General features: G+C 49.3%; 2 protein-coding genes across 4 annotated transcripts; both read right to left on the bottom strand.

Annotated features, from left to right (window-relative positions):
• Positions 1-101: 101 nt before the first annotated feature.
• DHX40 (DEAH-box helicase 40) lies at positions 102-9256 on the bottom strand. Its single transcript, XM_017821731.1, has 11 exons — positions 8983-9256; positions 8111-8256; positions 7582-7701; positions 6241-6471; positions 5988-6054; positions 5343-5474; positions 3923-4022; positions 3572-3658; positions 2922-3104; positions 2300-2380; positions 102-1696 (listed from the first exon to the last, which is right to left on the bottom strand). The coding sequence occupies exons 1-11, from the start codon at positions 9119-9121 to the stop codon at positions 1360-1362; spliced, it is 1623 nt and encodes a 540-aa protein (XP_017677220.1). The 5' UTR covers positions 9122-9256; the 3' UTR covers positions 102-1359.
• A 14861-nt stretch (positions 9257-24117) lies between these two features.
• Positions 24118-58617, bottom strand: YPEL2 (yippee like 2). 3 transcript variants are annotated; one of them, XM_017821672.1, is made up of 6 exons: positions 58602-58617; positions 46198-46509; positions 31223-31266; positions 30369-30477; positions 28536-29000; positions 24118-24997 (listed from the first exon to the last, which is right to left on the bottom strand). In XM_017821672.1, exons 2-5 carry the CDS (start codon positions 46312-46314, stop codon positions 28911-28913), a joined length of 360 nt encoding a protein of 119 aa, XP_017677161.1. In that variant the 5' UTR covers positions 46315-46509; positions 58602-58617; the 3' UTR covers positions 24118-24997; positions 28536-28910. The 3 variants fall into 3 exon arrangements, with proteins under 3 accessions (XP_017677161.1, XP_017677159.1, XP_017677160.1); XM_017821670.1 differs by lacking the exon at positions 58602-58617 and adding an exon at positions 57821-57877; XM_017821671.1 differs by lacking the exon at positions 58602-58617 and adding an exon at positions 52536-52560.
• Positions 58618-60762: the final 2145 nt, after the last annotated feature.

Here is a 60762-nt window from a genome sequence, read left to right as displayed (position 1 = left end):
GTTATATCTCACTTAAAGTCATTTTTAGGTAGCACTCCCTAATGTCCTGTTAGCATCTCTCCAAAGTGTGTTTGGCAGCCTGGGCTCTTTATTCAAGCTGCATTTACAGCTCTTCCTCCTTCCATTCCTGCTGAACAAGAGCATGTAGATGCTATTAAATCTGTCATTAATCTCATCAGTCAGCAAATAGAGATGAAGAACTCTGCTCTCTTGGAAAGGTTCTACATATTTCTCTCTCACAATCAGCTCAGATGGTGACATGGAAAGATAAAGGAACAGGGACCTTAAACAAACAGCTCCCGAGGATCAAGTGGAAGTTTTACCCTGAGAGAGAAAAAACAAGGCTGTTGAAACCACCCCATCTAATCTATTTAACTCAGCTTTTGTCCCAGGGCCACAGCAGTGGAGGTCTTAAATAAGAGTCTAGAAAAACATGTGCATCTGTGAGTTTAGTGGGAATCCACCTTCACTAAGTGCTAGGAATGTGCTGGGCAAAAGCAACACTTCCAAAGTGTTATTTCAAGGCTTGAATACCCCGAGAATTTCTTCTCCAGCACAACCTTTTCCCCTCAGGAGGGGGAGACACAACTGCAAAGGCCTTTGCAGTGCTGCTGTTGTAGAGGATGGCAGAAGTTTGTGGGTATTAAAGGTACCATGGATGAAGGAGGCCTGATCCTACACACCCTGAGGTGCCTTCAGGGTGGGAGTTCCATGTTCTTCCCAGTGTTCAGGGTTGCTGAAGAGTTACAAATGCCTCAGAGAACAAGGGCACGTTGCCAGAGGGAGGATGGGAAAGCACAGGGACAGTTGTGGGAATGGGAAGGACCCCGGAGCAGATTCCAGGTTATCAGTGGTGTCAGCAGTGTCTGGGGCTGTTGTGCTAACAGGGACAGTTAATGGACTACAGGGATAACTGGACAAGAGCCAGGGAGTGACTGGGAAGGACAAAGGTCTCCCACAAAGACAGGACATATATAAATATATGTAGCACAAAGGGGGACAGACAGGAGGGGAAAGGAGAATGTGAGAGACTGGGTTTAGCACTACGAAAGGTGCTACCCTGGAACCACAGCAAAACTGTATTTTCCATTTAGAAAAACACTGGAAAGGAGGCAGTGACAAGCTGAGCTTCTCACAGTAACTTAAAAGGTCTGTTTGGTTAAACAGAGTTATTGACAGGAAAGATAATCCAGAGGTGACCCCGTTCATTAAAAACAAATTAATCAGTCCCTGTTGTCTGTACTCAGACCAACAGCAAAACATCTGCTGTGGTGCATTTTGCTTTTCTGGGGGTTTTTTTTTACTCTTTTCCCTCCTGTAACACAGTTTCCCCCTCATGACCTCTCAGCATCCTCCTGCTTACGCAAACGTTGCTTCCCAGCTCACAGCCTTGGGACAAAGGCAACCCAATTCCATGCTGGTCTGGAGCCTTTGGAACAGCTGTTGTCCAATTCCTGGCATGCAATGTGCCCTGACTCCAAGCTCATGGGAAGCTTTAAAAACATATGGGGCTGCTTTGGGGATAAGAGGCTTCCTACCTGGCCGGATGAAGACGTTTTCCACGGACAGCATGGCTGCAATGGGAAGCAGGAGATCCTCACAGTCAAGGGAAGCAGCTTTTATGACAGCACAGCTCAGGTTGGGAGGGAGGGGAAACTGCACCAGGAATTCTCCCAGTCTTGTCACATGGCCTCTCCTTATCCCAGGAAAAAAGACAGAAACACCAGATTCATGTTTCAGTGTTAAAGGGGGGCATGCACACCTAAGTCAGCCACCACATCCCGATTAAGGGCATGGAATAAGCATTTCCCTCTGGATGTGTGTGCCCAGACAGGTGCTGGAGACACGAAGAAGTGTCCCCAGCTTGCCTGTGCCTGCTCCATGCCAGGCACAGCCAGCTTTTATTTAATTCCTGCAAGAAGAATTCCTGGAAGCTCAGGATAAGATCTTGCTTCCTGCCTTGAGTTCTTGGATGGACCTCACAGCTAAAGCCCAAATTCCTCCATCACAACAGTCTGGGATCTGGCTTCAGGAGCTCCAGCACTGGGTTGAGGTAATTTGTCTGAGGTCACTCAGGAACTCCAGGACAATGTGGACAAATTGATCTGTATCTCTCAATCCCCAAGCCCAGCTCTAACCCTGATTTTACAGCCTATATTAAACCCCAGTAGTAACTTCCTGGAAGCTAAATGAGGAAACATATTCTACTGCTGGGGAAGTCCTTTAGTCCACACAAACAAACACTGACCCCAGGTAAACCATTAAATTCCTGTAGTGACTACACCCCTTTATTTTTTACCTGTCAATAGCACTGCACTGGTAAAGTTCCTTGAGAGCTTCTAAAATATGTCTTTCTTCAGGGGGGTCCAAATAGGGAAATCTGTAGAAAAAAAATGAAGTAAAAAAAAAAATATCTGTTCAGACCCAGAATAGCTTTGTTAATTTTCATATTTATTAAAATACTTCTTTCACCTCCCAATACAGGTTTTTGACCAAAGTGCACGTAATCATCTGCAGCATAAGGGTGTGTTACTGCATGTTCTGCCTCAAGCTGGGGAATTATGATTGATGACAAATCCCAGCATGGCACACACAAAGCTCAACTGTATTTTCTGCACTTGTATGATCTTAAAATTAAACCATCCCACAGAGATGAAGCTTTTGGGGCATAAACATCAATATTTTAAAGGAATGCTACAAACTATATATTGAATTTTGGAGCGAGCCAGTTTTGGCAGAACCCCAAACTTGAGCTCAAGATCCAACCTGGAATTACAGGCTGGGGAGAACAGCAGAAAAGCTGATTGAATTGAAGTGTCACAGTTGGCTGGGGAACCTAATCCTGCCTCCTGCCAACAGGCTCCGGGTGCCGCGCTGCCCAGACTCGGGGAGACGGGGATAATCCCCTGCCCAGAGGTCACCTGATGACATCATGCACGGAGAGGCACTTCAAGGTCAGGATGACAGATGTCAGGCTGGTCCTCCTGATCTCTGGGACGGTGTGGTCAGGCATGCACTGCTCCCAGAACTCCCTGCTGTACAGCCGGTAGCTCTTCCCGGACGAGGTCCTGCCGGCTCGGCCAGCTCGCTGCTTCGCCTCGCTCCTTCCAGAAAAACCAACATCCAAACTCTGAATCCCTTCTAGTATTACCCACGGGGTGATTATGACAAATAACAACAATTTCTGTGCTTGCAGGCAGAAGGTATTTTACTGTGCAGCAGCTGAGAATTCCAGCTGGACGAGGACGGGCAGGAGCAGCGTTTCTGTGCACGGAAGATTTTTTTAAGCTTCTCTGAATCAGGTTGTTGTATTCAAACACAAGAGGACATGTGAGCCCCTGTTCAGGCTGCAGACAATGCACTGTCAGTTCCTTCTTAACATCTGAAACTTATAGAAAATTATACATCCTGAACCACTTCCTACGTAGCAACAAATGAAACGGCTTTAAATCACAGAACCTCAAGGCTGCTCCTCATCTTTTTATTGACTTATTTTTTTTTTAAAGATCCACCAATACATGGTGTTGTCACAGCAACTCCCAGGAACACCAAGACATGTTTAAAAACTTACTTTGAAATGGGAACCACCTCCAGTATGTCCAAGCCAACTCGGGGGTTGTGATTCAGCTGCTTCACAAACCCGCTGTCTACGACGTACCTGAGCAAAAAGATTGAGAGAGGGAAAGGTCAGAGCTCTCAGCACACACACAGGTACCACAGGGTTACTCAGTGAAGCCAAGCTTTGATTTCAAATTAGGGCCCAAAACCATCAGTCATCTCTAAGACTATATAATGGTATTAAGGGTTTTTTCACCACACACACAAGAAAAAGGCAACAGGGCAGGTACAGAAATGGAAGGAAGTCAGAACTTCCTGAATTATCCCCTCTGCCACAGCTTTTCTGAAGGACACAAAACAATACCTGACTCCTTCGATGGTCAGAGATGTTGCAGCAATGTTTGTGGACACCACACATTTTCTAATGCCTGTAGGAGCTGGCAAAAATATCCTTTTCTGTTGATCTGAAATGACAGGGAGCCAGTCAAACAGTTTATGTTACAGGCACTGATTTCCACCAAATTCACTCAAATGCTGAGTGAAAGTCACTTGAATGACATTAGAAAGTGAACCACACAACATCCTAAAATATGGAATTGGTGTTATTTTAGCAAATGCCAGAAATCAGATAATATTTTCTTTACTGCTCAAATATCCCAGATTTGGAAAAAGGCCAACTCTCCTGGCTGTTTCCTAACCAGGAAAACAAACAAGATGTCTGGTCTGAACAGAATCTTCATGAAGGATTTGAAGGGTTTTAACCACCAGAGCAAATGAATGTGAACATTAAAAAAAAAACTAATTAACTCCCCCATGTTTCCAGCAAATCTTCATTTAACATGTACCAAAACAGCACATGCAGTTCCCATCCATTCATTTGGCTTCCCAAGGAACAAAAAAAAGAGGTGGAAATTCAACTTTCCCCTGAAATTTTCTCACTTACTATTTTTGAAAAATATAAAAATCTCTTCAAGGAAGATTTTCTAATGTGTCCTTAGACATATTCAAATACAACGTCCTCTGAGGAACTACCACAAAATAAAAATAAAATAAAATATCTCAGTCAGGAATCAATTTCATGGAATAAGGAAGAAGCTACGCTTTTCTTTTATGCAACTTTGCTCTTTCCAAAAGATCAGTTTTGCTCCCTCTGCAGATCTTTACAAGACCTCAGCAGCACTTTTAGGGGGAAATTGCTGCTCTGCTCTTCTGAGCACTCACTCAGCCCCTTGGCAGCCTCCAAACTGCACCCACATATTCAAACACTGCCCTCGAATTCATCTGAAAATACAGCAAAGGTCAAGAGGGTTCTGGTTTTAACTCTTTGGAACTAACTGTGGTACTGCTGCCAAACAAAACAGAGTGCCTGCCTCTGATAACCTGCACCTTCCTACACTGTGTGACACTGCACCACTGCTATCTTCCCTTCCAGCTCCGCTCTCATCACCAAAAACCTCCTGGCAACGTTTTTTCCACCTAAAACAAAAAGTGAGGCCACCTGAACTTCCAGTTACACACCATCCCCTCCCTAAGCTGAGGATCCTGATGCCATGTGAGGCCACATCCAGTGGATATGAATTTGAACTGGAGGCTGCAGTGCAAGCCCAGAGAAGTTTGATTAGTTTATGAACACCACCAAAAAACCCAGTAGTGCCACAGTATTGTAACAAATGGGTTAATTAACGGCATTTTTTCAGAAAGATTTGATGAGGATGCTGTTTGTAACAACTCCTGCAGTTCACATTGGTGTGAATTAAGCTCCCTGTGACATCATAAGCTCTTACCTGTTGACATTGAGCCATACAGAGGTAGGATAAGCAATCCCTCCACGGCCTGATCGTGCACCTCGTAGCGGTAATCAATAGACTCTGCTTTCTTGAAGAGCAAGTCACAGGCTTTTTCTATCTCAATTTGACCTAAAGACATAGAAGAGCACTGAAGTAGTCACGACTCTGCCTTCCTAGTTTGCAACATCTTTAAACAAGACTGGTTTGTCAATATTACAGAGCTGTCAACACCATTAAAAGAAGGGCGTAATGAGAGTTAAGTTTAGGAGGTGACATCCAGCCTTTCCACAGTGCCTCTCACCAAGGCTGTTCCTGAAAGGATGAGTACCTAAGGGCCTGGCCTATACATTGATGTAATTCCCCCTTCCTGAATTAACAACAAAATAAAACATGCAGACAACACAGAGTCAATCTGGCACAAGAAGGGAAGAGAATATGCAAATTTTCAAGTTAGTGATTTTCTTATCTGGCCTCAGGGGTACAGATATTCCTAAAATGCTCTGAAAATGATCACTGTGTGCATCAACCCCCACCTTTCCCTTCTCCACTCACTGCTCTGGGACAAAGCAGACAGTCTGTTTTGCTGGCAGTGTCATGGAATAGCCTGGAATCACCATGGGTGGTGGAAGGAAAAATTCGCACCTGTCAGGAAGACCAAGATGTCGCCTTCTGGTTCATTCAGGTGGACATCCAGTGTGACTTTCACAGCCTGGAACAAACAACAGACAAGCCAATAACAGCTGCAACCTTTCTCAAACTCATCATACTAATTATTTCTTCCCTATTTCCTGCAGGGATGCTCAGATACGCAATCCAGCACCTGATTCCTGTGGTCTGTCCCAGATTAAATCACACCAAAACCAGAGAACACGCCCAGAAAACAAAGCCACCAGACCTCTGTGACATAGGCAGAGCTGCCCACGTCCCTGGGGCTCAGCAGGTTGCAGAATATCTCCTTGACAGGGTAACTCCTCCCTGGAATGTGCAGCACTGAGCAGTGTCCAAAGAACTCGGAGAGCTTGTCCACCTCCAGGGTGGCCGACATCACCACCACCTTCATCTCCGTCTTCCTGTCCGGGGCTTTCTTCTGTAGAAAGAGTTTCTTCAGCAAACCAAATAAAATATCCTGAGAGAAAAACAGAAGCAACTGATGTTAATATCCCAGCTTTACTAGAAGTGCCTGAAGCACTTGGAAGGGACCGGTTTTTGCCAATGAAAATCCCGTATTCCAGGCCTAAGCACTCAGAAGAAAACATATTTTTTACCCTGGTCATTTTGTAAGCACACTAATTGGTTTATAGAATTTAATTCGTTTTTATCAGCTCTTCTCACAGCCCATAGACAGAACCAGTATACCTTAAATTCCTTTGTTTTTCATGTTTATACTCTCGTGGTCAAGTCATTTGCCAGCAGTCACCTCAGACCCATTTTTCACCCCATTTTTCAGCGTTTCACCTGACTGTGTGTGCACCCTCCTTTGTTTCACCACTTATTGTGATGATTTCAGCAAGTTCATTTTACTCTGGGGTGCTCTGGATTAAAAACCTGCTCCTTACAGGGACACAGGTGACGGAGCAGTAACTTCTTAAATCACCTTACTCAGTTTATGTGCCATACCCTCAGATGCTTGAGGGCAGAACTGGGATTCAGAGAACATTTTCCCCTTTCCACAGCTGGGCTGGCAGGTTGTTTGCTGGAGCAGCAGATTGTCTGACACACAACACAATCTCTTGAGGACTCAGTGACCTGAGTGTCCCTGTGCTGCCCACAGAAGGGTCAGGGTGACTTCTGAGAGCTTTTGGGACTTAGGTCAGTCTGGACACTTCCATGGTCCTAAAAGCCATAATCTCTTTGCACAGTTGTGAACACACCCTTAGAAACAGTAGAGCAAGAAAGATGTTTCAGGGTGTTGTTAGTGAGTGGAAAAATAAAGATTCTAGAAAGTTTGTGTTCACTGTGCTGGCTTCAAACTCCTGGAAATGTTGGGAGAGCATCCAACAGCCAGGAAAGTTGCTGGAATGCTTTCAAACACAACAACAGCTATGCCAATTCCAACAGGACTACAGGTCACATCTTATTTTCAGATTATTGAGCATGTAATAAAGTTCTACAGTCTTAGGACAGCAAAAGGCAGTCAAAATCCCTGGGGATTGTGCAGAAGTGAAAGGAAGGTATAAGCAGACCACAGGAAAGGAGAAACAGTGACCCCAAAGGACAGAAATAAGGTGACACTCACAGTGCTGAGGCTGCGCTCATGGGCTTCATCCAAAATGATGATGCTGTACTTGCTGAGGAGGGGGTCTGTCAGGATTTGCCTCAACAGGCAGCCATCAGTCATATACCTGATGGCAGTGTCCTGAAAGGTTTAATCAGACAATCAGCTGTTATCCTGGATTATCATTTCAAAGTCAAGCAAACACTTAGATCATCACATCTTTTCCAGGACACACTCTCAGACTGCACCAGGGGTGATCATCATGCACCACACCACAGGTGCTCGGCAACGTTTCACTTGCAAGGGGTTCAAAAAACTTCATGAAATAACTTATATGATGCGAAAAACTTCACCAAATGAGTTATACAACACAAACAGCTGCAGCTCCACCACAGCTGGTGCTGTTGCAGCCTCTGAGACCTTCCACACACCAAGACCCTGGAGAGGCACCGAGGCTGTGCCACCCCACGGAGAGGCCCAGGGGCAAAACCCTGAGCCAGAGCCCACTGAGCCCCCTGCTCCCACAGGATGCCAGCCCCCAGGGCCCTACCTCGGAGGTGCAGTCGTCGAAGCGGACCTGGTACCCCACGAGAGTGCCCAGGGCACAGCCCATCTCCTCGGCCACCCGCTGCGCCACCGACATGGTGGCAACGCGCCGGGGCTGGGTGACACCGATGGCCCCGTGCTTGGCCAGGCCTGCGGAGAGCACAGAGTCACACAATGGTTTGGGCTGCAATGGACCTTAAAGATCATCTCGTGTCAACCCTCCTGCCATGGGCAGGGACACCTCCCACTACCCCAGGTTGCTCCAAGCCCCGTCCAACCTGCCCCTGGGCACTTCCAGGGATGGGGCAGCCACAGCTTCTCTGGGCAACCTGTGCCAGGGCCTCACCACCCCCACAGGGAAGAATTTCTTCCCAATATCCCATCTAACCCTGCCCTCTGGCAGTGGGAAGCCATTCCCCCTGTCCTGTCACTCCAGACCCTCGTCCAAAGTCTCCCTCCAGCTCTCTAGGAGCCTCTCAGGTACTGGAAGGCCGCATTAGGGTCACCCCAGAGCCTTCTCCAGCTTGAAAGAACCCAAGTGATCTGAGATGAACTGGGACACTGAGGTTATACAGAATATTCTGAGTTGGAAAGGACCCACGAGGACCATCGAGTCCAACCCTTAAGTGAATGTCCCGGACAGGGATCGAACCACGACCCTGGAGTTATCGGCACCGTGAGCTGTGCAGCTCCGAGTCAGCTCGCACACCCTTACCTACACAACATACACATGGCAACAGGGGTTTTATTTAAAAGGTCCAATCACCCTCCTCTCAGCACAGCCCAGCCCGAAGCTGAGGGGACACGGAGGACTATCCGCGTTTATCCCTGCTCATACCCCACCCTAGGGGGCCCGCGGGGAAGGGGGTCCGTTACCTGCCTCGAAGAGGTACCTGGGCAGCTGCGTGCTCTTGCCGCTGCCCGTCTCGCCGGTGACGATGAGGAAGGGCCGCTCTCTCACGGCCTCCACCAGCTCGCGGCGGGAGCGGCGGATGGGCAGGGCCGGGCTGTCCATGGTGGGGGTCCCCGGGGGGGTCGGGGGACCCCCTGGAGACCCCCTAACCTGGGGACCCCCTTCACCTGCCGGACCCCCCTCACCTGGAGGGACCCCCGGGGCCCTCACGGAACCCGCCGCTGTTTACGCGCCCATCGCGCGTGCGCGGCCCGGGCCACGCCCACTCAGGCCCCGCCCCCTTCTCCCCTCAGCGCTTCGCCTCGGCTCAGAGTCTTAAATCGTAAATAAACTCACAAATATAATCATAAAATCACAGAATATTGAGGGCTGGAAGGACCTTAAAGCTCACCCAGTCCTAACCCACCTCCGAAAATACATTTCTGGCAAAGTTTGAGCCTTGAGTCCGCCAATTAAGGTCCTGTTTAAGCGATCCTGATTAAAAGACACACGTCCTGCCGCTCTCAGGTGAGGATTTCATCCTCACACCAAAGTTTTTCCTCTTCTGTGTGAAAAGCGAGAAATCTGTGCCGACTGCTGCTTACGGTCAAGGATTTTTCCTGTTGCTGTTTAATCACTTCCACTAACAGTGCTAATTGTTCTTCACAGTTCTTACACTTCCAAAGCTAAGATTTAAATGTTTCAGTGGAATCGACGCAATATTTCTCTTTAAAAAAGTCCTCTGGAGCTTATACAGCCCGTCACGATAACCCGGATGACACTGTAAAAGTTTTGGAGTTGCATTGCAAAATATGGTATTTGGTGTCTTGTATTGCAAATTTGTTGATAGAATTAGAATTGCCTTGTTAAAGTTTAGGGCTGGACGTGCTTCAACGACCTCAGACCTAGGGCAGGGTTAACAAAGCTTGGAAAAAAAGGATGTCCACTGATAGTGGACACGAAGAATGCGGAATTTATGGGACATCTGGCAAAACTCCCAAGGAGAGGAAGAGACTAATCAAGGCAACTCTGAAACCGTGCTGAAATCAGCTCCAGCTGGGTAAAAACCAGTTCTGGAACCACTGACCCAAGAAACCCACCGACCCAAAAGAAGAGAGAGACCGAGCATAAGAATAATTAGTGTGAGAAGCGAGAATCATTAACCAACAGAAGATAGAGTACTAATTAACAGGAGAACTATGTAACTTGCAGCCAGTGAACACTAATTCCTTTGTTTGCCAAAATGTACAAAGAGTGAAGAGTATTAATAGCTGTGGTGCTGGATTTGTGGAATTCCACCGAGCGCCTGGCTCTGAAATAAATAACCAGTGTCTCTCTCGAGCTTGTTGCACAGCGGGTAACAAACCCGATTTTTGCTGACAGCAGTAGCACCAAAACTCCGTGTGATTAAGGAACTAAGGTGCCACCTCTGCAGCACCGTCTGTGGATTCACATCAAGCCTGAAGGTGGCAAGCGCTGAACGCTGAACACAAACCGGCCCCAGTCCAGCTCCCAGTGTCTGTGGTGGCTGCAACTGAACCCCGTCTGTGCCAAAGCACGGCTTTTGGGGTGTGTTTTGTCAGGGTCTGCTTCCCTCACACGCCCTGGATATGTTGTTTCACCCTCCATTAGGCTCTATCAGTGACAAGAATCACACAATAAATTTATTGTCACACCAGGAGTGAATTCAGGCCACCCACTGGCTCCAGTTACAACAAATCAATTTTTACCTCTGGCACAATGAGATGAATACTTCCCCACTGGGAACATGCACTCTGATAGAAGATGGTCCAAAAGTTGCCACCTTCAGCTGTGTCTAACCTATAAATATTTGTTTCATCTGTCAACAAACTGGCATTGTAAAATCCCCCAGATAAGCTGGTTTTCTTGCCCTTCCTTACAGAGAAGAGACAACATTGCAGTAACTGTTTCATTACAGCACCACAACTAAGAGAGATTCCTTTAACCAACCCATAGCTCTGTTCCCTCAGGTACACAGTGGAATGTGCCAATTCCCTGGATGTTGTTACATCCCTTTATGGGAAATACCATATTTATTGCCTCATGATGCCATGTTGCCACTGGTAACTCACAGCTCATGGTGATCATATACACATTGGAAACTTCAAACACATCCTCATTACACTTTCTTTGTGTACATTTACTAAGAAATATTTAATGGTTTCAGTAGATTCATATTTAAGCATGTATGTGCTCACATTTGCACAGTCTGCTTGACTTTATTTAAATCACATACTGCTTTTGGCAGACATAGGCCTAGGTAAGGTTTTTCCATTCTCTTTTTTTGTCCTCCTAGTCTGGAAATAGCAGATTTGGATTTAATCAGCCTCTTTGCAGTCTTGAACTTTGTCCTCCCGGAATACAGTGCCATTCATCGAAGGATTTCCCTCTGCCTAATAAACATTAATGAATCCCACTTTACAATTCCCCTGTGATCTTATCTCAGTTTCACAGATGGGGAGAACAGAAACAAATTAAGGGGTCTGCACACACCACAAATCAAAGGCAGAGCTGGGGGAAGGACCCAGGAATCCCAGCACAATTCCCTGCTCCAATAACTGAAAAAAGGTGTTTCTACCCGTGCAGCTGCTCTGGCAGTAACTCCATCACACAGGGCAGCACCATCACCCTCAGGCAGCCAGGAAGTCTGAAACTGCTCTTTTCCTAAGGTTCTGCTTCCAACAGAACTGCAAATTCCATGGGGTGATAGAGGGCTGTGGCTCCGCCAGCTGCTTCTCCCGGATTATCCCTGAGGATGTCTTTATTCCCTTCTGAGCAGAGGATATCTTTTCTTTTCTGATTAGCAGAGATCTAGCAGGATATGGGGAATATTCCAGTCCCTACTGGTACGCCCATGGGTTTATCCATCTTCCCAGAGGAGAGCTCTGACTTCCTAGGGAATTTTCATCTCCTTGCTCTGGACAATATGGTCCATTCCATGATGAACATGGCATCCCTTGGTGCCCAGGAAGAAAACCACATTTATTAATTACACTGAGCAAGGGAAGACAGATAATTGCCTTGTGCCTGGAATCTCTAAGTAGGGCCACTTTCTAGAAGAACCATCCCCGAGCTGTGATTTCAGCAGAGACAGAACAAACCAACATTCCCTGCACTCCTGTCAGACAAGCAGCAGTTTCTCTGACAGCCAGGATTTTTGTGGCACTGGCTGTGAGTCATTATTGAGGGAGTGTTATTCTTAAAACAGAGGAAGAGTGCTGGAGAAAGGAGGTGGTAGACAGAAAAGAACCAAACCCCCTTTCACAGCTCCATCTGCTGTCTTACAGTGCCTTTGCTACCAAACATTTACAAATTGACAAGTTTCATTTCAAATTTTGCTCCGCTTCTTGAAAATTGCTTCTTTTTGAAGACAGAATCAGATGACATAGCCTTTCTCTTATATAATGAATAGATTTTCCCGGTGTGTAGCTCCATGGAAAACAGCAATTTCTACAGTGCAGCCTTCTGCCAGGACAGCCAGGTTCCTCCTGAGCGCACTCACAGGTTCCTGCTAAAAGAGGCTGCAGGAAATGCGGCCCTGACATCAATCTGCTCTTCTGGTTTAGCCTGGTTTGTTCTGCAGGGGGCCAGGGAGAGTGTACGGCCAGATCCAGGTTGGGAATTGCTCTGCTGGGATAAAACACAGCTATTCCTGAGCCAGGAAAGGATTTGCAGCTCAGTCTGTGCTGAGGGCACGTCTCAGCCGCAGCACCGGGCACGACACAGCCCCTGCAGAGGCTCCTCAGCCACATCCCCCAGCACAGAGGATGAGAGAACTGCCACAGCAACTGTCTGTCCTCCTGCTGTTTGCCAGGCAGCCCTGCACAGCTCCTGCTGAAGCCTGAACCCATTCCCATTCCAGCTGGTCCCAGGGTGCTGGAGCTGCGTGTGCTCATGGCCACAGCCCTGACCCGCCCTCAGTCAGTCACACTCTCAGGTCTCTGTGCCCCAGTTCTGCAAATGTTTCTGCACAACCATCATTGCATTCAGCACAAGAGACCTGCCATGCTCACTGCCAGCCTAAACTGATGTTCTTAAAAACCTCTTTTCTCTTTAAAATTGGTCTGTGATGGGCTAGCGAATGACTTTGTTCATTTACCTCCCCCTCCATGTCTGCAGCACCCTTTTTAAATTTAGCTCCAGTGTTTATCTACAGCTGTTTCCGAGGCCACAGCCATGAATGATTGCTGCTCCTGCCAGGTGCAGGCATGAATAAAAAGGTCAGGGCTGGGGGGAGGATTAAGCCTTGGCTCAGCTGTTTGCATTCTCACACAGAGCACGGGCTGTCCGTCCATCTGTCTGTCAGCCGCACGCACGACCCAGACAGGTGAGGAGCTCGGGGCTGGAAACAATTCAGTCACGCTCCCACAAAGCCACCGCCGAAGATTTGAACCCCCTCTCTGCGGTTTAAAAAAAGCTTTTCCAGCAAATCCTCCGAGCGGCCCCTTGGATGAGTGAAATTATCCCTGCGGGGATATATAAATGCAGGATGGCATGGGAACGGTCTCCCCGGAGACTGGGGAAGGGAGGATCGGAGAATACCTCAACCTTTAAATGGTGTCTGAGATTTTCGTGTTAAATTGGAACATTTTCTTCCCACGTTTGCCCAAGGAGATGAAGGAAGGCGGCTTATGGGCACTTAGCACATACACTGAGAGAAAACAGGGAAAAAATCCGTGAGGCATGGACCAGACCCACCCCCCTGGATCCCCACCTGAAGTATTTCACTGATTCATGGCCTTTTGTACCTCCAGAAGTGAAAGCTGTGGCTATTTTGAGACCTTCACATGCTTGCTCTTCTGTTACAACCCATGGGAGGCTTCTACCCTATTTCTGTATATTAGACATCATTTCTCTCCTGACTTCCTTATCAAATGTGAAAAACAATCAATAATTCACTCAGGCTCTACATTCCCATCTGAGTGCACTGCAGCTGTGATTTAAATGCATTTCCATGACTGTAAAACAGGCAGATATCCTGAACTGTCCTTTTGTACGTGACAGCACCTCCTGCCATCCAAAGGAGTTTTATTTCCCCAGCTGTTAAATCTGGGACAAAATACTACTCTTTTGTTCTATATTAAGACCACGGAATAACAGCAGCTGACTTCCCAACCTCTGTCCTCGTGGACAGAAGAATTAACCCCTGGCATGGGCTTTTCTCATGATAAGACATTAAGAAAAGCCAGATCTCCTTAATGCCTTCCTTTCCCAGGGCCCTCACCACAGACTGTAGCTCAAGGCTCACCTGTGATTTCCTTCCACAGCCCCATTTTGAAGGCCCTGAGGTTCATGCAGCTTAAATAAGACTCAAAAAGCAGGTATGAAATCCTCCTATCCCTTACCCCAGATGCTGTCACACATCCCAGGAATAAACTCACCCCATAGACCCCTCTGGGGCCAGTTTAGTGCAGGGGGGAGCTGGGTGATTCAGGATCCAGTGACCTGCCCAAGGTTACAGGAATCACGGAGGGTGTTCAGAGTGAGAGACATCCAAGTGCCACATCCCCCACTTGAGAGATCTGCCTAGACCCAACAAATACTAAAACTCCTCCTTACCAGTCTGAGCCTTGAGATCCAGGGACAAGGACAGCAGTCTATCAGATAGATCACAAAAAAAACCCTCATATTTTGTCTGGGAATCAAGAGACCAGGGGCTGCACTTCCCCATGTCCTCTGTCCCTGTGTTTAACCTTTGGGTGTCATCAGCTGTGTGTGTCCAGAGTGACGAGGGCAGAGCATGTGGCAGCCACACACGTCCTGCTAATGACTTCATCTCTTCCAGCAGCTCTGAAAAAAACCCCAAAACAAACCAAAAACAATTCCAAATCCCCAATCCTGCATAACTGTGGCCCTGTTATTCATGGATCTTAAATTGTACTCCTTCATGAATTTTAATGTGTAGTCCATTTTCTTCCCGCTAATCCTACATTAGGCTGGAAGCCTTTATAGACTGAACATTTGCCCTCCTTTCGCTGTTTATTCCCTGCAGCACCCGTGTCCCCAGGCACTGCCCTTGTCCCAGCTGGGCTGACAGCTACGTCCAGCCAACATTGGAGTGTTTTCCTATTGGATACTGTAGCTCTGTGCATCCCTGGCAAAGGCAGCAGGGAACACACACCCTGGGAACAGCAGCTATTTATTCTGCCCAAGGCTTGGCAATCTACTGAGTTGTGCAGCACTGGAGACAACGCCTGTCTGTGAATCCTTAGCGCTGTGCTTTTGTAAATCCCTTTTTTTTCCAACTAAAACCACCTCCAAAAGTCATCAGGAACAAGTGGAATCCCTTCAGGAAATTCTCCTTTCCGAGGAATTACCAGCAAGCGACACACAAGAGCAAACCACAGACAGTTCTGCACCACCACAGGGGCTCAACAGCCTTATTTCAGATGATATTTAGGTCTGAAAGCCACACAGGACCATCAGACACTCTAATCCAGCCTTCTGAAAAATGCAGTTTGAGCCTGTTCTTTCACCACTAAATTTAGTAATTTGTTCAGCTGAAGTGATGCTTCCAGAGGGAAGATACCCAGGCTCGATTTGGGTGCATGAGGAAACCACTGCTTCCCTCAGAACTGGTCTGCCAGGTCTGCCCTGGGGAGTGGAGTCCCCAACAAATTGAGGCAAGATGCTCTTTTCGTGTAAACTGCTCAGAATCCCTCCAGCCCTGCCCTTCCATGTGTCTCACAGAACCCTCACCAGATGAAAAACAAACACTGTACAGTTCTCAGCTATAAAGTTCTAAAAATATGGGAACTTTGATGTCTGAATGCGTGTTGAGGACCTCTCTGGCCCTGACTACAAACGTTCCCAATTGCCACTAATTCCACATGGCCTGCAGAACCAGCATCAATATTATTTCTTTTCCAAGATATACACAACATCCTTAGTGTTTTAAGGATTTTTTTTCAAGGATTCCAGCCCCAGGGATAGTTTTGCTGGCATTAGTGCCTCAGTCAGGCAGGGAGAGGCAGGAATGAATCCGACTGGAAATCTGGTTGGACTTAAACAACACTGACCTGATGAGAAGTGCGGAGCCCGAACCAGGCCTGCAAATCCCATCTGTTTCTTATTTCTACAACAGGCAAGCTAAAACCCTAAATCCACCCAGCTCTGAATCCAAATTTTGCAGCCTGAGTCCATTCCCAGCAGTGCTGACTGCTGGCCCAGCACAGACTCGCTCCCTAAATTGAACACTGGGATTTATGGCTCAGCAGTGAAGGAGGGAGACATTGCAGGGTGGCTGATGGCTAATTGGGGAAGGTGCTTGGACACAGATTCATGGCTTGATGAGCAAGTTGATCCACTTCTCTGCTCCCCATAAAGTTGTTATCCCAGCACTCATGGTTGATGATGTTTGAAGGGTTAACTGATGTTTAAGAGCCACTCAGATGCTCCTCTTAATAAAAATCTGCACTGGCTCTCCCTCCTAGTTGTTAAGTTACAGTTTTTGCCGTTTTTTCGCTGCAGTTTGATGTTTAAAAAACCCCCTAATCTATAAAGCAAGCAGCTTTTTAGCTTTGTGAAAAATAAAAGTGAGCATATTCAAGGGGAAAAAAAAGCCTTGTCTCTATCCTTTAATTCCAGAGAACAAAGCTGGAGAAGGCTGGTCCCCAAGCACGACTGGAATTTGGCAAAGCCATTCCCATCAGTGCAGAACAAACCTGTTAAACACACAATGGCTCGAGGACAATGTGGATTAGAAAAATAAGCTTGGAACTGCGAGGGTCCTAATTATGTTCCATCCATCCACCTCTGCATTAAACACCAGGGGTTGATGCTGCCCTGGATGCCGGTGAGTTACTGAATTTTGGAAGTGATGCTCTGTTTATAGAATTGCAATTACTCAGGATCAGCCTTTGTTTGGAGAAGGATCCCTGTCCATCCTCACTAATGGCTTCTTCTGATCTCGTCCAACGTGGAGGATTTCCTGAGCATATTCAAACCATTATTCACTCTGCCTTTTTAGCTTAGCCAAAGATTTAATGACTTCAGCCTAAGAACTGTGTGTTTTGCTGTGTTTGAACTAGATTTGCTCCCTGACAGCTGAGGTGCACTCTGTTCCCTACACATACTCACAGGCACTAAGGGAGTGCTTGAACTGGTGAGATTAGAGACTTTTTGGGGGTGTGAATCTTGGTATTTAGCACAGCTGAGTGTATGAACTTTGGTACCTGAAAATATATCCTTGTCTCACCATCTGGGTTGGGCATGATGGACCATTGTGCCCTACCTGGACTCCTCATTACAGCCCAGGAGAACCTGGGAGGGTGGGGAGGGCCTGGCACAGGTTGCCCAGAGAAGCTGTGGCTGCCCCATCCCTGCAAGTGTCCAAGGGTAGGTTGGACGGGGCTTGGAACAATCTGGGATGGTGGGAGATGTCCCTGCCCATGGCAGGGGGTGGAACTGGATGGTCTTTAAGGTCCTTCCCAACCCAAACCACTCTGTGATTCTACAATAACCTGAAGCTCCCGAGGCCTTGGCAGATCCCATTCTGGATCCCTCCAGAGGAGGAGGGATGGAAACCTCCCTAAACAGAACAACCCCAGACACCCACAACAATCATTTTAGTGCCACCTCACACCCAGAGCTGCAGTGGCTCCTGGAAATCTGCCTCTTGTGATGGATATGTGGGATCCATCCTGACAATGTGTGTCCCTGGGGATCCAGCAGGGCTTGCACCACCCCACCTATGCAAAACTGAGAGATTTCAGCCTTATTTTGGGATGCTCACCCTCGCTGCCCAGCAAAACCAGGTGTAAATCTCCTCCAGCCACATCCAGCCACGTTGTCCTTCAGCCAGGATGGGGTGTAATCTCAGTTACTGTTTGCCAGATTTGGTAGATTTAATTTGATTCTCTGGGACTTAATTTTTTTTCTTTCCTTGATTCCCTTCCTTGGAAGTGGCATCCAGGAGCGGTGCATGCCAGTGCAGGGCTGGTTACCAAACCTGTAAATGATTTAATTAAGATCCCTGCACAGCCCACAGAGTTTTTCCATGGTTTTTTTTTCCACCTGACAGGAGATGCCAGGCACAGGAGCCCTCGTGTGCCAGCTTAGTGTCCCTGTGCCCAGCTGGGCACAGGAAGGGGATTTGCATTTCCCAGCCTCATGTGGCTTTGCCCCCTCCCACCTCCCACACAGCCCCTGAGCACCTCCTGCCTCTGCAAAGCCTGTGGAATTCCCCATAAATCCTGGGATTGCTGTGATCTGCTCTGGTGTGACACCGGGCACGGCTCCTGCGATCCCCAGGAAAGAATAAGTTCATTAAATATTCACCTCCCTTTTTTGTTCCCTTTTTCGGGACGCTGAGAGGGTGAGCACAGCCAAGGGTTTGCCCCACCAGGTCAGGCAAGAAACCTCCTGTTTGTTGGGGTTGAACAATGGTCATTCCTGACCTGCTCCAAAGGCTGATCCAGTTCCCTTTTCCCACGGGGAAAACCTGATTTTTTGGGAGGTCATCCCAGCCCAGTGGTACCAAAGCTGGTGGCTCCTTCACAAGAGAATCCCACAAAACTCCCCCTTCACAGAAAGGAGGTGCAAAAGCAGAGGAAAACAGGCTTTTTTAATATCCAGGTGACATCCAAAGCATTTTGGTGGCTGTGTTTCCCTGCAGAGCCCCCACTGTGCCTGTGCCAACCATGGGCATGGGATTTCCAGTACCTGCTGCCTTTGTGAGGAGCTAAAAACAAAAAAAAGCATCTGCTAAAAATAATGAATGAGCAGGAGGGAAAAAAAAAAAAAGCTAAACCCCAGAGATCCCCAGAGTCCAGGGAGATTAATTTTAATTTCCCTTTAATCTGGACAATAAATCGCGATGTCACCGTGGGTGCATCCTCTTTATCCCACCCAAATCCTGAGCCCTTTGGCCCTGGCACAGTCACTGCCCACTTGGGGCACCTGCAGCACAGAGCAGAGCTCACCCAGCCCAGGGTGTGTGTAAAACTCCCCAGACCCCAAAAGTGGTGGCCAAAATCTAAATATTCCCCTTGAATAGAGCAGGGCAAAGGCTCTCCCTGCCCTGGCACTGCCACGGGTGACACGGAGCTGAAGGACTAAGGAAGGTCCTGCCTTTGCTCCCCAGCCTGGAGAGGAGCACAGAGCTCTGCCCTCCCCAGCACCAACTGCTGCCAAAGGTCAGGATTAAGCTCCACAGCCCTTGTTGAGAGTTTGTGGAATGAAATCTCCTCCAACACCTTGGGCAAGGCCTGGCTGAGCCTCAGCTCCCCTCCCTCCACGGTGAGCAGGGTGGTTTGGGCAGGCAGAGCTGTGGGACGTGACCAGAGGGCTCCCTGTGCCACCAGGATCTGCTCCAAATCTCCTTCCAGAGCCCTTAATCAGCTTCCACCTGGGATTAGCTCAAACATTCCCAGCCTCTGGTTCAAAATAGCTTTTCTTGCTTGTGGGCAAGTAATCCAAAGGGAGCCTTGTCCCCATCAGCCCCCCACCTCCAGCAAGGTTGGGCTTTTCCTAAGGCCTGAACCTTGCCTGGATCAAAATCCCAAACAACCCCAAATTGTTTTGGACTGGGAACCCAGGACTTGGGATGCACACAGGGACATTCAGAGCTGGGTTGTAACAGGGACTGATGGCAGCAGCTCCATAAACCAGCCCAGCAAAGCCTGACCTGGTGTGAGGCAGGTTCAAAGAGCACAAGAGCCCAGTTTGGGCTGAATGATCCTTGTCTGGGGGAAATCCATGCAGATCCCTCCTGCTGACAGCAAACGGAGCCAAAGCAACTCCCTGAATATCTGAGGCCACTGGGAGCAGGGGAGGGATTGAGGAGGGGAACAACAGCCCCTTGTGTGGGATGGAGCCCCAGAGCAAAGAGCTGCTGAGAACCCAGGGAGAAAATCAACAGCCCCTGACTTCCACAGCAGCCACCAGGTGGGAAGGGACCATGGGAAGGGCCGTGCAAGCAGTGACATCCAGAAACCCCTCATATGACATGGCTGGGATTTAATAAAGGACATTATTCCTGCCTCGCTGGTGGCTCCAAGCGCCGGCAGCTCCCAGCTCAGGGGAGCTCATTCCCACCAGGCTTCAGTGTTTTAAAGATTAAATTCACCTCCCCAAGCCTGCAAAGGGATTTACACTGACAGTCCCCCATTATAGCCACAGTCACAACCTCCTCCTGCAGCCCTGATAACAGAGACACAGCAGCTCAATCAGCAGCTCAAATCCTGCTTTCAGACAGAAACCCAACCCCAAACTAAAGATAACAGAGGCTCATCCCTTCAGCCACTTCCCTCCCTCCTCTGAAATCTGCTCCCACCTGGCTCCTTCCCACTGACCTGCCTCAATGCCCAGAGCAGGAGACAGGAGTGAGCAACAAAACCCTGCTGAGGATCCAGCAGCAGCCCCAACACTCCAGATAAAGCTCCCTCCCAGTAAATATATATTCTGGCTTCTCCAGAAACCAGCAGCACCTGGGGACTGGGGGAGGCCCCTGTGATGGGCACAGCTGGTACCTCAGCAGTGGCACCTCAGCCCTCACTCCTGGCACCCCATCCACAGGGATTGGGGTGCTGATGAGCTGCCCTGGGGGAGACAAAGGCCCCTTGTGTGCCAGGTAGAGATTTATATTGACAGGTGAGGTGTTAATTTTTGTGCCCTCAGGGTGGCAGTTTTGAAGCACCCCCGGTTTGTGCCGTGAAGTTCTTCCCCCAGAGGATCCTGGCTCACACAGAACTGCACCACAGTTCATCTCCAGGCAGGAAACTCCGAAAATCCCTGTGAGGGAGGGATGGAGCAAACCCCCCCATTTAGACTAGGGGAGACATCTGCCAGCACGGGGACTTGGCAAAGATGGGGAACCTGCGTCAGAGCTGAACCCTCCGGCGTTCCAGCTCCTCCGACACCGGGGCTGGGCTGGGAGAGGCCCTTCACTTCTGTCTGAAACCCACATAAAAATAGCACAATTATGGGAAAATCCTTGTCCAAGTGGAAAAGAAAACACCAGTCTGGGTTTCACGAGGAAGCAGAGCTATATAAAAGCACTCCTATAGCCTTCTGCTATTCCTGTCAGGCATCCAAAGCCTCTCCCAGAGCCCTTCTCCGAGGGGCACATTTCCAGGGGGGCGAGGTCGGGCCCCTGCTAAAGGATTTCATTCTTTTTTTCCCCCAGCATTTCACTTCACCTGATCAGAAGTTTCCATACACGGGGAACAAATGGGCTGTGGGGCAGCCCCCGCCAGGAGCAGCTGCTTGATCCTGAGCCATAAATAACAGGGCAGGCTGGAAAATCTCCAGCAGTTTTATTCACAGGGCAGTGATGTCTGTCACCCCGTCCCTGCTGTCCTTGCAGCAGCTTTTCCCTGAGCCCCCCAGTGCCTGCCCTCACAGGGATGATCCCCCCATACAGACTTGGGGTGCCCTGACTGATGGAGGGATTTAACCCTGGGGAGAATCAATCCTGGAGGGATTTAATGTATAATCAGGTGATCACCCCCCGGGACAAGGTTTGTGCTCACAACGCCCCCAGACCCCCCAAAACAGCTCTGAGAGAGCAGAAACCTGCCTGGCTGTGGGGCTTGGTAGCTTTTGGGGGCCACATGGAGAAGGGTGGCACCAGGGCTCTGTTATTTCCCCCCCGGGGATCCCTCTCTGCTGCCAGAGCAGGGTGACCCCGTGGTGACCACATTCCAGGTGACATTTCCTCCGTGCCTGGCCTGTTTCTGTGGGACATTTCTCGGTCAGCAACGGAGAGTGGCCTCGACACTATTTATACCCCACTCTGGAGCCGGGTAAAAATAACCCTGGTGTGTTTGGCAGCCTGGACAGGCTCCTGTAAATCCTCCCTGTCAGCAAGAAAATCCTCCTGCCCGAGCTGGAGCCGTTGTCCCACTGGGAGAGGTGGTGTGGGGGAAGCCCAGGGCCAGCCCTGAGGCTGGGCCTGGAGTGGTTCACCCGGGAAAGAAGGAAAGGGATCAAGTGAACCCACAGAGAACAACTGGCAGCATCCCTTCCCCAGTGCCAGCGTCCCAAAAAAAGGGCTGGGAAGCAAAGCAGGAGTGTCGAGTTGCTCTTGAACCGGGATTAAAGGCCACTGGCACTGCTGTATTTATAGTTTGTGATCATCCTCTGAAAAAACCCTCATTGTGAGGGGCAGGGTGGGACAGGGGGCACTCTTTGTGCCGTCCTTGGCCACGGGGGAAGGTCAGGGCGAGTCCTGCAGCTCCTCGTGAGGCCCGAGGAGGATCCAGCGGCCATCCCTCCCTCTCTCCATCCCTCCCTCCCTCTCTCCCTCCTGCAGAGCCCCGGGCCAGGTTTGCAGCGGCAGAGCCCGAGGCTGCTGCCGCCTGAGTCAGCTTATCTCCCCCCGCTATTAATAGGCTGCCTGGGCTCGTCCACGCTCTAATTGCAGTTTAATAAAACATCCAGTGCAGCAGCCGGGGAGAGGCTGCCCTGCGTCCCAAACAGCAGCTCTGCCCTCTGCTCCCCTCCTCGGCTGGGAATCGCCCTGGGATTCCCGCGGCAGACCCTGGCAGTGGGGCAGACCTGCGACGGTGCCCCCACCCCGAGGGGTTTGTAAGCGCAGCCCGAGGACGTGTCGTGGTTCTGGCGCTTTTCCACCTTCATCCTAAACTGGAGCCAAAGTGCTGACGTGGGGTTGGAGGCTCTTCCCAGGGCCGCTGCTCAGAGACACCCTTGAGTCGTCCCTCCTGCTGTTACTTGGATGCTCGGGGTGGGAAATACTGAGCACGAGTTTTTTCCTGGGGGGAATTTCCCTGCAGGTCTTACACAATCGGCTGGTAAATAACAACTGTTCCCACCGGGGAGGAGCAGCCAAAGGCCATGCCTGCCACTTCCCTCCATCCCACCGGTCCCTTCCCCATCCCTCCAGATCCCCAGCACCCACAGGATTGTGCCCTCCTGCCCCAGCAGCAGTTTTCAGGGAAAAGGTGGGGAAACAAGACAGGAATACTTTAATTTCCCTCTCTAAATCACATAGAATTGAAGTCAGTAGAAGAGTGAGAGCCCCAGCATCCCCATGCCTGGCTGTGTTTGGTGTCACTGTGTCCTGGGGGCAGGAACCCCGTGCTGGGCTCTGACCCTGCTGCACCTCAAAGGATGCACTGGGAGGCTCCAGCTGTGCCATCATGGGCTGGATGAGTTCCCCATGTCCTCATCCCAACAGGAACAGCGGGTTCTGGTGGAAACCAAATCCCTCCTCTTGTGCTCACACGTGTGGCCATGGGGCCAGTGCTCAGGTCTCCGCTCTCTGTGTGGAGCAGTCGCTTGTCAGGACAATGAGATGGGAATGGGGTTACACCTTTGGGCTTTTTGAGTGACCCAGCAGCAGCTCCAGAGGTTGTGGAACTATCCCAGCAACAGGAGCTCGTGGCACAGTTGGCTGAAGGACCGGCCTCACATTTTTTGGAGGTGTCCTCACCCCGAGCCCTTCCTGCCGCGCGGGGCGGGGGCTCCAGAGCTCACACCCAGCACGTCCCACACGGGCCTGGAGCCAAGGATGGCACATCAAGGTTGTGGTGAAACCAGGAACTCCAGTGACCTTGACCCCATTGGGCAAAGAGCCAACTGCACTGACTGTGCCATTGCTGAACCTGTTTGCCCACGGGATGAGCACCCACGGGATGAGCACCCACGGGATGAGCACCCACGGGATGAGCACCCACGGGACATCAGTTCACAGCCACATCTTCCTTGGCCTTCAACCACTTCCCAGAACCCTCTGGCTCCTCCTCACCTTCCACAAACTCCTCCAACCTCTCAGCTGCAGCTTTTCCTGCCGTGGCCTGAGCTCGCTCTGAGTTCAGGGCCCGGCCCCGGCCTCTCCAAAGAGGGTTAAGTTGCTTTTTCAGACACACGGTGGAATTAAGGGCACTCACAGCACTGCTGGGCACTGGCACAGGGCACCAGGACAGGTCCCAGCTGTCCTCAGTTGGATGAAGAGGGATTGCATCAGCTCATCCCAAAAAATCCCAAATAAAGCACCACTTTCAGCCTGACCACACGAGGTTTCGAGGTGAAAGCTCCAGGAATTGGAAAGGCTGGATCCCAGCTGGGAGCAGCTCTGGGATTTCGGTGGTTTGCACACAGCACAGGAGGTTAAAGCAGGAACACGGACCAGCAGCTTTAGTACTTGAAAATTTTATTTTCTCAAATGAGCACCAACACATATTGTAAATATGACAAACAATACGCCTCCCTCTAATACTGAAGAACTATATACAATGTACAAACACAGGAAAAGGTGAAAACCAATTATTTGAAAACAAACAATTGCATTTATGACTGAAGCAAATGACCTGAAAGAATATGCCAAAAAAAAAAAAATTAAAATAAGATCAAAGAAATAAAAGTATACACAATTTGTAAACACAAGAGCATCCATAGACAGGCTGGTATTGGAAATATTGTCCTTAGTTTTGTCAGTGGGGAAAAGCATTCCCGTTTCCTTATGGAGAACAAAACGAAGGATACACACAGTTGGAACGATGAGAACAGCTTGGTGGTGGTTGTACCTTACACAGTGCCATTCTGCTTGCTTTTAAATACGTTGATTTATTTTATCCTCTGCTTATTCTTTTTTAAACAGGATTCTGCCAGAAAAAAAATAAAATAATCCCTGTCTAACCTGATTGTTTCTGAGCTCTGAGGCCTCTCACCTGGTGGGAAGAGCTGCTTCCCACTGAGCTGAGCTCGGGGTGTCTCCAACCTGCTCATCCCACAGCTGGATCCCACGGGAACACGACGCTCCTCCCGAAACAAGGACGTGCAGTGAAATGCATGATCCACACACTCTCACAGACCAGTCAGAGAAATGCATACAGAGAAGATCCTCACTCGATCATCACGAGAGCAACAGGGTCGGTTCGTTCGCTTTCTTTCCTGCGCGTTTTTAAATCGCGTGCACCAAAACCGGGGAATTAAAGAGCGTGCAGCAGTTACTGAGCACTGAAAACTGCTCCTTGCTCAGCAAAACACAGTCCAGTGGTTTGTGCTGTTGGTCCACTTCGGGATAAACAAGAGACCCAGTGAATTAAAAACGAAGAAGGGGGAGAACGGGGGAGATAAAAGACAGAAAGGAGAACGAAATAAATGAACTTTACTGCCAGAGAGGTAAACTTTTACTCTAATTTGTTATGTAGCAGCCTGGTTTAAAAAAAAAAAATAAAACCAACAACAACAACAAATAAAAATAAACCTCAAAAAGAAAACCGGGATCCATGTCCAGAGACTTGTGGTTTAGTTTAAAAACAAGGACTAGTTAAAAACCTCCAACATCCCTCCTTGCTGCCCTCAAGCCACCAAGGACTGGGGGGCTGCAGCTCATGTTCAATCCTGTCTCCAGATCTACTTCAGCCAAAACTGGTGCAAGAGGAAATTCCAGGCCTGGATCCTACACACCTGATCTCCTTGGGAAGGTGTTCCAGCTTCCTCTCATCCCACTCATCCCACCTTGGGGTCTGTCCTAACCCAGCCACGCCTGCACCTTCAGCGGACAACACAGATGATGAGTTTTGTTTCCCTTTAAACATATTTTCCAACAAATACAGAAGGAAACAGCATCATTTATAAACAACAGAAAAGTGCTCTCAGGGAGGGGCTCTGAGAAAACAGCACCAAATATATTATTATTATTTTTTTAAAATTAAATATTATTTACAAAGGTATATTTCACAAGATAACGTCTGGGTTGGTTTTTTTTTTCTTGCTTTGTATATATTATCATCTGAATATTTATTACAGGGATTGGGGATTTCAGGCCAGATAATCCACCAGAGGAGAAAACAATTTAAAACTTAAGTTTTAAACTTAAGTTTTAAACTTTTTAAACTCAAGTTTTAAACTTTTAAACTCAAGTTTTAAACTTTTGAACTCAAGTCTGAGCTTTGGGGTAGACGGGGTGGGGGGGTGGGGTGTAAATTCACGGCTTGCCAGACACGAGGCTGCCACACCCAAAGAGAAGGAAAACTCACTGCTGCCCGTGTTTCCCCAAGGAATGTCACCCGTGGGAAGCAGCACTGCCTGGACAAGGAGGCTTTTCCATGGGCCACATCTCCCAGCTGGTTCTCCTGGCTCCATTCCCTCGGGGATGGGCCCCCCAGGAGCAGGGGGTGGTGACTGAGGCTCTTTGGTTGTGCTCTGGGTCCATCCACACTTCCAGGTGAAGCCGTGGCAGCCCCAGCACAGATCCCACCCCTGCTCCCAGCTCCCAACAGGTGAGTCAGGACTGGACTAAAGCCCTTCAGATTTACTGGGCACTAAACACCAGCCCCTTTCTCCTTGTCTCCCTGGGCAGAGCACTGCACCCCCCCAGGGAACTCTCGGGGTGCTGGGGACAGTCACAGCCACCCAGGTTTGTTCCTGTCACACTCCCAGCAGTGGGTGTTTCCCACCCAGCAGTGGGTGACTCTGCGGATGCTGGTGGGACAAAACCAATTAAAAGCAGATTAAGATCTCATATTCAAGCTTAGGCTGGCTGCCATTAAAAGCCTGACACCTGTGAGCAGTTAAAAACAGCCCCATCTGATGGATCACTGTCCTTTCTAGTCCCAAATATACAGATAAAACCAGCTCTCTGTAGTTCTTATTCCTCAGAGCAGTTCTTTACACAGCCCTGCCTTTTATATCACTTTTTATCAGCAGTCACTCCAAATACCAACATCAAAAGATGAGCCCCTGTGTGCTCTCCTCAAACCCATGGGATTTGGGATTATCCCTCACTTCTCCCAGCTCCAACCAGACCCCTTTGAAGGCTCTGTATCTGAGGAGACTCAAGAGCTCCTTGAAGAACAGAAATTATCTCCCACTACTCAAAACCCAATAAATTGTCTTGGATCCCCAAGCAAAGGACAGGGAAATGGGACCAGCTCAGTGCCAGAGTGAACAAGACAGTGGGCACTGTGGAATTTTTGATTTCTAGTAGGTTTTTGTCACTGAGGGGAACGTGGATGATGGAAGCAGAGACAACCAGAAATGGAAGATGAAGCAATTTTTACACAGCCACAGCAGAAGGGTGAGGGCAGAAGCCACCTCAGGCTGGTCCCAAACTGATCCAACTCCACCCACTGCAGGAGCCAGACCAGCCCCCACCTCCCTTCCCTCTCCAGGATCGTCAAAACCAGAGGTTTGAGAGAAAAAAACAGCCTTTGCTTCATCGGGTTTGGGTTTCAGCACAAGGACCCAACACTCAGATCCCCCCTGATCCCTCAGGGGCGTCTCTGTTCACATTCCCTGCCAATTTTTTAACACCAAAGGACTCTGTCCCAGCAGCCCCCCAGGCCTGATCCCCTCAGAGCCTCTCCGGGGTGGAATCCAGCAACACCAGATTACAGCTCCAAAGCTCCCGTTTCATAAGGAGTCACAAACCCCTGCACAATACTCTTTCCTTCTGGATTAAGAAAGATTTCTTCCCCCCCCCATGGATTAACCTACTTGAAAGAATTCCACAAACAAAAAGAAAATTCACTCAGAGAGATAAAACTAATTCAGTTCAATGGTCTTGAGTTATGCACCAGTTACTGGCTGGACTGTTGCAGAGCAAACTTCACATTGTCATTTATGCCTTTCCCTCTCACACACGATGCCCCTTCCCTTCCATCCACCCCGGGAAGGTCCTCAGGAATCACAGTGGAAAAATTAAAATGGGAGGGACTTATCCCCTTGCAGTTTTGCTGCCCACATCTCCCCCCTGCTTTGAACTCCCAAGTGTAATTTCAGGGGTAGGGGAAGATTATTAAGTTTTTTCTATCCCATTTCCCCCCCCATGCCTGCAGCAGGCTTCTGGGAGTTGGGAAAAGGGGGGGAAGGTTTTGGGGGGATACCTCATGGCTTGAAATATCCACCTGTGCAATTCAACCACCAGCTCCTCTGCTCCCTCCTCTCCCCACTCTCGCCCCATTTCTCTGCCAGGCTCCCACAGTTGGCTGGGGCCTGGGATTTAAGGAAAAGATCCTGTAACAGCATTTTCCTACTTGCACTTGTGAAGGATTGGTAAAACACCTCCAGGGGTGCTCAGGGGAGGCCAGGAAATCAAGGGGTACCCTCTGTTACTAAGTCTGTCCCCATCCTCCTCTAGGCAATTTCCTTTCTTGCCTCACATATGCCTTTTTTTCCACCCTTGTCATATCTTCTAAGCTGCAGCTCCAGCCTCCTTGTGCCTTGAGTGGTTTTCTCCTCCTCTCTGAAGGGCTCAGGAGTCAGGATTTGGTTTCTGCAGCTGTGCTCTGCTGGGGTGTTCAGCCCTCCCTACCCTGCAGCAGCGAGAACAAGGAGAGGCAGAGGGAACCTCTGCAGCCCTCGGGCCCTGCCCCCTCAAACAACAACTTCATAAACAGCAAACACGACACAGACTGCAACTGGCTCGTGGGGGGAACTCGTGCTCAGCCAGCCGGGGCCGGAGCGGTGGGTTGGGATGGGGAGGGTGAGGTATTTTGTCTGTCCACCGAGACAAGGAGAGACGTTTCAAGCCTTGCTTAACCAGCACTGAGAGGAGAAGCGCAGGGTCAACCTCGGATGATTCCCTCGGGGCCCACCCCCCTCTCACCTCCTCCTGCCCAAACCTCGGGTCCTCCCCCCGCACCGAGAGCTCTCCTGGCACAAATGCCACCCCAGAGCCACCGTCAGCGCGTCCTCCAGCACTGGGCACATGGAATGGCTTCGGCATTCGGGGCGTTCTCTGAGCCAGGACAGAGAGAGAAGCAGCCAGGGTCAACTCACAAACAGATACAAAGCAAAGAGACAGAGAGACAGAAATTTAGAGGCCAGTCACCAATAAAGATGGAGAAGGGTGTGAAGATGCTCCCGGGTTGCAGAGCCTCTAAATGCATGGAACCAAGCGTTCAGTCACTCTCTCACTCTTGGATATAATGTTCGGTTGGATGGCATTCTCTTACACGCTGCTAGGGCTGGGCTCTCCCACTCAATCCCAGCCATTATCCTTGATCATGTGAGCTAGTTCAATGATGTATTTGCCTTCTTTATACTTCTGGCTGCTTTCAAAAGCGTGTTCCTGAAACAAAACAAAAAAAAAAAAAAAAAGGAAAGGAGAAAAAATGAGGTGAAGGTAAATCAGAGTTATGGATCAGAGCTGGGAATGCTGGTGTGAGTGTCTGCCTTGTCTATCGAGTAAAACTGCAGGTGTGCTCCTTGGCTTTCAGGAAAGTGATGTGGGAAGAATCTTAAATCCTGCTTCTGGCTGCCTTTACAGGCTGGGAAAAAAGGACTGGCACCCTGTAAGGTGCAGATTTCTGTAGGCCAGTGGCTCCTGGAACTAAACAAGGATTTACAAATCACTGGTGATAAAACCCACTTCTCTCCAGGGAGAATTTATTACCTGGGGAGAATGCAGAGGTTCTCTGATGGAACACACTGTAAAACCACCAACACTGGGAATGGGATGGGTTATAGGGAACTTCCTGTGGAGATGGAGGAGCAGGAGAAGGACCAGCTCTGCTCAGATCCGTGGTTACAGCCATGGAAACACATGGTGCCTCCACACCACACAACTGAGAGGGAAATTCCTGGGATTCCTGATGGCCCTGACCAGGAGGGACTCAGTTATGGAGGCTGCACCCTCCACATCAGCTCAGCTCTGCTCAGGTGCTCTCCTTGCTGCCTGTAACTCACCTGAAAGGTCATTCCCTGCTGGAAAGGCCTGGGCCCACTGCTGGTTATGGAATGCTGGGGTTTGTTTACCACAAACTCAGATGATGTACTTAGTGTCCTGCTCCATCTGTGGGATCCACGCTGTGTTTCTGCATGGATTCCACCCACATCAATTTTTGATGTTTTCCTGGTCACAGCCTTTCAACTGATTCAGTAAAAAATATTTCTGTCCAGAGGCCACGGATACAAAATGGGGTTTGTTCAGACACTGGTCACAACATTTAGACAAACCAGTGTGGTGTGTGCCTGCAGGAACAGAAATTAGGAGGTAACACAAGCCTTTATTTGAAACTAATTGAATTTATGAAGAGCAGGAGGGAGGCAGCAAACGGATAAACCCGTGTTCAATAGCATTTCCAGTGGGAAGGACACGGGATTAATGGAGCATTCTATTACTCTGATAACATCTAGGGGAAAAAAAAAGGCAGCAGGAACCACATTTATCCTCGTTTATGGTAAGTAGCACTGAGGGGCATCCATCAAAACCAGGCCCATAAATGTATATATTCTTAATAATTCTTAATTCAAAAATTCCATTCAGCACAAAGAGCTGCTCTGAAGGGATGCACCGGACACAAGGCAGGAGGGAAAACGGAAAAAAGACGTGGATGTGCCCAAGTTAATGGTCTTTCCAGGACATGACACAAACACCTTTCGGAAAGGGCCGGAGCAAAGCTGTCCCCCAGGCAAAACAAACGACACTGGTACTCACATATTTCCACCCCAGCGTGGTTTTGCAGTTTTCACAGTAAATATCTGCCACCGCATGTAATCCCGTTAATAAGACCCGCTCCTCTGCAGGGCCACAGCCCACGTTAACTCTGGGGGGGGAAAGCAAGAGATGCTCCCTATTAGTGCTTTTCCACACCAAAACCCCCTCCAGCAAAGCTGACAACGATTCATTGCAGTCTATAAAAACCTTAAGCAGGAGGTTCAGGACAACGAGCGGCCCCGAAGGTCTCTCTCGCAGTTCCAAAGGTAAAAATGAGATTTTTTTTTTCTTATTCCAGAAGCTCCGAGCAGAAGATTAATAACACTCCAGGCACTCGTGCTAATTAAGCGTTTGAGAAAGATTTTCATTTTCAAAATTGATAAAAGGGTGCTTTTGCTTTCCCCGAATGGAAAATTGAAAAATGGAACTGAAATCAGCAGTTCTCGGGAAAGACATCCCGGCAGTGACCTCACCCAAACTATTTTCAGTCGCCGGGAAATTATACTTGGGTTTTATGTTAGCTCTAAAAAGAGCATATTTAGAGATCATTTATCTCTACATTTACGAAATTCTGGCTCTTTGGTCCAACTACATCCTTGGAGCAGAGAGTGACTCATCCAGGAGCTCTTATTTCTCAATCTGATGATGAAAAAAAAAAATCACCTTTTCCTCGCTGCTCCTCTGCAACCTCACCAGGAATCAAACATGAATCAGTGCTACTTCCTGCCTCTCTCTCTCTCTCCAAACGTTTCCACCAAGCTCCCAAGTGCCAGGCAGAGGTTTTTTAAGGGAAACTATCCTTTTGTTTTCTCCCATCCACCCCGGGCTGCAGGTGCCGCGTGCGCGGTACTCACACAGAATTGAAGAGATAAGCACGTCCTTGGCTTCCTTGGAAGGACTGAAAGGCAAGAAAACAAAGTTCAGTCGGCTGGGGGAGAGGAAAGAGGCCCAAGCAGGCCCTGCCCTCCATGGCTGCATCAGTGGTGGTCATGGAAACTCTGATCCAGGCCCTTGGGAAAGAGCACACGGAGAAATGTTGGGAGATGAGCATGGAGGAGCAGGGGTTTTGTCCTGCAGATGGGAAGGGAGCAGCTGCCTCAGCTCTAACCCCTGCCCATTCCACAGGTGGGAAACCACTGGGAACCACCTGGAATCACCGGTGTTTCCACACAGGAACGTGCTGCTCAAGGGTTGAGTTGTTTTTTCTATCCCAGCAATGTCTCTTTTCACCCTTTTCCACTCCTGTTTATGAACTTCACACAACTCCCCAACGTCACCCAGAGGCTGCCAAACGTTGCTTTGAATCCCTTTTCTAAAAACAAGGTGCTCACAGAGGTTTCCCACTCCACTGCCACAGCTGAACCACCCTGTGAATTCCCCTTGGGAAAGCTGCAGGGACAGGGCTGAGCCCAGCGGGGAGGTTGGGATCTGTTTGTGCACACAAACACAAACACATCCTCTGCTCCAGGGGCTCTACAAAAGACCTCACCCTTGCTGAGGTGTCTGCAAGCCTCACATTCCCACTGATGTCCAGGAGATCTTTAGGACTCTGTTCCTGGAGTTCCTGGCATTCCCAGAGCCAGCAGATTCCACTGTGCCACCTCGGTGACATCTCCCTGTGACGGTGCCTCGCTGACAAAAACTGCCTGACACCAGCAAGTGCCACCTGCATTTTTAATGCACTGTGACAAGCACACACTGAATTAAACATTTGGTGCTTAGGAGCAAGAGCACAGTTGTCTGTACACAAGTTTCCTTGTGGGATACCTCAGGGAATGCCTGCACTGAGGGGCAGGAGCTGGGAAAGTCAACAAGCAGCTTTTCTGGGCTATTTAATCCTTTATCCTGCACATCACCAAGAACTTCTGAATATTTAATGGTTTTCTTAAAAACTCAGCTGATGATTTCAGACTAAATACCCTTAAAAGGTGGGACACAGGGTTTTGAGGGGAAGGAGAAACGTGCAAGGCTTTAACTCAAACACTGGTCCTTTATTTAGTGAAGAGCAACCTCACACCACATCAAACAACCCTGGGGGGTCCCTGCCTTCCTTGGGGTGTTCCCTTCCATCAGTCCAGCCCTAGGGATGCACCCCTGCAAAGCTCCTGCCTCGTGGACAAACAAAGCCATGACAGCTCCCTCCTGGAAGATCCCCCATTGCAGAAGGATCCTTTCCACAGAGCAGTGGGCAAAAATGCCCCTGGGCACCCAGGCAGGGAGCCAGGGCCAGCAGTGCCAGCTGCCTGTGAGGTCTGCATGGCAGCAAAGGCTCTGCCAGCTACAAAATCACTTCCTGGCAAGGAATCCACTCGCTCCTGTAGGGATAACTGTTCTTCAGAGGGATCTGAAGCCCAATAGTTGCCACTCAGGGCACAGAAGAGCCACTCTGGATTCAGAGAGGATGCCCGAGGCACTTGGATAATCTCTGTCAGCCAGACAAAAGCAGTGCCCTGAGGAATGCCTCTTTTCTTGGGAAGGAATTAAACGGGACAACATGGCTCAAGCATGTTTGGGTAATTGCATTTATTAGAGAAGCTTCTTTTAATCCTTCTGCAGCAGTTCTGTGTCACTGCCATTGTCAGCTGGCTCATACCCCACTTCCAACTAGGCCTGGCCTGGCTGCTCCAAAACACCCTGGGAATTGTTGAACAGGAGGAACAGGGGCTGTCCATGCTGGAGGACAGGGATACCAGCCTGGGAACACGGATTCAGGGGTGACACACCAAGTCCCACAGCAACACATGTGCCATCAAAGCAAAAGGAAAGCAGATGAAGCTTGCTAACCATCCAGGCCTTCCCAGCAAATACTTTTCCATAAACACCAAAGGGATTGAGTTTGCCAACAACAACAACCATGGGAGCAAAGTTTTTATTGGTACAGAAATAGGATTTTCCGTTGCTGCTGCACAAAGGCCTGTCTTTAATAAACAAAACCAACCCCATCAGCTGTGCTGGGGCTCACTGGACATTGTTCCAGTCCCAGGCACAGCAGCATCCTTTCAGAGGTGCCCTTCCTTCCAGCTCAAGCCAGTGCTTTAGGGGACAGAAGGGTGGGCACTGGGAAAAATATCACATTAATTATCCCCTGTCCAAGCAGAACTTCTCAACAAACCACTGCTCAGCTCTCAGGGCTGCTGCTGTCTTAATATTCCCCCTCCAGCCAGCTGAGGATTTGGCCAAACATATAAAAAGAAGCTGGAGAAGTTTGGCAACCACAAGTTCCCCAGTGCATTTGCCCTCTGCTGACTGTATCCCTACAAAGGTGGCACAGGAGGGTTTTATCCAAGTGTTGTAACCTGAGCATTTTCTGGAGATGTTCCTGCTCTTCTGGCACTCCAGAAAAATTGGCACATGCTGTAACGGAAAGCACAAACCCAGAAAAAACAGGTATATTTATACACAAGCAGATGTTCTTGTCTTTGTTTTTGTTGTTGTTTGTTTGGGTTTTTTTAAGAAACACACAAAGACATTTCCAAAACACATTTGGTTTTCACTGAAGTGACAGCCAGACCTACTTTCTATGCTCTGCATTTTCTCTGGGTAGATTTTCCTGATACACATTCAAAGGTGCATCTCACGCACACACACAGAGAAATCCAGACTTCTTGTTCTCTGAAATAACAGCTCCTGGCATCACTTTCCAGCTGGAAGAAACAGAAAGGATCTTTTTTTGCTGTTGTTGTTTCCCACTGAAAGCCCAAGCACATATTTTTCTCTGCACTGCTAATGCTCAGTGTCTGGCTGGAAACACATCTGTAAATGCCAGCACCAAACCCCTTCGAAAAAACAACACAGGCTTCGGGGATTTGAGAGGCACAACAGCTCATTCCTCCTGACACTCACACCCAGAAACCTTCCCTGCCTTGGGGTGCTCAGCATCTCAAAGCTGCAGGGCCCAAGGAGTGCTGATCTGAGTATCCAGGTGGGAAAGCAGGAGCCTGGAGTCAGCAGTTTGGCCGGATCCTCTCCTGCCAAGCCGCCTCCCAGAGCAGAAGCTCCACGTTGAGATGCTTTGGCAGCTGCTCTGGTTTAAGAAGTTCCTATCACCCAATGTACAGACACTCATCATGGTCCCCTCAGCTGTGCTGGTTCCAAATTAGAGCTGTGAAATCACTATTTAAAAAAAAACAAATGCTTTGGGGGAGGGTGAGGGAAATGGCTTCACCCCTTTCCCCTCTCCTGGGTCCAGTTAAAGGCCAATCCCACAGACTGCTCTGTAACCACAGGATGGGGCAGACTCAAGTCCTTTGGAGCAGGGAGTTCTCCCAGTTTGCTGGCAGAGGAGCCCAGTGCAGAGCTGCAGCTCTGGTGAGAGACAGAGCAGTGGAGTTTGGGTTTCACAGACGCTGCTAAACCAGAGCTGCCGCAGGAGGAAGCGGCACACACAGCCAGGATCCAGCTCCAGCTCCTCCAGGGCAGCCACTAAGAGGGACTCAGCCTGCAAGGCCATGAATCCTGGTATATCCAGCACCCATGACCTTGGGAGCTGTTGGTTTGGTTGAGTCCATTTGTTATATTCTGGTCTCAACACCAAGTGTTGAATGCACAGCTCTGTCTGCTCCGAGCACGGCTCAGGATTCCTCGGGAGCCACTCCGGCTGCAGGGCAGGGCTGTGCCCCTCCACCACTGCAGCCTGCCCCAGTTCCACCTGCCTTCACACCATCAGACCTTTACACTTGCACATTCCCCTCCCTGGGGACGAAGAAGGGAATTTTCACACTCAATCACGGATGCCAGGGAAAAAGGCACGAATCCTGAACGCGCTCCGAACACGCCCACACCCCATCCCGCTCTCCCCCAGCACCTCCAGCTCCTCATTCACGGCACAGCCCACTCAGCAGCTCCACACACTGAACAGATGACAGGATTAATACTCTGAGTCTTTGTGACTGTATCTGACAATAGGCTAAACACAAAAAGAGCCGGCTGGAATCATCTGGAAAAATAGAAAGCAGTTGCCAGGACTAAATGGCTCCACACCGATGCCTCCTCTCTGCAGACTGCAGCAGAGAAAACCTCCACTTACCTACATCCAGCTGGCAGCCTTTTAATAATCCAATAAAGCAAAAATGAAAAGGCAACCGGTCCCAAAGAGGTAGGAGAGGGAAAAGGAACAGAGTGTGCCCCTTCACGCCACGTTCCTGAAAGCCACAGATAATTCTCCCTGCAGGGATGCAAACGGAACAGAAGGCCCAGAGCCACCTCCAGAGAGCCACAGCACGGCCTGGCAGTGTGGAATGGCAGCTCAGGGGGAGCCAAATGACCACCAGGACTCTGCAAAAAAAAGGACATGTTCTCTATGCTTGTGATACCTTCACTGGGACAGAGCAGTGCAGGAGGAGAAGTGTCTGATGAACCCCCGGGCACGGGGGCTGTGCCAGAAGAATCCACCCACCCACCCATTCAGAAGATCTGTGATCATTTATTTCCCACCATCGAGTGCACAACTTCAGTTTTTGAGCTGCTCCAGCCAGCTGCACAACACTGAATGCAAGATTTATCTGTTCTCGCTGCTGATTCGACCCTTAAACGTCCAAGGGTGAGGTGTTCCCATAAAATACACTTTGAGACCTCTAAGTAAGACAAAGTGTGATGTCAGTGCAACTGGAGTGCACATGAGTCTGTGTATGAAGACATGCCCCAATCCCCAGGCTCTCCTCATGCTCATCCCACTCCCTGGAACACTTAATCCCAATTCCTACCAGCTGTTATCCCACCTATCAGCCAACATCCCACAGAAAGCTCTGCCTCAACGGCACCTTTCAAGCCCTGTTAATTATGGCAACAATGGTTTGATTAAGAAGATTGGCCCTGCAGTGTGTTCAGAGGAACCACCACAGCAGGTGGCTCTGCCAGGAGGTTCCCTGGGAGTCACTGCACAGTGGGAAGAAAATTGGAAAATACAACTAATAAAATCCCTGCTGCAGATCCTGGGGCTGCCCTGGCCAGCACGAGCCACTTCAACCACCTCCTCACATCACACTCAAGTATTTCCCAAGGGAGCACAAGTTCAATTACTTGGTCCCTGTATCCACACAGACCTCACAGAGCTCCTCAGGGCTCATTAATTCCACCTTGTTCTTCCTCACAGAAGGGGCAGCCCATGATCAGATTAAACAGAGATTCAATTTACCTCCCATTACACCAGACACAGACCCATGTCAAGGGAAACAGTTACATTATTCCACCTCAGAATGTGCATAGATGTGACCTTACCCTGTTCCCACTGCATTCCTGAGTTTTAATTGAGTTTTAACACGGGTCCTTAATGCTATTTAAAGCCCAGAATCGATATGGAATTAGTGGACCAAACTCATCTCTGAAATAATTCAATTAATTCAGCACGGCCTTGTTCCCCAGCAGCTTATGTTGCTGTGCAAACACACAGGGAACAACCCCAATGTTCCATCCTTGGAAAAGCTCTATCCCAGCAGCTTTCACACCGTGTTTGTGTTCCAGGTGAAGTAGCCTATGAGCAAGAAGGTGCTCAGGCTGGGGAGATGAAAGACTTTTATCTGGTTTAATGCTGGTGGGAGATGTGGTGGCAGTTCTTTATCCTGCCTCCTGGCAGCAGCAGGTGTCCATCCAACCCTGGCATTCCCTGCTCCTGGAATGAGCTGTGTTCAGACAGGAACCCACTCAGCACTTTCACCACACAGGAAAGGTGGGGAGAGACCAGACAGTGCAAAAGGTCTGAACACACAGCCATGAACTATCCCTATCCCTAATCCTTATCCCCATCCCTACCCTTATCCTGTTGGCATCACTGCCATGAAATGCTGCTTGACAAAGGCTTATGGTGACACTGCCAGAAAAAAAAAAAGTCAATTAACAGGGCAAATTATCAGTGCCTGAAGAACCTCACACTTCCACTACATCCCACTTTTGTTGGGAAAGCATCAATTCCTGCTCTGCTGTGAGGGGAGAACCTTCAGCCCTTGGAACATCCATGTTGTGTGAGCCAGGTCCGAGTCCTCCCTCCCTGAGACTGAAGGGCAGAGTTCCAAAGATGCTGAGAGGAGGAAGCTGAAGCCTCTTCCATCCCTACTCCAACCTGCAAGAGCCCCTGTGCTCTGCAATCCACGTGTTCCAACACCCCCCTCCTGATCCTTAAAACACTCAGGAAAATTTAATTAGCAGTTAATTTTAAATAATCCTCAAATTCTCTTTTTTTTTTTGGTTGGTTGGTTCAGTTTTCCAAAGTGAGATTCCCCTCATCCCCTCATGCTTCCAGGAGCTGAAACTAAAAAAAAAAATAAAAAATAAAAAAAAATTAATAATAATAATAATAAAAAAAAATCCTCGCTGTTCACGAGACTCCCAGAAACGTTGTGGAAAAATGCTGTGAAAATTAAGAACACTGCTCTGCAGTGTTATCTCCATAATATCCCTGCTGCCCAGGAGGATGATCCCGTGGGAAGTGCTGCCTGATCCATGGGAGCCGTGCTCGGCCACACGTCAGCGCGGCACGAAGGTGACACCGACGGTCCCACGGGGCCGCTGCCCCCGGGCACAGAAACTGCACACAGGGATTTAAGTGGGTCAGGATCCGGGGGCACATTCCCAGTTATTAATCCATGTGTCACTGTCCATTAGCACCACGGGGGAGGGCAGGAGGTTTCTCTCCAAGGGGAGATTTTTTTGGATTGCAGCTGGAAGGAGATCTCTGTAATTAACGGAGATCGGTGTTTAGGGAAACACAAATTGCCCCAGATCCAGGGGTTTGTTTTGCCTCGAGCACATGGACTTCTAACACAAATTAAGCTGAGCCAAACTCTATAAAGAATGGCAAAATTCAGAAAATAGTTGCCATCTACTCTGTCCCCTGGTCCCTCACATGCCTGGCAGGCTCTGCCTCAGTTCCATCACAACACTGAATTCTCATAGTTTTATCACAAGCCCCGTGCTATTCCCCCTCCTTCCCAAAGCCCTGGGACCCTGGACTCTGTTCCTATTTATTTTGAAATGTGTTTCCAGCTCGCAGACTTCAAAGTGGAATTTCAAAATGTGAACGCTAAAGGCGCAAACCACTGAAGGCAAACAAAACGAAAAAAACCCACACTGAATTTATTACTTCCATAAAACTGCACAATATTTCGGGGCTTCTCTTGTGATTTCGATGGTCTCTGGTTGCTGCTGCTGTTGTTGCGCTTCAAAACTTGACTTTAAGATGAAAAAGGATAGAATAAGTAGCTACAACAGTACTTCCAACAGTTGTGATTGCCATGGGAACACTGCTGTGTGTTTTAAGAGAGGAGACTGGGTGGAGTTTCCTTGTCTGCTCCAGCTTCAATCCTTCCCCTTCCAGTTCTGCTGGATGGGAAAAACTGCCAGGCCCAACAATGAGGACAGACTCCTCCAACAGCTCCCTAAAACAGATGTGAAGCCCTCTGACAGCATTCCCTGCTGCTCTAAAATAGGAATTACCACCAAGTCAGGGCCTCCTCCCCAGGGGCAGCAGGTGAAACCCCCCTCGCCCTCCAGTGTGTGTGTGACAATTACAGTTTTTACAGCAATAAATCACATTAAAAGCACACTCCTGCACGGGAAGCTCCCAGGGCAGCTCCCCCCATCAGCAAGCCTTGGATCCTGCTGGCATTCCCTCCTCTTCCAACTGAACCCACCCCCCAAAACCCAGGAAGGCTCAGACCTGATCAGCTCCGTGCTCCAGTTGTTCAGGATTTGCAGCAGTTGCAGCACAAACCCTGATGATTCACTGTCCTTCGTCCCTGGCAGTTCCCTGGATAATAAATGGGAACAATATTTTATTTATGCCCAGGTCATCAATTCTTAGGCAGAGGAAGCAGCAGATGAAAGGAGAGCTGTTTCCATAAAGAAAGTGATGGATTAGAAAAATCCATTTTTACCCTGTTCTTCTTCCTTGACAGGGAATTCAAAACTATTGTGATTTATTACCTTTTTCTCTCTCTTTTTTTTTTTTTTTGAAGAAAATGAAATATTTTAAAAATCACACACCAGTTAATTGCTGTATAAACACAGTTATACAAAGAGGTACAAAGTACCTCGGGCTTGTTCTATTAAACAACCACATCCTGACTAAATAAGAGGCCTGATCCTGCCTGTCTTTGATCCCACTATGGATCCCAGGGAACACAGGGACTTGTAGGGTAAATCCCAGAGGAAGCAATTACACAGGACAGAAAGGTCTAACTGAGGTGGCTGGGCTGTGGAATAGGCACCACAAATTCTCATGGCACAGCTCAGATTTCATATCCTGACTTTTTTTCCTGCAAAGGGCATTGTTTGTTTATTCCCTCTCCAACACAGGCTGCTCAGAGGGGCTCAAACAAAAGACCCACTGCAAACCCCAACCTGTCTGGAAAAGGCCCTGGTGTGAGTTTGTCTCCAAAAGTTCACTCCTGCCTAATAAAAAAAATCGACCTCCTGTGAAGGAAAAGGCCCAATTAACAACCTGAAACAAACTGAAAGGGTCTCAATCCACATTTAACTCTAGAGTTAATTTAATTTTAAACTTCAGGGAAGCCAAGAACTACAAGACACCTTTTCCCTCACGTTCACAGCAGCGAAATGGGAAGTTAAAAAACACTCAAACTTTGCTGTTCATCACTTACAGCTCCAACTCTGATACTTGCAATTAAGGGCAAGCTCTGAATAATACCTGGAAGTGGCAACTCATTAGGGAACAAGAGCTGAAAAGCAGGATCCAAGAGCTGCTGGACAGCTTCTAGAAATGTGCATAGAACTGATAAACCTGGTGCATGAAGAGCTACAGGAAATAAATGAACAGCAGCTTTCTGTGCAGGGCTGAGCCAGGGAGACCAGCACAGTTATGAAATGATGTGCTGAGAAGATGCTACTGCTGAGTCTGAACAATGAGACCAACCCTGTCCCCATTCCTAAAAGGATCTTGAAATGTTAAAGATGGAGAAGACAACCACAAAAATTAAATGGAACTGGGAAAAAAAAAAAGAGATTGCACCATGACAAAGTTGAATCTGTTTAACCTGTCCAAAAAAGTGATTAAGAGTGATCTTGGTGACTGCATATCCCAACCTTTTACAGCAAGGAATAGGAGGTACTAGAGATGTATTTTATTAGGAAAAGAAGAAAAATAATGGCCAATGACAGGAAGCAAAAGTCAGACAAACCTAAATTCAAAGTCTTTGATTTTTAATGGTAAGGATGATTAACCACTGGGAAAAAATGGCCAAAGGGAGCAGTGAATTTTCCCCCTTGAAGTCTTCAAATGGAGACTAAATGCTTCCCCTGAAAGAACTGCTGCAATCCTGATGAAATGCACTGGCCCATGTTCCAGAGGAGGTCAGATGGGATGATCTCCTGGCTCCTCCTGGCCTTAAGAGTTCCTTACCACGGAGCTGGGAACTTAAATTCATATTTGGGAAGACGCAAGATCTACTTTCAAAGCAAGAATAAAAGCTGGGTAATGAAAAGTAAGAACCTGACCCATGAGAAGGGAGTACCCATCTCAGCTCACACACCGTTTTTTCCCCACGATGGAAATGCAGGATTTTCTCTTGGCTTGTCTTGAACACTGAAAGACTCCTTTTCCCACTAGATTAAAGATCACCACGTTGTAATTTCAGGATTATTGTTTCAGATTCTGTGTATGTTCCCCTCACCCAGAAAATAACTCCTTGTCTTCAAGGTGAGCTAACATACAAATACCAGCTGGTTCCTGGGAAGCAAAGCACCAAGAACATTAAAACTTGTGGACACACAAGAAAGGAAAAAGCAAAGAGTCAAACCCAAAAGCCCAAAAACTTCTGCTCCACTTCACCTCCACGTGGTGCCTCAAATGCTTCCAAGCAGCTGAATTCATCCACTACTCATCTGGACGTTGCACCAAAGCTTCAGATCCTTTTAAAGATCCCCCAGTTGCAACATGGAGCAAAGTGTGATGTTTTCAGAGTGCCCTAAATCTCACTGAGGGGCTGTCGGAGGCTCCAGCAGCCTGCAGGCTGGGAAGGAACCAGGCCACGACTGGGAGTGAGTTTTGCTGATAAACCTTTCAACTCCTGACTGAGAAGATCAAAAAGAGCTTCTAAGTGCTCCCTCATGAACAACGCAACCCCATCTGAGAAAGTCAGGCACACAGGAGTCCTGTATTTTCCCTAAATTCTCAGTGCTGGAGGAGCTCCCTTTGTGTTGAGGAATTGCACATTCCTGTTCAGCAGAGACATCAAAGGGAAACACTAAACCTCCTCACAAGCCTTTAGGCAACTTCAGAAGATACATCACTGCATAATGTTTAGCAGTTGGATCACAGAAAGGCAGGGAAAAAAAAGAAACTGCAGGACGCCCACAAGACATTCTGCACATATTTCCACGAGCAGGGACGTTTCTGCTGAATTACTGTTCACATGGCAAGAGAAAATCAGCAACCAAGACACTGATGTGGCAATTCTGGCCTTTGCATCTTTCTGCTCTTGTTCCCATCCTTTTTTTTTTTACTGGGCACCAATTACACATGGAACCGAACAGAAAAAGGGCTGACAAAGTTTGAATAACACAGAATAAGCAGGAAACAGCATCTCATCTGCCATTTTGGGAAGGAAAAGGTGCTCTTTGCCTTGCTGAATGTCTGTTTTGTTAACTGTTCCTCCAGGCCCCACCAGAAAATGATGCAGAAGGCACATTTCTCAAGAAAAGCCCCTCTGTCTCCTTTCTGGAGAGGTTTTGCCACCATTGATTGTGGAATTTATATTTTTCTTAAACATTCTCCAAGCCACGGGATGTTGTGCCTGGGAAGGACAGACGTAACAAGAAGTGCCTTTCACTTAATTTTTGGCAATTTGGAAGACACTGAAACGTGCTTTTTAAGTACAGTCCCCTGGCACGGTATCTTTGTTTTTACAGCAAATCCACGGAGGAGGATTGGGACACACTGTACCAACCTGGAAGAGCAGACAGGACCTGCTCCAGAGCTTTATCTTCCAAGCAGACTGGACAAAACAGCAGCATTCCAACTGTACAGGTGGGGAGAGGAGGAACAAAGACACCCAGTGACTTACTCGAGGTCACACAGGAATCTGTTGAGTTCCTAAAGTCTCAGTCCACTCAGGCATTGGAAAAATCAGTGAAACAAGAGCATGTACTAAATTTGGCACAGCCTTTTAAATGATGCATTGCTGCAAGGGAACAAGAACCTCCAGTCATGCTAGCCCAGACACCAAAGGAAAAGTAGTTACTCAGCTCCACCCAATCTATCTGATCACCTTCCTATTTCCTGAGTCAATAAGGCCTTTCTTGGCCAGACGGTCCAACCCACAATTTAGATCTTGTTACAAATCAGACCCACTAAACCACTTTCTCCCTGGGGCTGCAGGAGATAAAAGGCCAAGTAAGAAACATTTTGGTAGCTGGGCTTCGTGTAACAGCTTTGGATTTTCTTAAAAGCCTCAGCATTGATTATTTTCTTTAAATAGCAATGGCTTATTGAGGAACCTTCTACCCCTTTCAAGGCACAAGGTTTTCCTTAGGTAGAAAAGAAAGCAAAACCTGCCCTGCCAAGGCATATTTGTCAAAGAGTTTCAGATACCCAGGGCTGTGACTTTGAAGTCACAGTAAGTTAACACTGGTGCTGAAGGGCTAAGAGGGGAAACTCGGGAGATGGAGAGGAAATAAAGTATGGATTAACACAGAACAACCCTGGGATTCAGCTCCAGCTTGTGTTTCAGCCAAGGGCATGAGCCAGGGCTGCAACCTGTGTGCATGCAGAGGAGCTGAAAGCTGAGGGCAGGCAGAGCAGCCCAGCTCTCCTGTGGGCTCTGCACAACTTGGGGCAAAAGGAACAGAGGAATTAATTCCACGGAGCCAAACCCCCACCGCCCTGCTGTTACATAAAAGCCTGTTTTCTGGGGAATGTTTCCAAAGATGGTGTCATTTGGGCTGTTTTGATTCAAGTGACAGTCAGCTTTAGGATGAGATACACCACAGGCTGAGAAACACTCCAGTTTGCAGAGTCTCCCACTCCCTTTTCCATCCCCACGGCACTTGTTCCTTCCTTCCGTTTGCCACATTTTCTTATGGAAAACAAGCAGGACAACTGCACAGCCTGGTTCTTGATGCTGCCACAAGGCTGTGATGAAAGAACTGCACAAGGCCTCGGGGAGATGTTTCCAACTCAAACAGATCAAACACCGACTATTTAAGTTTGCCTGGGAAAGTTTCTACACATTTTGGAAGCACCCCCCCCTCCCCCAAGGCAGGGACTGTTCTGTTGAACAGCCACTTGTACAAATCATGGTTGCAGCACAATTACTTTCATAAGGTTTTCAATTATACAAAGATGTGCCTTGTTAACGTTTACAACCCTGAGAAATAAATCCTAAACCCCCAAACCCTTTGCTAGTGCTCCACCAGCACTGTGGTCCCAACTATTAATTTACACCTCAATCTAGAGGAACTTTTAAAAGGAGCAGATCACACAGCTCACTGGAGTTAACACCTCCACAATTCACACACAGCCTTATATTGTGCTTTCCTACTTTCCCTCATGTCTGTATTTTAGCAGTCAGCATTTCTGGGCAGTTTCTGCAGGACAGAAGCTAAAATTCCAAGCAGTTGGCAGCACTGGCATTGCCCTGCTGGAAGCTCCTTAGCCTGCAAAGCTGGCTGCACTGGAGCACGGACATGGAACAAGGAGGGGAAGGAAGCACCGAAGGTGAAAGCACCGGGAATGCACAGCCTTGTGTTTTCCCTGGCTGGGGACCAGCCACCTCGAGAGAAAAAAGCAGAGCACAAACTCAAATCCGCTGCAAAAGCAGCAAGGAAAACAAGCTCCTTCTTCACCCAGCGAAGCACCTTCTGTGTCCCAACATAAAACCCAGGGGATCAGCTCTCCCAGGGAACAGGCAGGGGAGTCACTGCCTGGTTTTCCTGCCCCACTCACCGAGCACAGGAGCCTGAAGTCACTGAGCTGCCCCAAAAGGCTGAAGGTATTTCCCCCCCAGGGCACAGACTGCAGTTACATTTCAAAATTTACATTTACATTTCAAAACTCCTTTCTGTTGAGGAAATGCACAACCTCCTCCTCTTTGAAGGCTTTGCAGTCCCTCAAGGACAGCTCTGAGAACCACTGCAGTTGTACCAGGACACGAGAAGCTCCAGAGCAACATCCTAATGGGAATCCTGTCTGCTCAGAAACTGCACAACCCCAAACTGGAGCAGTCTGCCATCAGCATTATTCATCCCAGAATATTTAAATTCCAGTTTCTGGCACGGAGACAACACCACAGAGGTAACACATCAACCTGGCCCACGCAACAGCCAGGAGAAAAAAAGGAAGGAGACAGACTCTGATGGGAGGTGACGGGTCTGAGCTCCCACCATGGAAATCCAGCAGGATTCCACGGCTGCTGGTGCCAACCCTGCAAGGACAGATGCCCTCGGTGCAAGGTGACACCTTGCAATCTATTCTGTGCCAGCAGGAAGAGGGGAAGCACTGCACACTTTCCCAATGGACACAGCACCTCTGTCCCTGGTGATCCCAGCCTTCCTCCCGAGGCTGCTTGGGGAAGCTGAGCCGTTTAAGTTGCACACACAGAGCTCACAGCACCAATTTCCAGTCACCTCAGCTCATAAATCTTTCTGCTGTGTCTGTTTTTTCTGAACACAGATTTTGTAAGCTGAATAAACTTTACGGAACAGTTATTCCAAGGCAGCCGAATCCTGGAAGCTCGAGGCCTGACCACAGCCAGGCACTGCAGGCTCCAACACACACTCCGAGGAAGTTTAGTTTTCACACTTCAGAACGAGATCCTCTTACTGCCCTGCTCCCTCTGCATCAAATGCCCCTGATTTATCGGCTCTGAAAGCTTTTAATTTATCTTATCCTCAAGACCCTTCACCTTCTGCTCAACAGATGAGAACACAGGATAGAACCTTTGCACCCTCCCCAGCTCAGAGCACAGCCCACCACCCATCCTTGCTTTTTCACTGCAAAGTGTCCTGGTAATAGAGTGGCAAAAATATGAAGGTTTGAGCACCAGCTCAGGAGTCTTTGGAACCCACCCCACATTTTGATAGAGGCATCAGAGAACCTTCCCTCAAGTAGGGCCTTTAGTCTTGTCTCTTGGTACAGCTCTGAGTTTAACAGAGGCAACTTCTCCAGACACTTCTCCTCCAAATCACGACCATGCAACAACCCCTTGGCTCTGCTGATGGGTGTGTACATGAACAGCAAGTACTGGGAAGGTGACTTCCACAGTCCTGACCATCAGGGAGGTTTCCCAGCTGGAAATGAGAGGGAGGAGCTCACAGGAAGGGTCAGACCACCTGTAAGCACTCCAGAGGGCTGGATTTGGAATCCTGTCTCCACTGCTGTTTTCAAGGTCATAGCATCATAGAATATGCTGAGTTGGAAGGGACCCATCAGGATCATCGAGTCCAACTCCTGCCCCTGCACAGAACACCCCGAGATTCCCACCATGTGCCTGAGAGTGTTGTCCAAACACTTGAACTCAGACAGGTTTGGTGCTGTGACTGCTGACCGCCCTGTGGGAGCCTGTTCCAGTGCCCAACCACTCTCTGGGTGAAAAACCTTTTCCTGATATCCAACCCAAACCTCCCTGACTCAGCTCCGGCCGTTCCCGCGGGTCCTGTCACAGTCACAGGGTGAAGAGATCAGCACCCGCCCCTCACAAGGATGCTGAGGACCACAATCACTTAAAACAAGAACAGCAGCTCACAAATAGATCCTTTGGGCTGAGGGCCCACTTTCCAAGTGAAAATGGAGGCGCTGGGTAAGGCCAGGCCCTTCCATGGCAGGTGACCTGGAGCGTGAGCCGACGCACCTTCCGCCGCCCGGGCGAGGTCGGGAACATACCTTGGAAATGAGCTCATCGTGGTTGGCCAGATGAGCCCGGCAGTGGATGCAGCTGTAGGTCCTGTGGCACGAAGGCAGATACGCCTGGAAAGTCTTGGACCTTGTCATCTTCACCATTGGAGCCACGGAGCGCTGGGGGAACTCTGGGGCGGCCCAGGAGGCACTCCCGCAGGACGGGTCGCACGGGAAACACCGGAACACGCAGGTAAAGGCCGTGGTTTGGCAGGGGATGGGTGTGTGGGGCGGGCTCCACACGCTGGTGACGCTTCAGAGGAACGGACTCGGGCACAGGAGAGGGGACTTCACACAAACCTGCGCTTGGAAAACAAGAGACACCGCGCTCAGCTCACGGAGGTGACAACGGTCTCCCAGCCCACGGGATGGTTCAGGGTTTGGTCCAGGGCAGGGAAGAGGCAGAGCAGTCAGGAGACAGGAGTGATGTCTGTGGATTAGATCAGGAGCACAGATATTTATTCACAGCTCAGCAGTGACTTGCTGTCTGCCCTCACCTCTCCCTGCTGCCATTATCTGCCATCTCCCTGTCACTCCAGCACTGCAATCTCCAGTCACTCTTCCAGCACTTAATGGCTTTGGAAATGACTACAGAGGTGCTGAGATGACTTTCATCAAGCCTGGTCTCCCAAAGACCTCTGGGGAACTGCACATGTCAAGGCCCAGCTCCTGACAAAGCCAGAGGAAAAGTGGGGACCAGAGTCAGCCCTGCCAGCTCCTGTCCTGGGTCACTCACTGATGGGACACCCCAGAAGCCCACAAAAAACTGGGTTTTCTCAGCCACCAGGTAAGCATACGAGTCACCAAACCAGTTTTCCTCTCCATTCTGCCCTAGTTTCCACACGGGAAATGGAGGATTCCTGCATTCCACTCTCCTTCATAACTCCCCGAAAGCTCTGAAGGTTGAAGCCACTCTATAAACTGCACTCTAGTACTTTATTTTTTTTATCTGAACATCTGACAGCAGCCAAAGCAAGGCACAGCCTCTGAAGACTATTCCTGATAGCAAGAGACAGTTAAAAACCCTATTCAGGATGGAAACACCATTTTACAGTGCAACATCATCTGACAGCACCTGCAAGGCAGCTCAAGGCTGGGTCTCTCCGTGTGGGCAGAAATCTCTTTTTCAGATCCCACACCTATAAACTACAAATGTTTCTTTTGAGGATGGAAGAAGCCTAAAAGAAGAAGGTCCCTTTCCCCGATCCATGGCATGCATGCACTGCTACAAATTAATCATGAACTCTGCCTGCTCCTCCCAGGAGGATTTCCCTTTCCATAAAACATGTGATTCTGTTCTGTTTCTGAGCCTGCACTTTGCACATCAAACACTGGAACAACACCAACTACTCCCCTACCACCACCACCCGCCCCCAAAATGAGAAAACCAAGAAATCACCCCCCTCCACTTGACCTGCAGTGGCAATTCCTGAAGTGGACAAAGCACTCGGGTACCAAAGTGGTGTTTATGGAAACCCCCATCTTCAACACTTCTCCCAAGGTTGGAAAAGCAGATTCAAAGTATTTAAGTTGCTTCTGGAAGTGTGACCCACTGAACCAACTGCTCACCGGGGTGTGACACCAGTATGACAACAGGACACCTGTTTTTACTTCTTTTTCCTAAATATTTTTCTCCTGCTCTCCAGGAGGCAGCTCCCTCACAGTCAAATGGGAAAAAAAAAAGAGTCTTACTCATCCATGAAACTGCTGATAGATCATATCTATCCTGATCATAGCAGTCAGCACTTCCACAGCAGTTTTCATTCTTAAAGCTCTTTGCAAACACCAACTAATCAGATTAACCTTTTCCAATTAAAGTTACAGCCCCAGCTTTGCAGGGCCCATCCTGACACAGAAGGGTTCACTTCCCAGCCTGTCAGAAGCTAAACCCCCTCAAAAGGGGGTCTCGCCATGAATTGATCTGCCCCCTTGCCAAGCAGGCTCCCTGGGCACTGTTTGCTCCACAGCTGCACCTCTGGATTTCAGCAGGATTTGTCTTTGGCTCTAATCAGCAATCAGACAGTCCTCCCCTGTATCCTGCCCCAGTCCTCCACGGGCACCAGGATTTGGTCAAAACTGAGTCAGCTTTGCATCAGAGCATTGAGTTTCCCTCCAAGGTGAGGAGCACTTTGAGGACTGCACCCTAAATTTGCAACGGGGCAGAAACCAGATGTAAAACAAGGCAGAATCCTTCCTTATTTTCTGCTGATTAGGTGGGAGGAAAAGCAACACCTCCCAGCCTTCCTGAACTAACCAAGGGCCAACCTTTACAGTCACAAGGCAACAGAACCATCCCCAAATTCCAAGCCCCTGATTCAGCAGCTGCTGTGTTACATCCCAGCCCCGATGGAGCTCAGAACCTGGAATCTGGGAGCCTCCAAGTGCACGGAAGCAGGAGACTAAGTGTGCTCCTTCTGGGGCCAAATGCAATCGGATCCCAAGGCACGGCACCGAGCCCTGTCTGGGACACACGGATTCCAGGGACAGACCATCTGGAGCAAAGCACGAGCAAGGGCTGGCAACCACTTCACCTGATTCCTGAGTGAGAAACCAGACTGAGCCTAAACCTCAGACCTGACTGAGCCGTAATGAAATGGTGCAGTCTCTCCTTTACTGCACCATGGATCACTAAATACACCGAGTTTTACCTCTTCCCTCCTATACTGTCATGCCAAACTTTCCTTTCCTGATCAATTGGAGAACCCACAGACCCCTCAAGCCCACTGGAGACATAAATGAATCCCAGGCAGAACAACACAACAGCAATCCTTTAATTTGGAGTTTGCTGACCCCTCTGTCCAGGCCTGCCAAGCATCACTGCCCCAGAACAATGAGTAAAGCAGGAAATCCTACAGCTGCATTTATCTGACAGAGAGATGAACACACACAGAATTATCTGCTGCACACAGCTTTCTGCAAAAGCATTTCATGAGCATTCATTTGTTTGACCTCATAACACACTTAATGTCAGCAAAAACATTTGACCTTTCAGAGAAAAGGAAAAAAAAATGAGATGATATCAGAGCACAGACTAAGATGAACTGCAGTTCCTGCTCTCTGGGCTGTGCTGAGGAGGCAAACTCCATCTGTCTGCTTAAGGCAAGGAGGGAATAAAGATTTGGGAGCCAGGATCTTGGTGGAAAATGTAGTTAAGAAAGTGCCTGGAATAAAAACTTCAGGTGACCATCATTTATAAAGCACTGCCTTCACCCAGGGCTCAGCCTGGCAGTTTGATCACCTGTGCTTCATCTGCCAAGAGCTCTGTCCTCACCACAGTATGAGAGAGGAGAGAAAAACCACTAGGAAATGCATTCTTACATCCTACAAGCACAGCCAGCAGCTTGTAAGGACCCACTTCTGTCTTAAACATCACCTTGAGATGTGTTCAGGACTATCTGTGGCTCCCAGCAACACTAAAACCAACCTCCTGGATTTTTTCAGCACTAGTGACAAACACATTTGAATTAAAACACAATTAACAGCTACTGGTGCAGTCATTCTGCTGCAGAACCAGGGCATGAGGATGAACTTAGGATGTGCCTCTGGTTTTCAGAATGAAATCTGTCTCTGGGATGGACACACTCGAGTCAACGGAACAGAAACTTGTGCCTATTAATTAGTTCACAACAGGTTTAGACAAAAGGAAGGAATTCTAAAGAAAAAGCTTTCTATTTATTGTGGTTATCAGGGAGGGAATCAGCTGAGTGTTCTGCTTGCCTGCACTGGGGATGTTGGGGCTGCTCTGCCTAATCCTGCTGAGTTTTAAGCAGATTCAGCTCCGGGAAGGGAAAAATCATGACACACATTTCGCCGTTCAGGCAATTTTTGGTTCAGAATTCTCCCTCCACCTGTGGGTGTCCAACACCCACTTTCCACACGAAGCTGTCGGCGATTCAGGAAACACAAAAAAGGAGAAAGTCTGTGCCAAACACTTGCCAGACAAGGCCAGTGCATGTCCATATGTCACATGGCAGAGACCAAACCCACCACCCACAAGTCCCATTTTGAAAAGAACCCATTTGCAACGAGGGTCAGATGCAAATGTTCCCGTTCACTGTGTCAGGACAAACAACAGGTTTGTTGGGTCTGAGGCTTTGTTTTATGGATTATTTGATTTTAAAGATAAACTTTAGCCTGTGAAATGCTTATTGGATTATTCCAAATGCTACAGAAAGCTGCCTGTAACAGCTCTGGAATAATGCAGCTATTGGGAAATTCACCCTTTCTTCCTTGTCTCTTCTCATTAATATAGAAAGAGTTTGAGATGTGCTTATGCCCAGCACAAGGAAAGCACAAAAGGAATTGGGTTTGGAGAGTTTTCTGTGTCTACAAGGTCCCAAACTGTGGCTGCCTGTGTTGCTCCAGGGTCTGAGCACGATTCTAAGAAAATGCCTGAGGTAAATACACTCCTTTATCAGGGTTTTCTTGACAAAAGCTGCCTTAACATCACTCAGTGCACTGCAGTTTGAAGGAGGAAGGTTGGTCTCTAACTGAGGTCTGGGTTTGCTGCCCAGTTTTCCTTCCCTGTGGAATAGAAGTTATCAGAATGTCAGGTGTTGGACCCTCAGAGACACCTGGCACAGCTCAGGAGCATTTCATCCCCTGAGGATGGAGCACAGCAACAAGAGCTCCTGGTTTGGGGCAGTTTGGGGCAGCTCTGGAGCTCCTCTGCACCACAGGACTGCGACAGCTCTGGGAGAGGGGAATCGGATCGTCTGAAGGTGGGAGGGTGGGATGTACATTGGGAAAGGCCTGGAAGGAAGGATGAGCATTCTGAATTTAAACATGGAACACAAGGGAAAGCCAGAAAGGAGTTTAAACAGCAGATGGGTGAACACAATGTGCTTTACTCCTTCAGCACCGAGTTGCTGAAAGGAACCAATTTCAAACCCTCACTGAGGTGACAGTGGAAGCAGCTCAGCTGCACCAGCACAACCAACAGCAGTGACATGAACCATGAGTGTCCTTCTCTAACACCTTGGGCTCCTCCAGCTCATCCTCCAAACGCTGGAAACAGGAAAGTAATACAAGAAATAGCAGAGGATGGGCAGGAATCCTCTGTGTTTACTTTTATCAGATGCAGGGACACAATTACAAGACAAAGAATGGAGCAGGTTCCTCACTTAGACTTCCTTCAACAAGGAATATATTTAACCTCCTTTGTCCCTCTGGGTATCTCCTAGCAAGGCACTTCATCTCTGCAAGCTGGAGACAACATCCTGCACCACGAGGGAAAAGAGGGAGGGATGGATGGATGGATGGAAAGATGGATGGAAAAAGGTGATAACAATGGCAAACAACATCCCAATCATCTGCCAGGAAACCACTAGAGGGCCTCAAGAGGAGCTGCAGCAGGAGGCAATCCCAGGCCGTGTGTCCACAGGGAACCCAGGATGGCAGGGTGCCAACCCCCTGCACCTGCCGTGCCCCACATACCACAGGCAGCCCAGCAGGAAAAACCCCACAGTGTTACCCTGCTGAACAGCCAGAACACCAAACCCAAAAAAACTGGCACGGGGATTATACCAACCACATTTCAAAGGCTGGATTTGATGGGTATTTTTATTTTTTTTTTTTAAGATCAGCAATGTGTCACTTCATGGTCCCTCACAGCTCTCCTCGTCAAAAACAGACACTGACCCCACAACAAACCCCCTGGTCTCTCTCTGATGGAGAGACTTTCTATAAACATCACATGGAAAGTACATAAAAATGAGTTGAAACTTCAAAGGAACAAAGAGCAAATTTTAAAACTCACTTTGGGTTAGAATTTCACGTAAGTCTGTCTGGCTTTGTCACTGTACAGACTATTAATCCATTGAAATCCATTAAACTTATTAAAAACAAAGTAATTTTTAAAAAATATTTTTTAAAAAATCAGTTCTTTACACAGCTGATTTATTTTCTGGCAATTTGGAGATTGAACCAAATTTAAAAGTCTCACTTATTATTTTTTTTTAATAACACCCACACCAGTGCATTTTCAGGTTCTCAGATGCAACCACGTGGTGAGAAGCAAGTCCAGAAAACTCCTGCATTCCAAGCAAAACCTTTCTTGTATGAACTACTGCACTCAGAGAGCTGGGAAGGGAAGGGACAGGTTAAAGTAACCCAGGGAAGATGGTGCAGAGATGGTTCTTTCAGAACTGCTCACTCACCTCTCCCTGAGGTTCAGAGCAAAACAACCCACTCAGCCACGCCACGGACAGCACTGGGAAGCAGGGAAGGGAAAGAATCCTGGAGATTTTAATAAAATTTTTTCCAATTTCATCTCAACAGGCACAGGACAGGCATCACCTCACAGGCCTGGCTTCTTAATTCATTACCTTTTCCAGGCCTGTCTCTGAAACCACAGGAACACAGAGTGCAGGATCCAGCCTCTCCCGAGGAATGAGTGACACCTCTGGCTGAATTCTCTTCCCACTCTCCGAGGGGTTGCCTGGCAGCAATATCTTTGCAATGCAGAAGAGGCTGTGCTGCTGATAAGGAGCAGCATGGCAAGATTAGAGCTGCAGGCTGCCCACCTCCAAATCCAACACCTCCAGCCAAACCCCGTGTCCAGCTCCAGGAGAGGCCGGAGAGGCACCACAGCTGGGCAGGACTCGTTGGAAACAAGGAGCACTTATTTGTCTCCTACAAGCAAATCCCACAAAATGTAACACACAAATGACTCCATTTCCTCCTTTACATTTTGCAAAAGTCGTGCCAGCACCCCAGGATGGGGTGACAGCCCTTCCTTCATCTGAAGCAGCCAAAGAGACAGGAGATAATCGAGGGAGGGAACAGCAATGGCTCCAACACACTGCAAAACACAATTCCTCTGCTCAGGAAAGCCCCACATTCAAGGGATGGTCACATTTGGAGCCACAGATCAAAGCCTTGGCCAGTATTACCAACGTACAGACTTCTACAAAAAGAAACAAGCCCCTCACTTTGCTATTCCAGCACCAATATGAACTAAGGCATCAAGGAAAAGCTCTTCCCACCCAACTGACCATTTACTGACAAAATGGAAACGCTCTTTATCTTCCCAGCTTCTCATCTTGATTTGTTTTAATTGCAGAACAGTCTGGCTGTCCAAATAATCTCCTATCATTACATTTTTTTGGTGCTCCTTAGATGGCTCTATTATCTCCCTTTCTGGCAAATGCAGGAATGACTAGGATTCAATTAATTGGGTCTGCTGGATGGATCATCTGTTTCCCTGATAAAAGCTGGGTACTGACAGGGAACACGGTGAGAACATTTATCTATTCCAAGGATCCTTCCAATATCCTCCAAGACACTAAAGAAGGATCTGCCATAGCTGCCTGTCACGACTTATTATTTGCAAGCTGCCCTTGTTGAGCCCTGGGAGTTTTCACCTGCTCACAAATCCTGTTTGCTCAGAGGGTTCTTCCCAGGAGCATCTTTTCCCTGCCCAGCAGCTCACCTGCCACAGGACAGACAGGGATTTTACTTTCTGCTCTGGCACATCTCACTCTTTTCCCAGGAAAGCCGAGGAGAAGGTGGTGAATTCTGACACGTCTCTGCCAGAAACACTTTTTATATGCAACAGTTCCTGTACTAACAAGGGACAAACTTCCCCTGGCAGTTCAGCCACTGTCCTCATCCTCCTTTAGCAACACTGTGTCAAGGGGGCAAAGTCAGGTGAAGATTTAGAGCTTGACTCTTCACATGACAGACACTTTATAACTGAATCTAGTTTAAGAAGGTCAAGTCAGCTGTTACCTTGCCAGTTTTTGTCATTAGTTCCTCCTGGATATCCTCTCCAGCCTGGATGTGACTGCCAAGGTACGTGAACTGACTCACCCCTCACAGCCCTGACCGATGTTTGAGATGGGAGTTCCTGGGGCTCTCGTGGAGATTTCTTATTTCCCCACAGTTAATAATTAACTCCAACTCCTTTTTTATTTTTTTTTTTTGTGCTGCTGGACAGTCTGTTTTTAGTAACATCTTGCCTGAGCCATCCTTTAGCAATATTTCATCAGTGAAACCTCAATCTCCCAGAGCTCCAGGGCTCCGAAATGCCCAGGTCACACCACGGTTTTGTCCTCGCGGTGCAGCGAGTGCCAACGTGAAACAGGAGAAGGGAAGAGAGCTCTGACACCACTCTGCCTTCCCTCCCAGCGGATCCCAAAGTCCTCTGAAGGGCAAATTCAAAGCATCCCCAAGCTTTTGAAATTTTAAGTTACTTTTTTTTGAGCCTTCGCTCGACCGCGGGTTCTGTGCGAGTCACGATGTCAGTGGGAAAAAAAAAAGAGTCAAAAACCAATTTATTTTTGTGAATCGGCAAAACACCACACATTTTAATGTGCCATACAACACCTGAGCAGGTGTAAAAGGACTGATGTCTAGCTGGATGTGTGAGGAGACAGGAAGGCAGCTCCTACACTCCCTTACCTCCACTGACTCACACTGCCTGGCACTATCATCTGTTAAAGCAAGAGTGAAGCAGGGCTAATAGCTATTTACTAAAAACAGAGGAGCGTGATTAGCTTTAATTAGCATTGTCAAGTGACTTGAGATTGTCAGGTACAAGATGTGGGAGAACTAAGTCTCATTAATTATGTTATTTCCTGCAGCCTTAAGTGGCTTGGCCAGTCCAGTGACGCTTCCGGAGATGGAGCTGCTCCTGATGTCCAACACATCCCACTCCAGAGGGGAAAACACTCTCAGAGAGGCCTGGAAGATGTGGCTGTTGAGTAAAGGGTCACAGAGAAGAAGAATCAAGAACAACCAGAGCAAGAACAGCCGCTGGCCCTGACAAATGGGGACAAGAAGGCAAAATGACAAGGCAGAAAACAGACTTGGGGAGAACCAACTGCCAAACTCCAGGGAGGATGAAGAGCAGGGACCAGTGGGGGCAACAGGGAATGTGATTCAGGCCCAGGACACAGCATTTGTGGAAAACCGTGTTTTTATTCTCCTAAAAAAGACCCACTATAAAATGCCTTTGTTTTGGGAGACAGAAATCCAGATCCTCAATGGGCATCACACCACCAACACACAGGATGATTTGTGAGCTAAAAGACCTGTCCTGAAGGACTCAAAAATCCTTGAGAAGGAATAAGCCCATCTCTTCATGGACTAGCCTTGGCTTCTGGAAGGCAAAGGAAACCTGTCCTTAGCTGCTAGTTACTGTGACTAGATCTGGAAGAGAAGACCTGCAAATAAACAGGTACAGAAAAAAGGATCCTGAAGGACCAACTTACAGGTCTCTATCAAGGAGGGGGGGAAAAGAAAGCTGAATATCCTGATTTCAGAGTGATAAATAGAACCTGCTCCCCTGTTCTGCCTTGGACATCCTGACCAGCCTCAAAGCAGCCAAGAGAACTGAGTTTCTCCATTCCAGACTCCACTCAGTGACCCCTCCTGAACCTCTCTGCTCCAGCACTCCACAGTTGACCTCTAATGAAGACTCTGCTTAAGCTCAAGCAAACAAACCTCTGCCAATTAATGGCCAAAGCCCAATGAAAGCCTGGCTTTATTGGTGTCTCTTCAAGAGGCTTCCACGCACGTGGTGATGCAAGAACACGAAATAAATGGTTTTTACTCCCCTGCAATCCTTGCAATGCTTTTGTAGTACCACGGCAAGATCAAGGAGCTCCCACTTTCTAAACTGCCAGCCAGGACCTACCCAGAGTGACCAGTTCCTTAATTAAATTCTCTCTCTACAACAGGTACTCATTCCATGAGTCAAGGAGCTTTTGAGGGAATGTGGATTTACAGGTAGGGATGTTGTCTTCCTCAACACAACCCCGACTCAACTACACCCACCAAGCAGCAAAGAAAGGAAATCCCTTTTTTAAAATCTCTGAACCTGGAGGACATGAGGGAGCTCAAGGCCCAACACAGCTCTGCCAGTTATTCCAATCCTGACACTGTGAAAGATACACCTGCAAAGAAAGCTAAAAAAAAAAATAAAAAAAAAATAAGAGATGCACTTGACATCTTCATCAGATGAAAGCAATGTCTCTGCCCTCCCCAGAGCATTCCCAACGTCAGCTTCAAAGCACAACGCTCACTTGTACACGGCCTTTCAGCAGGAAACAAGAATCAGGGATCCAGGGAGAAAAGGAGAACATCTTAATTCCCTATTCCAGCACTGCAGTTACACAGCAAACAAGGTTTACAAGGAACCAGAAGCGTGGATCCAACACGATGAGAGCTCAGAGAAAATCAGTGGGAGTGCTCTGCAAGAATGAAGTCACAAAAACACATCCTTTCCAGGCAGAATCCTCTCACGGATTAGAAGTCAAGCTCCCTCAGTATCTGCTTGTTTACAACCCTCTAACTCAGCACAGGCCTCTCTGCACTGCCCAGCATAAGCTTTAAGTAACTGTAAACGCATTAGGAGAAAATCCTCCTCGGCAGCAGGAGCAGGCCCCGAGGAAGGCACTGGCAGCAGGGCAGGTGTTGTGTGTGTGTCCCTCCCTTCCCAGCTGCTGTCACCGGGCTGACAGGCCTCTGACAGGCCTTCCTCGGGCTGTATTTACACACAGAGAAAGGTGGGGGCAGGTTCGCTCCAGTCAACTGCAGGAGAAGGAGGCGAGGATTCCACTTCTTCCCCCCCCCCCCCGTTAAAATCACGTTATAAAGCGCAGAGTTTCAAATCGGTTTGGCTTAAAAAAAATAAAAAAAAAAAATCAGCGTTAAAACCTGAAGCTACGACCCCGCAGCTCGCCCCAGAGCTGCTCCCGTCACCTCAGACTTGTGGATCGAACCCAGAGGTTTCTATGGAGGCGCACAAGCCCCTCACCCTGTCACCCTGCAGGGCTCTGCACGAGAGGAGGCTGCTACACCCTCAACCAGCGGCGACAGCAGCCGCACAGCCCGGCCGAGCCACCCTGAGCCTGGTTTCGGTGCTCCATGAGCCAAAAGTACCCGGGACAAGGCCAGGAATGCCCCTTCCAGGGGCTAATCCCGGTGCCCTGTGCCACCCGTGCCGTGATGTCACCGCCGGAGCCACCGCCTGCAGCGGGCAGGGCCCGGTCTCCAGGGGCTCCGGAGTGTTGGTAAATAAATACAGAGCTGCTGCTGCTGCTGCTGGCGCTGGTGCGGGACACGGGGCAGGACCGCCCCGCACCCGGACAAGATGCTGCATCTCCCGGGGGTCCAATCGCGGGGGTCCCACCGCGGGGGTCCCACCGCGAGCCTCCCGCACGGCTCCGTGCGGGGCCACCGCGGGGGTATCGTGCGTTTACAGCGAGATGGGCGGCGAGGAAGGACCGTCCCTGCTCCTCCTCCTCCTCCTGCTGCTGCTGCTGCTCCTCGTTGCCTCCCGGGGGTCCCTCCCGTCCATCCCCAGCCGGGGGGATCCCACCGACCCGCTCCCGCCTTCTCCCGCATACAAAGGCGGCCGCTCGCCCCTCGCCAGCCCCGGGGGGCTCCGTCAGTGCCGGTGAAGGATGCGGGGGGAGCCCCCCAGGTCCAGCGAGGTGGATGGAGGGGGGGACGCGGCGACACACGGACACGGCGACACACGGACGCGGCTGTGGCGCAGCTCCGCGCAGCCACACAACCCCGGCCGCCCCGCGGGCCAGGACCCCCCAGATCCTCGGCTGCAGCCCCCCCAGCGCTGTCCCCCCTCTCCCGGTGCCTCACTCACCGCGGCCGCCCCGAGCGCGTCCCGGCGCGGAGCGAGCGCGGCGCCGCCGACGCGCACAGAGCCCTCAGCGCCGCCCCCGCCCGCCCCCCTCCGCCTCTTATACCCGGCCGCGCGGCTGAGCGGCAGCGCCGTGGGCCAATCGCCGCTCGCCGCCACATAGCAACACGCCGCCCATTGGCCGCGCGCGGCCGCAGCCCATTTACTGCGANGCTGCTGCTGCTGGCGCTGGTGCGGGACACGGGGCAGGACCGCCCCGCACCCGGACAAGATGCTGCATCTCCCGGGGGTCCAATCGCGGGGGTCCCACCGCGGGGGTCCCACCGCGAGCCTCCCGCACGGCTCCGTGCGGGGCCACCGCGGGGGTATCGTGCGTTTACAGCGAGATGGGCGGCGAGGAAGGACCGTCCCTGCTCCTCCTCCTCCTCCTGCTGCTGCTGCTGCTCCTCGTTGCCTCCCGGGGGTCCCTCCCGTCCATCCCCAGCCGGGGGGATCCCACCGACCCGCTCCCGCCTTCTCCCGCATACAAAGGCGGCCGCTCGCCCCTCGCCAGCCCCGGGGGGCTCCGTCAGTGCCGGTGAAGGATGCGGGGGGAGCCCCCCAGGTCCAGCGAGGTGGATGGAGGGGGGGACGCGGCGACACACGGACACGGCGACACACGGACGCGGCTGTGGCGCAGCTCCGCGCAGCCACACAACCCCGGCCGCCCCGCGGGCCAGGACCCCCCAGATCCTCGGCTGCAGCCCCCCCAGCGCTGTCCCCCCTCTCCCGGTGCCTCACTCACCGCGGCCGCCCCGAGCGCGTCCCGGCGCGGAGCGAGCGCGGCGCCGCCGACGCGCACAGAGCCCTCAGCGCCGCCCCCGCCCGCCCCCCTCCGCCTCTTATACCCGGCCGCGCGGCTGAGCGGCAGCGCCGTGGGCCAATCGCCGCTCGCCGCCACATAGCAACACGCCGCCCATTGGCCGCGCGCGGCCGCAGCCCATTTACTGCGAGCCAATGGGAGCGCGGGGGCCGGAGGGGGGGGGAGCGGGGGGGCGGGAGCGCGCCCCGCGCGCGCACGAGGGCGCGCGCGCGCGGCTCTTAAAGGGGCCGCGTCCGCCCGCGCGGGGAGAGGCGCGGGGGGAACCCTGATGGGGGGGGGACGCGCGGGTGGGGATGCTCGGGGGGCACCGCAGCACCACGCCATGGCCCCCGCGGTCCCGCCCCTCCCGGGGTCCCAAGGCCAGGGCTGTGGGCGCTTTCCAGTGGCTGCGCGTTATTTGCGACCATTCCCGCGCGGGTAATTGGCGTTAATAAACGGCCGTAATTAGCGGTGCCTGCTGCTCCGGGGTCGGAGCAGTTCCCAGACACAGCCCGAAAATCCACCAATACTGCCCCGGCTTCTCCGCGGACTAATTGCAAAATGAAGATATTCCGTATTTCTGCTGGAAATCTCCATCAGCTCCATCCCACGGTTTTCTCCAGCGGTGATCTCGGGAATCTTGTGCCCAAACAGCGCAGCTGTGCTCACACAGCCCCAGCGCACACACCTCTGTACCTCACACACGCAGCAAACCCCGAAAAGGGCAGGGGCACAATTAAAAGCCGCCCTCTCCGAGCACCCTAATTAAGACACGAGCTCCCAGCAGCTCCGAACGAGGTAATTTGAAGGCTTTTTGGTCCCAGCACACACAGCTCAGCATTTGAGTGCTAATAACAGTAATTCATCACTGTACAAACACAAGTTTAATAATCCCAGGCTGGTTTGGAGTGGAAAGGACCTTTAAAGCTCACCCAGCTCCACCCCAGGTTGCTCCAAGCCCTGTCCAACCTGGCCTTGGACACTTCCAGGGATGGGGCTTTTAATTAATGTTTCCTCTCTCCCCTTTCCTCACACCCAAGGATGAAAGTTCTACATCTTCTGGGCTGAAAGATATTTGCTTTATGAGTTTATTCTTGCTCTAACACTCTACTGCTTTAGCAAATTCTGAATATTTTAAGCAACCATCAGTAACTGGTAAATTCCTAGTGACTGAAATGGCAATGATCTGGTTCAAGTGTTAAATATATGGAATAATACTAAGTGAGGGGTGAGAAAAGGCAATATTTCTATTAGTTGTGATATTCTTTCTTATTACCTGTGGGTAGAAATACATCCACCCATTTGTGATATAAATGAAATCTATTTTTCCTCCATACCCCTCTGATCCCATTACTAAGCAGGTGCCAGCTGGTTAAAGGGTTTTTAAAATTTAAAAAAATGACATTTTTCCCCCTGTACACTTCAAATATTCCATTATTGAAGATTCAAGCACCCAGGTAGTCAGTAGCTGTTAAATACACTCAATAAAGAAGAAAATTGCTGTGTTGAAACTGTTGAAACTCAGCTGCACTGAACGTTTCTGGACAAGGTTATCTGCAGGAAGTGGTGACAAACTTTGCTTGAACTTTAAATCACCCAGACTTGTGGAAAGTAACCACAAGAAGCCACCAGCGAAATAAATTTGCATCATCAAGAGGCTGCTTGATGCAGAGCAGTGAAATTGGTTCTTTTCCCACCTCTGCAGCAGAATTTTCAGTTTGCTGATAAAAATACATTATATTTACAAGGTGAACATCAAGATTCTTTACATACATACAAAGGTTTCTGCTGTAAGAAGCCTGGTTTAGGGTGGTGATTAGTTGGAATTATATTGATGTAAGTTCAGCCTCACCACGGGGGGGTTCACACAGAAAAATAACACCATAAAAGGCCAAAATTTCTTCTTTAGGTTTTAAATCCACATAATTTACAAAACCTGGAAGGTTTTTAGGGGTAACAGTGCTTCGTTAGCAGCATTTTGCTGCCTTTTGAAAAATAAAATGCTGACTGGGTTAAATGCAACTTTGTCCTAGAGGTTTCAAGTCACTTTTTCACATTTGATTCTGGTCACAGAGGTTGGTTGCAAACTTTTCCAGCACAGCTT

This window comes from Lepidothrix coronata, unplaced genomic scaffold (genome assembly GCF_001604755.1).
Source record: "Lepidothrix coronata isolate B3197 unplaced genomic scaffold, Lepidothrix_coronata-1.0 Scaffold91, whole genome shotgun sequence".
NCBI classification, from domain to species: Eukaryota; Metazoa; Chordata; class Aves; order Passeriformes; family Pipridae; genus Lepidothrix; species Lepidothrix coronata.
This window is presented reverse-complemented; position numbering and strand designations above follow the sequence as displayed.

Coding starts and splice junctions, on each gene's coding strand:
- YPEL2 (XM_017821672.1), bottom strand. CDS start 46,314: ATGGTGAAGATGACAAGGTCCAAGACTTTCCAGGCGTATCTGCCTTCG. Junction 30,478..31,222: donor GCTTATCTCTTCAATTCTGT/GTGAGTACCGCG, acceptor TTCCCCCCCCAG/AGTTAACGTGGGCTGTGGCC. Junction 29,001..30,368: donor CCACGCTGGGGTGGAAATAT/GTGAGTACCAGT, acceptor GTTTTGTTTCAG/GAACACGCTTTTGAAAGCAG.
- DHX40 (XM_017821731.1), bottom strand. CDS start 9,121: ATGGACAGCCCGGCCCTGCCCATCCGCCGCTCCCGCCGCGAGCTGGTG. Junction 6,472..7,581: donor ATGAGCGCAGCCTCAGCACT/GTGAGTGTCACC, acceptor TTTTTCTCTCAG/GATATTTTATTTGGTTTGCT. Junction 1,697..2,299: donor CAGTGCAGTGCTATTGACAG/GTAAAAAATAAA, acceptor TCCTGGGATAAG/GAGAGGCCATGTGACAAGAC.